The 72,089-nt window shown below is 41.8% G+C and overlaps 3 protein-coding genes across 5 annotated transcripts; all 3 read left to right on the forward strand.

Annotated features, from left to right (window-relative positions):
- The first annotated feature begins 12,478 nt into the window (after window positions 1-12,478).
- ache (acetylcholinesterase (Yt blood group)) lies at window positions 12,479-41,992 on the forward strand. The gene is made up of 9 exons (XM_085267543.1): window positions 12,479-12,674; window positions 28,268-28,794; window positions 29,035-29,258; window positions 29,358-29,618; window positions 31,557-31,779; window positions 31,941-32,183; window positions 32,612-32,804; window positions 33,707-33,876; window positions 38,917-41,992. Exons 2-9 carry the CDS (start codon window positions 28,308-28,310, stop codon window positions 39,036-39,038), a joined length of 1,923 nt encoding a protein of 640 aa, XP_085123669.1. The 5' UTR covers window positions 12,479-12,674; window positions 28,268-28,307; the 3' UTR covers window positions 39,039-41,992.
- A 5,647-nt stretch (window positions 41,993-47,639) lies between these two features.
- Window positions 47,640-55,884, forward strand: LOC146581150 (schwannomin-interacting protein 1-like). Of its 3 annotated transcripts, none has more exons than XR_014891305.1 (8): window positions 47,640-48,172; window positions 49,558-49,815; window positions 50,066-50,190; window positions 51,288-51,399; window positions 51,552-51,677; window positions 53,807-53,924; window positions 54,025-54,629; window positions 54,789-55,884. XR_014891305.1 is itself a non-coding variant. In XM_085267544.1 (7 exons), the coding sequence occupies exons 2-7, from the start codon at window positions 49,558-49,560 to the stop codon at window positions 54,123-54,125; spliced, it is 840 nt and encodes a 279-aa protein (XP_085123670.1). In that variant the 5' UTR covers window positions 47,640-48,172; the 3' UTR covers window positions 54,126-55,883. The 3 variants fall into 3 exon arrangements, 1 of the variants encoding a protein (XP_085123670.1); XR_014891306.1 differs by having other exon boundaries at window positions 54,025-54,184; window positions 54,310-55,884; XM_085267544.1 differs by having other exon boundaries at window positions 54,025-55,883.
- Window positions 55,885-62,329: 6,445 nt separating this feature from the next.
- Window positions 62,330-68,338, forward strand: LOC146581151 (P2Y purinoceptor 3-like). Its single transcript, XM_085269667.1, has 2 exons — window positions 62,330-62,514; window positions 66,053-68,338. The coding sequence occupies exon 2, from the start codon at window positions 66,166-66,168 to the stop codon at window positions 67,573-67,575; it is 1,410 nt and encodes a 469-aa protein (XP_085125793.1). The 5' UTR covers window positions 62,330-62,514; window positions 66,053-66,165; the 3' UTR covers window positions 67,576-68,338.
- The last annotated feature ends 3,751 nt before the right edge of the window (window positions 68,339-72,089 follow it).

The raw sequence follows: 72,089 nt of genomic DNA on the forward strand, positions 1-72,089 counted from the left end.
TGGAGTTACCTTGGGAGTGTGGAGGTGACACCGTCCAAGGAAATATGGATAGTTAGGTCAGGTGGTTGGTAGGGGTTGGCCTGCAGGTGTGTCAAGAACGCTAACCACAGCCAGAAGACACCGCCATCTTTGGAATACACAAATATGTGCACAGAGAGAGACTCTCATGATGCACTGAATGTTTCTTCTTCACATTCAGTATAATGAGGATGAAGACCGGGACAGCCCTACAACATTCAGAGTCTTAATAAACTTATGGTGGATCTCATCTACCAAACTATATCCTCAGCTGAAGTCATCAACTGCAACTGCATCGCGTGAGCAGAGCACCAGTTTCCCCTTCCTGAGTCAGCTGAAGGTTGGCCAGAATCCCTTCAAGGCAGACCGCAGTCTCTTTCCATGTCAGCCTTCCTTACCTTGGCCATGTCTCTAAGCACTGAACACCTTGTACTTCTGGACACTCCGGGTAGGTTGCAGTTCTGAAATATGGCAGCAGTGTAGGATAATGGGTTCCTGGCAGCTTCATGTTTGATTCTTCTCAAATCTTTGGCAGTTAATTTGCATCTTTTTCTCTCAATATGTTTCTTGCGACTCTGTTTGCTATTTCCAAGAAAAGGTTTGATGGTTCTGTGGTCACGCCCTAATATCAATTTCAAGGGTGCTGCATCCCTCTGAAAGACCTTTTACAATTTTCAGAGTCCTTTAAATCTCTTTTTTGGCCCATTTTGCCCAAGAAAGAGAAGCTGTCTAAAAATTATGCACACCATTACGAAAATACACTTCATCCAACATGCTTAAATCCAAAAGGCACCCAAAGTTTATACAGCTTGAAGTTGCAAAATAAGCATAATTTTGCAATTTTGGTATGGCCAAAATACTCACTTGCCTAATAATTGTGCACACAGTGTATATCTAACCTCAGGGTCCGTCTCTACCTGAGAGGTGACAGACCATCTGAATCGCTGTACGTTAGCCCGCCCCCACCAGCATCGATTTGCCTTGAGACCCTACCAAGGGCCCAAAGACCCCTGACAACAAAGCTCTTGGGATAACTGGCACACACAAACCCTCTATCACAACAAAGTGATGATTCTATGCTTTTGTGTCTCGTTCAGTGTAAAACCTCTATAAGCATATAGTGTAAAGAATAATTTGTTTTGTTTTGGTGGCATGATCCATAATACACTGGATTTAACGTGGCTTCACTCCACAGCAGCCACGCCGCTTTGCTCACTAAAACACCGGTGTCAGCACATAAGGACGCTGTCATAGCCTGTCAACCACGTTGATTAGCTGCGTATATACGAATGTGAATCGCATTATTGGCTGGAGTACGGGATAAGGTGGCATCGTTCTGATCCCATACAGGAGCAGCCAGTCACTTACTGACTAACACTGCCAAACAGAATTGTTAAAGTTTTCATTTTAATTTCAATTCAGGTTAGATTTTTTTTTGTGGGCAGAGACGTGCCAGCAGTGCACAATTATGACCCAGTGTTTCAGTTTCTTAGGCTTTTTCTGGCATTGTTTAGGTTTCTAGTTTGATATTTTTTTCCAGATCTTTTAGTTATTTCCTGCTAAGCTTCTACGTTCTTGTATTTAGGTTTGTTACTGTTCCTCTCTTACATTCCTCATTTCATTTCTAGTCTCCCTCGTCTTCATCTTCGTTTATTATTTATATGTCTGTTTTCTGTGTTTCCTGTCTGTCTCCCCAGTTGGCTATGTTCCCATGTCTGTTTCTTCCCCATACAATACTACATGTCAACAGCATAATCACAAAAGCTGAAGAACCAACTACACCCTTACTCCTTCCATAGTAATTAAAAGCAGAAGTGGCATTCAGCTGCTGATAATGAAATGCAGTACTGGTGTGAGCAACTATTTAAATGTCAGTCCAAGTTTTTGTGCATATTTGTGTGGTGACACAATGCCACACAATGGAGATCAGCAGTGATCTTAGAGAATAAACTATTGTTGTCCATCAATCTGTGGAGGATATTTTGCTATTTCTAAACAATTTGAACAGTTATGCCAGGTTTGAAAAGGTTTTCAGGAGAAAACAAATTCTCTATAAAAGGCTTAGGTTTGCAAAATTTTATCTGTGCAAACACAAGATGTCTGGAACAATATGCTCTGTGAAGACAAGACCAAAACTACAAATCTTTGGGCATAAGGTCCGTAAAGATGAAAAGGATTATAAGGATTTGATTTATGAACTCCAGCTGTCAGCAGCTGGGAAGTGGCTGCTACAGCATCTTTGTCAATACAGCTTTTTCAAGGTAAACAGCACAGCATAACACCTGCTACACAGAAACTGTAGCTCTGACTCTTCATGTTTTTCATAACCAGTCACTCTGTTAGGTTAGAGGCAGACAAATACACTCAAATAATAAATGTATGCTTAGGTTGTTTAGCAAGCGGATAAACTCTTGCATGCAGTAGTAGGATGGTAGTGAACACTGTCTGCACTTTAGATCAAACCATATTGATTATGTAATTTACAACCAGTTGTGCTGCAGTGTCTCCTTAATTCTCTGAGAGCCACTGTGCTGAGGCAGACACTGTAATTGAGAGAGTGAGGGAGAGGATGGAGATGAAGAGGAACAGAAGCACAGAATTAGATCAATCCATCAAATTCTAGCGTGTTGTGTGAGTTGCGGATCCATCTGTGTGGTCGATGGTGCATATCTATACGTTGTATTGTATTTTTTTCAGCAAATCAATTATACTCACACAGGAAAAACACATATGGCACAAATCTGATGAGTAATTTTATTTGGAGTCAGACATATTGATATTTAAAAAAGCAGCTATGGGCGATCAGACAGGGTGCAGATATTTATGAGTCTTTGGCTGCATATGACATCATCTGTAGACAAAAGGAGAAAAAACAAGGCTATGATGCAAATGGGTCCAAAGATTTGACAGTGACGGCTCAACTCAGGGACACGATTATTTGTAACGTAATAACGAGAAATTAGAAGGTGGAGGTCAATAATTTTTGAGCTGCCTTGTGTTCAGAGAAGCAGTTACATCCAGGACAGAGACTTTTAAAGGACATGCCTTACATGACCACATGAGGGGTATGTTTGTGTGTATATGAGTAGATGTTCGTTAATGTCTGTGTGCATGTGTGTATGCGTGTGAGAGAGAGATGCATCATGTGGGGAGGAAAAAGGTGAGGCAGGTCAAATTCGAGGCACTCAAGTTGATTAAAATGTCTTTGCCACCGTGCCTTCTCTCCTCTATTGCTTTCTCACTCTTCTCATTTCCTTCTCACTGCTCTCCTTTCTGCAAGCGACTGCAGCGATACACAAACATTTCTGACCAAAAGCATCAGAATTATGACTGTTGAAGCTCAGATAGAAGGCCTGATGTAAATAATGTATTGTTTTTCATGTAGTTTAAGCTAAAGACAGACATTCTAGTGCTCTTTGCAGTCAGTCGCCTTCAAAACTATCCAAATAACTGTTTTCTGCTTGCTGAACCTCAAACTCAATAAAGAACCCATCATTAATATCCCCAGAATAATTTTGTTTTATAAATATAAAGATAAATAGAAGAAGAAAGAACAAAATGTTAGGTTTTTTTTACATTATTATAAACATGTGAAAATATTGCAATATTTCATCAGTGGCTAGGATTTAGTGAGGTTTAAAGCCTGTATTGTCCCTAACCATTGGGAGTTCATCCTCCAGCTTCACTGTGTTTATGCTATGCTAACATAGCGTGTAGCTAGTGATCATAGCACATCATTATATACCAGCTAGTCCAACTTCAGTAACCCTACAGAAGTCACTGCTGTTTAGTTTCCTGTCTTCATTTATGTTGGAAGTGACAGCAGAGCTGTACGTTTGAATTTTGCAGAAACCTCTCAGTCAGAACATGCTACATCATGTTTAGGTGTGTGGCAAAATGGGTGAGAACACATACGTCGTGGGGATGTAACGCTTAGTTAACATGCTTGTTTTGATTTAGCCATATCTCATATGTAGTCTGCAATAGGCAAACATCTACTATATCGTGTTTATGTTTTGCACTTTTACAGATTATGTAACATAACATCTTTGTTTAAATCAATTCTGACAAGTTTGTTAAGTTAACACGTTATTTAATTCAACTGTTAACTGGTTTAGTTTGAACTCACCTTACTTACCTGTGTTCCAGGAACAAAAGGAGGAAATATAGTTTCACTTCCTGTATTTATAGCTTCCTGGTTAATCTGAGGTCACAGGATAGACCAGGTGAAGAACGGGGAGAATCTTTGTAATTTAATAAAGCTGATTTTAGACTGTGTTTATACAGAAATGGATTTATTGGTGAAATATGTATTGATTACACTGTAGAGATTTTATTGCTAGTGAAGAGTAGCAGTATAGGTTTGAGTATGATAATGTTCATCTTACCTACTGAATGGAGTAGTCCAGGGGTGAATGGACTATTTAAACAGATGAATGCAGGTGTTCAGGGAAGAAAGGGCCAGGTTGGTGTGGCTGGGTACAGTGTGACCTTATGTTATGTTTATTTGTACTGAGTTAACTATGGAGTTGAGTTTCTTTTTTTTGTAAATATTGTTTGGTCACAAAATAGTGAATAAACCACTCGCTACACTGGACAGCATCTGTCTCCTGCACTTCTTTAGCCACTTAAGTCAAGTCTTACCACAAGGTGGAAACTAGCGAGCTAACTTCCTGCTAACTGCTAACTCCGTTAAATTTAATAAATTCTGTTTTCATGGATGCCTGGATGTTAAACTTAATTGTTACACCTGGTAAAGCAGCAATGCAGATCATTTATTTAAAGATGAAAGACAGTTTGTAACTCTCAGTGATGTTGCAGTGTTAGTTTGACTTTGGGACCCTTAAGTAGACGGAGTTTAAGACCCAGATGACTCTGCGAGGCTCCTGACTACAGTAGCCATAATGCTCCAACAATCCATCAGGCGGTGCGGCTTCATAGCTTACCAAAGTCGTACTAAAACATTTTTTGACAGATTTTTGAGCGCCGTGTACCACATAAAATCGATTCGAGGTCAGTAAGCACAACCAGAATTCATACAGAAGGCACTCTGTCGATTTTCGAGAAAGTTAAAGGATTTTAAGTGTGCATTATAGTGCGCAAAATACAGTAAGTTGATTATTTTCAGTTATGAAAATACAGGCCTCTCTGTGAATTGAAGCCCCTTTGTATGTTGGGCAAGATCCAAAGGGGCTACCTTATCATGGTGAAGGGGTTTGTGTGTGCCAGGGATCCCAGAAGATCTGTTGTTGAACGGCACAAAGAGTGATTTAGAAGAACCTTATCACTATAAAAAGAAGAGAACAGTTCAAAATGGCTGGGACAGGGTTACTGAACCAGGCCTGGGAGGGTGCTGGAGGGAGAGTGCATAGTGTGTGAGCCTTACCCATGCGGTCTGGCTGGGCACAGCCCAAAAAAGGAGCCATGGGCCTTCCTTCTTGTAGGCCCACCACCCACAAGAAGTGCATCAGAGGAGGTTGCAGTGTGTTCTGGATAGCAGCAAAGGGTGTAGACCCTGGCAGATCGATTCCCAGCTACAAATTCTGGGAAATTTAATGTCACCTCTCTGGTGGGGAAGGAGGCTAAATATAGTCAGGATCACCTCAATGCATGGCTTGGACTCTGTTCCAGTCTGGAGTTGCCCTCCGTGAGAGGTAGTGAACTGGGCTGAATATCTTGGCATCCCCTTGGCTTGTGGCCTGTACCTCGTAGTTTTTCCTTGTGGACTAGAGATTTTTGTTCCTTGCGCCTTAGGTTTGGGGAATGGTCCTGAGTGCAGAGTACCTGGCCTTCCTAGATTCCTTGGATGGAGTGCTCGAGGGTGCTTCAACTGGAGACTCTGTGGCCTACTGCGAGACTTTAATGCTCATGTGGGCAACAACAGCGAGACCTGGAAGCGCATGATCGGGAGGAACCGCCTGCCGGATCTGAACCTGAATGGGTATCCATAAGTGCCTGTGGTGCCACGACACCCAAGATTGATTTGGGAACAGGTCGATCAATTTTGTCGATCTCCCCCAAAGCTTTCATGTTCTCCCAGTGTAGCACTCCTGGTCTACTTTTACACCTGTGAAATTTGATAATATGACAACCCTCATAGATAAAATGAAGTCGTCTTCATGCCCCTCATATATCCTCCCCACCAAGCTTTTTACCAGCGTTTTGATACTGTTGGTCCTTGGGTTGTGAACCTTTTTACTGTTTCTCTTCAGACTGCGGGGTTCCCCAGCTTTTTAAAACATGCCATTGTGAAACCAAGGCTCAAAAAAAACCCAACCATGGGTTACAGGTAACGGCTTTACCTTTTTCAGTAACGAGTTATCTAACTAATTACTACTACTATTGTTGAAACGCTGTTACCGTAACTAACAAGAAAATGCGGTCCGTTACTATTTTTCAACAAACAGAGGGTTGAAGCTGTGTTCAGCTCACCGCAGCTTATATATAAGTTGTAAGTAATCTGGGCGAGAGAGAGAGACAGCAGAAAAAGAAAGAGAGTGAATTTTGAGATGTGAGAGATTGTGTTTGGAGTGTGTAGTTAATGTGTCGTCTTGTGTAGTTAGTGTGTAGTGTTGTGGATAGTTTTGTGTTGTGTGTCAGAACAATGAGGCGACTGCTGTCTCCAGGTAGAAACAGCAGTGATACACCTGCTGCTGTCAGACCTGCAGGTATCAGGCTGTGATGTTTCCTTTATAGTGGACAGAAATTATTTTTTTGCAGTGGCACAAATAATTTGTGGCATCTTATTGAAGAACAGCTGATTGTTCTGTAAATAGTTTGAAATGGTTATTTAAAAAAACAAGGTAAAAGGTAAATGGATGCAAATAACTTTGTTGTTTGTAAAACTTGTGCATAGGATTTTAAAATTGACATTTATATTTGCATTTAAAGTTATGAAATATGATCATTAAACATGTTTGTGGTTGTTACAGTAAAAAATATAACTTTTTCTACTTGGATTTTATGTTTTTTGTCTGATTTTAGATCAATTGTGTTAATACAGTATGTCAAAATGAAAACATGACTGTAAATTCAGACACGTGAGGCTGTGCTGAAAAGGATGATACCAAACAAGGCAAAGGAAATAGTTTTTAAAGGTGAAATGTGGAGGAAACATCAAAAGTAGTTAAAAATGGCCAATTCTACCCTGGACCCCAGAGGGTTAAAGTAACGCAATAGTTACTTTTCAAGTAATTTAGAATCGTGTAACTCAGTTACTTTAGTAACTAGTAACTATAATTAATTACTTTTTCAAAGTAACTTGCCCAACACTGCTTGGATCCAACATTACTACCAAATTATATACTTATAAACTCCCTTTTATGAAAAGACTTCGAGAAGACAGTTGCTGCTCACGTTGCAGCCAACTTATAAACATAACATCTATGACTATTTCCAATCTGGTTTTCTTGAAATGCATTCCACTGAAACATCACTACTTAAAGTTACCAGTGATATTATGAAGTCAGCAGATTCTGGAGAATACGTCCTGGTCTTAGGTTAGACCTCTCCTCAGCCTTTGACACAGTTAATCGTCGTCCTGATAAACAAACCGAGCGATCTGGTTGGCACGTCTGGCTCTGTTCTTCTGTGGTTTCCATCCTACATAATGTCAGGAGTTTTAGTGTGTATGCAAAGCAGATCATGTCTGAATGTACAGAGCTGCTATATGGAGTTCCTCGAGGCTCCGTGCTGGGACCTATTCTGTTTTTAATATACATTCTTCCTTTAGGCCAGATAATACAGCAGTTTATTGATATTTCTTCTTTTTGCTAAAGATATTTAGCTATACTGCTCATTTAAGGCTTCTGAAGTTCACAAACTCTGCATTTTGACTGCTTAACAAATATTAGGCAATGGTTGAACAACAGCTATTTACAGCTAAACCGAGACAAAACTGAAACTTTGATTATTGCACCGGGCAGAGCAATGTCTGACATTAAACACCACCTGGGTGATTCGGGTCTCTTGCAGAAGCGTAGCCTTAGAAATTTAGATGTTACTTTTGACGAAGCTTCCTTGACTTAAAATGGAGTAAGAACCTTCTTTTTTCATTTGTCTGTTTACTTGTTTAAAACAAGAAAGGGCTGGCTCATCTCCAGGTTGTCCAAAACTCGAGGGTACTGACCCGCTCAGATGAACTCATGGAACAGCCTGATGGAGGTGGCTGGGGAGAGGGAGGTCTGGGATTCTCTGCCTAGGCTGCTGCCGCTGTGACCAGGCCCCAGGTCAGGCCCCAGGTAAATGTAAGAAAATGCATGGATGGATTTTCAGCTATGTAACTTCTATTTGTTTTAAATTATTCATAAATTAAACCCAACATTAAAAAGTGTAGTGTGGAAATGACACACCAACAGCGTTTACAGTTGCACACAGCTGCCCTCTTTGTAGCACACACACACTTGAGGTCCCAGCACATCTTTTATAGGGGCGCCATGGTGAGATGATTGCTCCACCCCTCCCCTCCCCTGCAACTGAGCCACAAACCACACCCGCCGCATGTAGGGAATTGATTGTAAGAAATAAATGAACACACCTGACACGGTTTGGCTAAAGCTCAGGCGGTAGAGCAGGTCACTTAGTAATTAGAAGGTCGATGGTTCAGTCCTCGTCTGCTCCTCGTCTAAGTTAGATAGAAGGCGCTTGTGTGAATCAGGCAAGTTTTGTCACGTGCGATATAAGAACCTCCATTTAGCATTTATAAAATAATAAATTTGCTTAATTTAGATTAGGCTTGTTATATCTTCATTATAGGTCACTCATTCCAACCCTGCCATGCAGCCGCACAGCTTTGTTCAAGTGTCGAATTATTTTAAACATTACATAGTGAAGGTTTGAAAGATGGCAGCTGAGGGGCTCATGTGAAGGTGTTTGTTGACAGTATAGCAACAAAACCATAAATAAGATCCAACCCAGAGCAGCAGGGCCTCTAACAGCCAACTGTTATTAGTTTTATACTCTGCCTGCGAACAAGCCACTGCATCCGTAAACTGTTTAGTATTGAATTACGTTAATACAGCTGCAGATATTAGTATTAGACTCCTTGATGTTAATGCAAAGCCACAGGGCTGCTTAGATCTGTTTGACAGAGCAAACAACCATTTTTTTCATGGTAAATATACGTACGCAGAAACTTTCAACCTCCTGATTTTATCAGGGGGTTTGTTGCACGAATAGAAAAACTGTAAAGAGGCAACAGCTGACTTTTATAGAAGACAACTTTCCTGACAAACATCCCACAGCTGCAGCAGAAGTCACGCTTAGAATTAGAGGAATGTTGGTCTGTCCTTGACTGTGTGCAAACAATGAACATGGACTGACATTGTGGTTCTGTGAGCTACCTTTTGAAGTATTGATACATATTTAGAAGACACGGTAGTTTTATGGAGTTAACAATGTTATTGTTATAACAGTGTGCATGCACTGGATGGCTGGCTTTGCAAAGGATCTTCACTGTGATGTGAATATGTACTTAATGTAAAAATAGAACAGCTGGTTGTGTTTTAAAAAACTATCCAACCACTTCATTAGAACTAAGTTAAACTGGCAAGTTGTGAACAATACAATGTACTTGCATTTGTATAACTTTTTTCTAGTCTCACTCAAAGCGCTTTAGACCACAACCCACCAGAATAATTAAACCTAAGATGCATGTCTGGGGACTGTGGGAGGCAAAGCACACAGTGGGCTTCTTTGTATGTTGGCTGGAGGTCTGTTTTTCATTTTATCATAAACAATGCAACTAATGATTAATGTACAAAGACCATTCAGATGTCTGATGCATTGAGTTTTTCCTTTCCAGTCACCTTTCTCATTCACTATGTATTAACAGACCTCTCTGCATTGAATCATATCTGTTATTAACCTCTGTCTCTCTTCCACAGCATGTCTTTATCCTGTCTTCCTTCTCTCACCCCAACCGGTCGCAGCAGATGGCCCCGCCCCTCCCTGAGCCTGGTTCTGCCAGAGGTTTCTTCCTGTTAAAAGGGAGTTTTTCCTTCCCACTGTCGCCAAAGTGCTTGCTCATAGGGGGTCATATGATTGTTGGGTTTTTCTCTGTATCTATGGAACGCCTTGAGGCGACTTTTGTTGTGATTTGGCGCTATATAAATAAAATTGAATTGAATTGAATAGATGTAATTACTACTGTGTTTAAATATTTTCTATGTAAAATAAAGGAAAACCTACGAGTATCCTACTGCTCAATTATTATGTGTTTGTTAATTTTTTTGCAAATTTGTGGAAAAGTGGAAATGTGTCTGATGCCGAGTTGAACAAACACACACGGAAACACATACCAGACAATATATTCCTCAACTTTGTGTGCAAGTTACAGAACATCTGTGACAGGAGAGCTAAAGTCAGAGTTAATGCCGTCTGAGACGAGTGTCTGGTTGTAAAACATTCTTTTAAGTATTATAGGCTCAAATGTAAACATGAACTTACAACGAGACAGACGGCCTCTCTGTTTGTGAAATGTGAACCACCTACTCTGACCTCATTAATAAACATAGAATTTAAAATGACATTACTATTATATACTATTTATACCACTTTTGTTACATTTTACTCTACTACATGCTTTTAAGTTTTGGGGACAGACATAGTCTGACAGTATAAACTCCTCACATGTTAATTATAGTGCACCACTTCACAACAACGGTTGCTTCAAGCTGCTATTGTAAGATATAGGCCCTCGTGTAGTGTTTCTCTAGCATCTCCAGGGTAGAGAGAGTGTAGCGTCGTGTAGACTGGCAAACAGTCCAGTCCCATCCTGCCAAGACTGGCTGTTGGGAATGAGGTTAAATTTATGGTCCCACAAATGTGTCCGTCTGTGTAGACTTTTTGGTTGGACCGAGGCGGAGAGAGGTTTTCACCCATCCAAGATGTTCTTCCATGCAGTCCTCCAATATAATGTTCACTGGGAACAAAAAAACTTCAATGATAAAAAAACTACAGTATGAAAATCACAAAGAGTGGTTGCACGGTCACTTTTTCACTTTTTACCACTGGTTTCACTTGAACGCTTTGCATGCTATTTCAAGACCTGCACCGACTGTTACTGTGATGAAACACATCCCAGTCTTTCCCAACCAAGACTAGGAAGGTCCAGCAGCTGCTTCAAGAGAGGAACATCAAGTCTGGTGTCAAGGCCCTCTACAGCATGGCATGGACCAACCTAAAGAGAGGCATTAAAAGGCTAAGAGGGACTACAAGAAGAGGACTGCGGAGCATCTACAATAAAGATACCCAGGAGACCATCAGCTGGTGAACTCCACATTTTAAAAGATTCCTCACATCCCATCATAGTTTGTTCCAGGCTGGAGAACAGTTTCTATCTGATAGCCATCAGGGCATTACTCACCACCTAGCACCATATATAATAGTTGATATTATGTACAATAATGCCACACATGTGTGTTTTCATGCAATAGTGTTATATGCCACATGCAATGGTGTATTGTGTGAATGACTATCACCATAAGGAAGGCACCTACTCTCGTTACATTTCATGTATTTATGATCACAATAAGGTTAAATTCAAATTCAAGTGTTATAGTTTTGCTCTCCTTTGTGGCCGGCTGACAGAGCGACAACAGCACAAGCAAGAGTGGCCACAGACCGGTTGTAACACTGCCTCCCTCTGAGAACAGCGCTCGCTACAGGCAGACGACCGTGCTCTCTGTGCTCGACCATAGAACCAGCTTTAGGGTGGCGTCCCCAGAAAGGAAGGCCTCTGGGTCTCGACGTAGACCGCTGCCCTCACAATATGGATCAGTGGCAGAAAAGGGATCAATGTAATCGATCGATAGTTGACGGATGTTAGACAATCAGACTGCCAAGGATCATCAATATGAAGAAGCATTTGGGGACAGTAAGCAGGAATGTAGATAGACAGACAAAGACAAAACACAAACTATGACTGGCTTTTTCAGTTGCCTCGTGTCTGCCACAGTAGGTGCCTCAATCTTTCTTCTATAACGTGGCAAAAACATGTGGTGGGTGACAGTAGAATATGTGGTAGAGCTCTCACACTGCATTTCATTAGATTTCACAGGTATGCATAACTGAGTGTATATTTACAAAATTCAGTTCACGGTATATATCATTTTCTGCTTTTATCATTCGCCATGGAAACAGAAGCTGGGTGGTCCTTCCTAAAACAAGCAGCCAACCAAGGGCCTTGCTGAGTTTTTAGTGATGTGAAGGCAGAAAGAGTAACAAAACCTAACGAAAATAAAAGGAAATAGTATTTACATGAATCTGCAGCTTGATGCATGGTGTACGATATGTAGCCACGAGTTCTTTGGTCTCTGCACAGACACTTTATTTTAGACGTGTCTAATTTGGCACCATATGTGGTTTTTTTCATCGGGGAGTAGTTTAAAGCACTACAGGTGCTCTCGCGAGAGTAACTGTCAGCTCCATGTTTACAAGCGGTATTTATTAGGAGCAGTCTCCCCCTACTGTCAGTGCTTTACGGTCTAACCGACCGAGTGTGTCCGTAAACTCGCCGCTGCTTTAATGCGCTACTATCGACATTTTCACAGCCTCTGCTTTTCTTCGGGGTAATTATCGCTGCCCAGGCAGAGCAAGGAACGAAAGAAAGCAGGCACCAAGTCGTCGCCTCGGGTTCTCTTCGAAGGAATAGGCGGGTAAGACCGAAAAACTGAAGCTATTATTATTCAGCGAGCCACTTGACAGCTGACACGAAGAGGCAGCGCTATATTAAAACCATAACAATGAAGCATTTCTGCGCTCTGTGTGCGTCTTTGATTTCTGACACCGAGGAAGCTGCTCTCAAACTCGAGCAATAAGTCACCAGTATTTGTGTTGCACGACTGACGTTATTCCGTTTAATCGTTGCTACATCAAAGGTGGTCATGGTTACAGGCCTTTTCTTTTTTCTTTTTGCTCCACAACACCGGTACCGGGTTAGACTGTGCGCTGTAGATGCGGTTCTCCGGCACGGGCAGAGCGCCAGGCCAAACTCAGTGTTACATACTGGCACTTTAAGGCTCCCGTGTCTGTAAGCAGAACTACAGAGCTCGGGAAACATGGCAGGATACCATCCGGGCTCATATTGTGGCAAATATGTAAGAGATTTTAGTAAAATTCTACTGTAACTTTGTTTGGTTTGCAGAACCGTGTCTGTGCAGGTATGATGGTGTTTTTAGAAAATTGCTGATACAAAATGCTTCTTTTTCTTTGCATTAAATGTACACCTTTCTAACAGTACAACATTTGAACCAGTGGCAGTGTTGTTGCTTGATAATTTTATTCCCTTTTAGCAAATGTATTTGACAGCATTAGATTCGTATGTGGTCAAAGCAGTGGCTGAAACAGCAGCACTGGTCAAACACAGGCTCCGTGCGCTTCAGAAAATAGTCACGACTTCTGATCTGTTGATTTGCATTTATGGGCACAGATTAATCCGTTATCTGATGAACAACTACAGAGACCACAGTTCCGGTCATACATGTGACAGATGTTTACATTTCACATATATTATTCTGTAATACACTATTAGTACGTTTTTAAATGGATTATTATTAATACACACTAAAAATAACTTGTTTAGATTTAAGTACAGTAAGTTCTCATTTAGGTTTAAGCATTAAAATACTTGGCTAAGTTTAAAAATCATGCACTGTTTTAAAGTTTCTTTCCAGGGTGTTTCATGCACATCCAAAGAGTTTATAAGTCATGCTGACAGTAACAAATTCGTGTTTTTCTTCAGATTTCAAGGCTGTTTCTCCCCATTCAAAACTGGTTGTGGTATGATGGCAGAAACTAAACAGGGACAGATGTTGATCTTGTGACCAACAGAGGCCCAGACTGACCGTCATATTATTGCCATAATCAGTCATGAGAAGCTTCGATTAGGAGGTAAAATTAGTCAAGCTAGCTGCCTGCTAGAAATTGTGTTCATATAAGAAGCTGATTATTTACTCCCCCTGTTATCATTTTCTCCTTACAATGTGATGCTAAATTATAAGAGGCTACATGACTTTTTCAAGATCTCTGCATAATGTGATTTGCTTGGCTAACGGCCGTGCTGGAGGATTTGGATAAACATGATGTGATAGGCTGATCCTGCACTAATGCACTGAAGCTTCCACAAGTTGAATTTCTTTCAGCTTTAAGCAAAAATCTATAGATCCATAATTCAGATTGGTAACATGTGCCGGCAGCACATTGAAAGTGGAAGAGAAGCGAGAGCACTAAAGCCTGAAACCAAGCCAGTCCTGCCTTAATGAATGATATCTGCAGTTAAAAACAAAGCAACCATTTTCTCCTGCCTCTCTGTATCTGCAGGTCTCGGTAGCTTGAATGTATTTCTTTTCCAAGTCATAACAGTAAAAGCTATTTTGGCAGCAGACAGCACTCAGTCCTTATACAATGTCAGTGGGATGATTGCCAAAGTTTAATCAGCGCTGCAGGTTTTACTGAATGTGTTCATTTAATAAAACTTGCATGTGCGTGCAGTTTTATCACACAAGTTAATATCTGTAAGTGATTCTGGCTCTGCACATTTCTGGATCCAAACTCTGGTTGCTCTGCTGCTTTGCTGCTTTGGCGAGCATAGAGGATTCAAGACGATTATTTTCACTTTAATTTGTTCCTATTATTCCAGCCTGTTATTTTGCACTCAAGTTAGAAATCTTTACAGGTAATAATAAGGTGAGTTTCTAGCTCGTGTCCCAGCACCTACACTGTACTCAGGCTGCACTCTTGCTTAAACCAAACTGAAGATTTCTTTATCTCTGGTAGCTGTGAGAAAGATAAACACTGCTGTGAAAGACAGTTATTTAATGCAAGTGGATTTATATTTCATTTGAGTGGGTGACTTGAGTGGAGTGTCACTATCCCCACTTTTGGGGTAGAAACAAAGCTGAACTTTAGAGCATGCTTTTGTTCGTGGAGCATCAGGCTGTGCAGCCGTGTTGCTAGTTTCCTTTTGTTTGCTCATCATTAAATTTTGAATGTATGAATTATTATAAAACTATTAATATATAATTATTAGTACGTTATTTCCAGTTGTTCCAGTTTTTGTATTCAACAGACGATGCTTGTGCACTATGTTAAATACTAATTCTTGTCTTTTGTGTAATTTAATTTAATAAAAATAATACTTTTATGATTTTACCCCTTTTTAGACTTATTATCAGAGCTAATACTGTGTATTTTTTGCACATTGTGACTTGCTTTGTTTTCGTAAATCTCTTTGAAGTCATTTATCTGTGGAACAAAAAAGGCCTATAGCTGTCACTTAATAAATATTCATCTGGTGAAGTATTTTGATATCATATTTATTTTTTAAGCAGAAGGGTTATGTTCTCATTGTAGCATTTATCTTGAAGCGCTACTGTTTATTGTTAACATATTAAAAACCGGGTTTGCCAGTAACCCGTACAGCCTGCGTGTGTGTGCCGAGTGTGGAGACAGGAAAATGCAGCTTCCTGTGGGAGGGGACGACGCTGTGATAGATACTGTGCAGCCATCTTCGGGAGCAGGGATGTCTTTTAATCATAAAAACCACAACATTAGGACATAAAGAGTCATATTTTTGTATGTAACTAGCAGGCGATTTCTGCCAGGCCTGCAGGGCTTTTTCAGAACCTTCTCTCTGTATTTTGTGGTCATGTGAACAAAATTGTGTCACGATGCAGATTTTGGCGACCCTTACGTTACATGCAGGCAGTGAACGTTTAAGATGACACGGAAGAGAAACACAAACGATTAAATGGTTATGATATATGTAAAAGTATAAAGATTCGTAATATAGATCTTAATAACTGCTCTATGTGTGAAAAAACAACTATTTGTTATCATACTGTAGCATCAGGCCAATCAGACTGCTGGGTTATTGATCTGGTCTGTTAAGCAGCAGAGGGGGTTGGCTAGGGTTGGTGTCACTACTGGTAGCATCATGTGATACATGGACCCTACAGATGTTGCACAGTCATTTCATTTTTGGATGCTTCTCTCAGTTCAGCCCTGCGACAGTGTCAGTGCCAACAGCCTCATCATTGCCTCCTGCAGCTGACACACAACTTCACACACAACTGCTGCAGACAGAGAGCTCCTCCCCCCTGACAGCTGATGTAGTTAACATGCTTAACACTTAAACTCAGAGCTCAGTAAAACTCTCATTTCAACTGAAATATTAAACTATTATCAAAAATGTTAACCTAGCTGCCGTGCATATGAGCATTAGCTGTGCAGAGCAGAGGGGAGGCTGCAGCTGAGCTGAACAGAGTGTGGAGAGCTAATCAGAGCAAATACAGAGTGAAATCTGGAGCAGGCGACAGTTGTAGGCTGAAGAGCTGCAGCTTGAGGTGGAGCAGAGTGAACGGGGGGGCAGGTTGAGGCAACTTGAACTTTTCTGTTTTTACAATAACGCACTGATATTTTCCGAGGTGTCACTTCTTTGCCGTTACTTCTGTTGTTGTGGGATGGGGTCAAATTTCCCCCCTGTGCTACAGAAAATGGTATCAACCATTGAGTGTTTTCCTGGGGATTTGCAGTAGCGGTTTTTGATACGGGCGACATATGGGCGGTTGCCTGGGGTGGCATCGTGGTGCGGGGCAGCATCACAGGCATCAGCAAAAAAAAATTGCTCATACTCATGCTGCCCCGACATCAGGCAGCGCATATTGGGAATGGCAGAGGCACCGATCGGTTTTCTATCGCCCATTTGCTGGGAGTAAGGGCGCCCTCCGTTTGCGAGGTGCGCCTGCTGCTTGCGGCACAGGGAGGAGAGGGCGGGGCGGCGGGGGATTCTCTGACCGGCTGGAGCAGCGTCTAATAACCAACTCGCCAAATAAAACAAAATAAAAACAAAACAACAAACACGAAAACACCAGACATGATACAGACTTATAATTTGCACCAATGTTTTTTCGAAATTCTATACGAGAAAAGTGAGCGCGAGAGCCCTCGGTGCGCCTGCTCGCTGCCGAAGTCAAAGTAAACTTTATTGTCATCTCCGCTACAGTCCAGTATATAGAGAGACGACGAGGCTCCAGTTACAGCAGTGCAAGTAAACAAACAATAAATATAAGAAGAGTAAGAAGATAAATATACACTTTAGGACTCGTGGTAAAGGATCAATAACAATTTAAAATGTATAATTTACAGTTTGATGATTTAAAGTCTCACACACAACCCGTCGAAAGGGGAGGGGCCGGCTGCTTCCAAGTAGAGCACATTTCATTCATAATGTTGTAAATTATGTATTCATGATTTGAATCCTGGGTTGTGTGAAATCCCAGAAATTTAGGGCTGCTCAATTAATCGAATTTTAATCACGATTACGATCTGGGCTTTCAACGATCATTAAAAATGACTGAGCCGATTATTAGCCCCTCCCTCATTTATCCGCGACACCTTAAAGGCCGGTCTGTGAAAATATTGTCGGGCATAAACCGGTCCGTGGCGCAAAAAAGGTTGGAGACCGCTGATTAAGAGGACCCGAGGGAAGCTCGGAAAGCTAAGCAGAAGTTATTTGGAGAGTGACTGCCGTTGGTTGAAAAGAGAGGTAAAAAAAACTTCAGTGGTGTTGCACACTATGTTATATTATTTTTTTAAAGTCATTGTTAACCCTTTAAAGCCGGTCAGAGCAGCACGCTCCGTTTTGCGTAACTATTTTTAAATCCCTGTAGAACCTGAACCGTGTAAGCTAGCGCAATAATTTGTTTTGCATATGAAACCGGAGGAGTTGTACTTACATCTGATGCCATCAGCTTGTCCTCGGTCACGGTTTCGTTCCACATATAGCTTTGCAAAAATTGCATAAAAAGCGCTTGCAGGAACAAAAACATAATATTCCAGAAACACGCTTTGCCGTTCCTATCAGCTGTTCGTAACACTTCCCACAGTGAAATGATGCACATGCTGTTTTCTTTGCAAATTTGCATCATAGGATTGTTTTTTGTTTTTCCTGCAGTATATAAAAATTGCTGTATCTCCAAAATAAAACTATGAAGACACTCAAAATAAATTTCCTGTTGTTGTAAACTATTTTTTGCAACTTTATTGTATTTAAAGTTTTGAGGGATAAACCTCTTAAATTTCTCCAAGTAGAAATATATGTAAACAAAACAAAAGCGATTTTCTATTTTTTTTGTAGTTTATTGCACTTTTTTGCAATTTATGTAATTACTATGGACTTAATGCATACATATTATTAAAATATGGGCTATAACAGTTGTATTGATGTATAGCAACTTGAAATGCTCCCACAAATGGCACTACAGCATGTAAAAAAAATAATATAAGCTCTGGTGGACTTGGTTCTATAGTAGGTCTTAAAGGGTTAAATAAATATCGTCAAATAATCGTGATCTCAATTTCAGTGAAAAATAATCGTGATTATCATTTTTGCCATAATCGAGCAGCCCTACCAGAAATACACCTTAGACTAAGTGAATCTGTGAACTAAGGTGTTGGTCTATTAGGTTATGTTGTGGTGATCCCTGAGTTGGGGGATGGGTGTTCATACTGGAGTGCAAAATTAAAACCAATGGAAGATGGACAAGAAAAGTTCAAAGCCATCAGGTCCTCAGTTTAGAAAAAAGAGAAAAGAAGAGGAGGAGAAACGAGCAAAAGATGCAGGTAAGCAGATGTGTCATTGGATAATGGCAGGTCATCCTGAAACTATCAGAATCAGAATACTTTATTAATCCCTAAGGAAATTATGTGGGTTACAGTTGCTCCAAAAATAAATGGTAAAAATAGTAACAGTAACAGACTAAACTCCAAATATTATGTTACAGATTTTAATATTAATTAGTCATTGTCAGTTGTTGATTTGTCCTGTTCTCATTGTATGACGAATTATGATGGCTGTTTGGTAGCTCTTTGCATACAATGCATACTCTCTCTCTTTTCATATGTGTGTGTGTGTGTGTGTCTCTGGCGAAATTCAGTATGGTTCCGACAACAGTTTTATGTTAATGTATAATCCTTGATGTGTTTTGTGTGTGTGTGTGTGTGTGTGTGTGGGGGGGGGGGGGGGTGCCAGAGGGAGTGTTTGCCCGGGGCGCCAAACAGGCTAGGACCGCCACTGGGTGTTTGCACTGAGTTTGGATTTCTGGTATTGTGACACCCCTGCAGTGCCACACATGTACCACAGAACATCTAGATCCTGTTTACAGTTGCTAATATGCTTCGATAGAGCAAAATGAATATTATCTTTGACTAACTAGTAAAGTGTCAGATTTCATACAGCAAAGACACTTATGAGATTGTGTTTACGCGTTTAAACAGTGGTGCACTCACTATGAATAGCCACAGCCATGACTAACAGTTGCACATAGGAGCATTTCTATACATGCACCATTGTAAGTGGAAAGTCAGTGCACCTGTTTCTGTGGTGGTAGAGATGTGGGGACAACAATCATGTAAGTGTGGCTTAAATAACACCAAATGATGGACGTACACACGAGGAACAGGCATTTGATTAAAAATCAGTGCCCTGCAACTCCTCTGAGCTGACCTGGTGACATACTTGTATCACTTTTTAAATAAAATAAGTCGAGCACAGATGTTGCACCCTGGACTGGTCGCTGGTCTGACCACACTAAGGATGAACATGCACAATCACCACGAGCTGTATAACTAAGTGTACTGGTTGAGTAATCGCTTGTTTTCTCATTTTTATCATCTTTTCTCCTCGTCCTCCATCTGTGCACTGGAGACTCTTCAGTCTGATTATATTTTTTTCATAAATTGATTTAATTATTTTCAGCATTCCTCAATCATATCAGGGCTGATTTATTTATTGATTTTAATTGATATTAGGTTCCTCCTCCAGTGTTTTATCCTGAGAGTCATGAGCCATAACTTGAACCCACCCCCAGTGAAACCAATCCTTCTGTCAACCTTATGCACAAATTCCTCGGTCTAATTTGAGAGGTGACACACGTTCTCCCCGCCCATGGCCTGGCCCCACTCTCACTGTGTTTCTCTACCCTTCTTCACCCCACTGGAACCAATCTTTCCACCATCACTTTTTTATCTTTGTTTTTTCCATCCCTGGTCTTCACAAATAATTTCAAGGTGCTGATGTGGTGGAGCGATATTTCAGCGAGTATAATTGCAGAATTGATATTTGATCTGTTTCGGTGTAAAATCATCCCAGCTCACTGTATTGTTCAGTCCTCCTGAAATTCCACAGTGGAACAAAAGGAAGTAACTGAGCTGCGCTCAAAGCACTTTGCACTACACATCATAGTCACATGACCACGCACATATTCATTTTTTGTATCTAATATTGACACATGCACACTCACAGTGGGATGGATGTGTAGGACAAAACCTGGGCTTCAGGATGTAGAAAGGAGGAGCTAGGAATTGTACTACAGACCTTGTGATCTGTGGACAAACCAGATGTGGTTGTGGAGGTAGATGGTCCACGGTGTGCACTGTGTCGCAGTTGTTACTTGATTGGGTTAGTACTCCATCGTCCCACCACAATTCAAAGACATTAATTTGATCTTCTGATTCTAAACTGGTCATTCTGTATGTGTTACCCTGTGGTGGACTGGCAACCAGTCCAAGGTGTGCCCCATGTTTTGTCCAGTGACAGCTGCACAAACCTGAGTAGAACGAATAATTAAGAAAATGGATGAAGAAACTTACAACTCCAAAGTTCTGTACGTGATAGGAGCGACACAAAACAGCGATTACTAGTTAGCATCCAAATTCTAGAGGAAACTATTGTGTCTGTGTTAAACTACAGGAAGCAATGAACACTGAAGCCGACATACTGGGTATAGAGCTGGAGTCAGGACATTTCTATACTGCACAGCATGCTGAGATGTTTCCAGCTAATAGTTCTCTGAAAACCACAAATTTTGTGTTAATTTTAATATTGTATGCCTGTTGAACTGTTATCATCAATCATTTTCATAGATAAAATTAAAGAAATGGAAACAAATGACATTCTTTTTGTAACCGTCTGCTTGTAGCGGGGTGCCTAAAATACAATTTAAACGCAGTGATGGGAATAACGGCGTTACAGGTAACGGCGTTACCTTTTTCAGTGACGAGTAATCTAACTAATTACTATTTCTATTGTTACAACGGCGTTACAGTTACTAACAATAAAATGCGGTCCGGTCGCGTTACAGATTTTCAACAAACAGTTTTGTATTGTGTGTCAGAACAATGAGGCGACTGCTGTCTCCAGGTAGAAACAGCAGTGATACACCTGCTGCTGTCAGACCTGCAGGTCTCAGGCTGTGATGTTTCCTTTATAGTGGACAGAAATTATTTTTTTGCAGTGGCACAAATAATTTGTGGCATCTTATTGAAGAACAGATGATTGTTCTATAAATAGTTTGAAATGGTTATTTAAAAAAATCAAGGTAAAAGGTAAATGGATGCAAATAACTTTGTTGTTTGCAAAACTTGTGCATGTGGTTTTAAAATTGACAATTTATATTTGCATTTAAAGTTATGAAATATGATTCAATAAACATGTTTGTGGTTGTTACAGTAAAAATAGAACTTTTTCTACTCGGATTTTATGTTTTCTGTCTGATTTTAGATCAATTGTGTTAATACAATTTGTCAAAATGAAAACATGACTGTAAATTCAGACACGTGAGGTTGTGCTGAAAAGGATGATACCAAACAAGACAAAGTAAATCATTTTTAACGGCGAAATGTGGAGGAAACATCAAAAGTAGTTAAAAATGGCCAGTTACAACCTGGACCCCAGAGGGTTAAACGTTTTTTTAAAGTAACGCAATAGTTACTTTTTAAGTAATTAATTACTTTTCAAGTAATTAATTACTTTTAGAATCTTGTAACTCAGTTACTAACTCAGTTACTTTTTTTGAAGAAGTAACTAGTAACTAGAATTCAAAGTAACTTGCCCAACATTGTTTAAATGTGATTTCTTGCAGTTTTCTGCTATCTTTAAACACAACATTCAGCCTCTCATGTTAGGTGATTTTTTTACACCTGAAATATTTGTAGATCTGTGAGTCGTCTGAAGGGTTTGCTAGATTGTTTGGAGGATGTTAAGAGGAACCCAGGAGGGATTTTTGACTCTAATGTTTGATAAACAGATCAATGCTGTAATCAAGTCCAGTTTCTTTCATCTTCTTGCTAAAGTGAAGCCATTTCTCTGTTTCAGAGACTTTGACAGAGCTGTTCATGCCTTCATTTCATCTCTCCTCGACTCTCTGTAATAGTCTTTACTCTGGTGTTAGCCTGTCATCAGTTAGCCGACTGTAGCTGGTCCAAAACGCTGCAGCACAGTTACTAACTGGGAGGTGAGACCACATATCTCCCATACTGGCATCCTTACACTGGCTGCCAGTTAGTTTTTGAATTAATTTTAAGATTTTATTATTTGTTTTTGAGGCGTTGCACGGGTTAGCACCCTCATACCTTTCTGATCTGTTGAATTGGTACGCTCCTGCAAGATCACTGAGGTCTGCGGACCAAAGCTCAGAGGAGACCGAGCCTTTGCTGTGACTGCTCCTTCACATCAGGACCTCCCCAACACTTTCAAACCCGTCTACAAACCCACTTTTATTCTTTGGCTTTTAAATCACAATCAGTTGGTACTGCTTGTATTGGTCTTATTTCTCACTCAAATCTTCTAATTTTATGATTCTTGTTTCCTAACTTTTGCCATGTCTTCCTATGTTTTTGTCTCTGTTGATTATCTTAAATGTACAGCACCTTGGTCAATGTGCTATATGAATAAATTTGACTTAACACACGCAACCTTGTGACCCTGACACGTTTTATGTTTACTTTAGTAAAACTCACAGTATCGCATAACCCCATTAGAGCACTTTGCTGTCAGACTTGTCTTACTTGTGGCTCCTGGGTTTTAAAAAGTAAAACGGGAGGCAGAGCTTTCAGAGTCTCTTCTGCAGAAACCAGCTGCCAGTCGGGATTCGAGAGACATCCATCCTCTCTACTTTCATACTTAACACTTCCCTTTTTGCTAAAGCATATAGTTGGGTTGGATCAGGTGACCCTGAATCCTCCCTTAGTGATGCTGCAATAGGTCCAGGCTGCAGAGGACTGTGCACTAGTGTTTCTTATTCACTCACTATGTGTTTATACACCATTCTGCATTTATTCATTAGTTATTATTGATCTCTTTCTGTCTTCCACGCTGCGTCTTTCGTTCTGTCTTCCTCCCTTCACCCCAGACCGGTCACGGCAGTCTGGTCTGGTTTCTCAGAGCTTTTCTTCCTCCTCACTAAGTTCTTGCTCAGAGGGGATCGACTGATTGTTGGGGTTCTCTCTGCATTATTATTGGGCCTTTACCTTGCAGTATAAAGTGCCCTGAGGTGACTGTTGTTGTGATTTTGGTGTTTTATGTATAAAATTGAAATGAATAATTGTGCTGCAGTGGCTGGACACAGTTGACACACCAGTCAGGCTGGAGACAGAAACTTAGACTGTAAGGAATAGAGGATAACTGTCACACAGGAGGAGTAGTAGGGCGATACTGGAGTGCACGAATACTATTTCTGAGCACTCTTCCTCAGTATAAAGAATGTATTTTTGCATTGTCACCGTTCACTTGTCACCTGCAGTAAAAGGTGCAGGACTGCATCAGTTACACAGAAACCACCAAAAAATGAGGCCTGGGCTCAAAATGCTACCATTGTATCACTGAAAGCATTTGTTGAAACTGTTACCGTACACGATGTGTTGACACAATTTTATAATAATTAAACATTAATACGACAAACTAGCTAAATTTAATGTCAAGCTCTAGGTTAGCTCAAGTCATTTGGCACCAGGTGAACTGACCCGGGTGAGCGGTAGAGGTTGCCAGGTTTCCATTTTTGCAATATGAAGCAAAATAAAAAGTTTTTGAGTTTATTAAACTTAATGTTCTCTGACCTTTAGAAACCCAAATCCTCTTTCTAATTCCACAATCTCCTGTATGTTATTTTCACAAATGTTTAAAGTTTCTAGCTGTGAGGAGATGCATTTCTAGTTTAAACCCAGAGCCCCACTAATCCATGAGACGGTGTGGCATTTACTAGGGTTTTACTTTGATGCCTTTTTATAGTGGCCGTGTGACCAAACACCTGTCTCAGCCTTTGTGGCTTAGCTATGAGGGTCTTCAAATGTCTGTGTGGAGACAGAAAATAACTTTCCCTCCATCACAGTGGAAACTTGGTGTGACTGAGCTGGAAAGACACGAGGAACACGTGTAAGTTTGAAAACACAGACTTTAGCCGTGATCCTGCAGGAGGACTTACTGTCCTACAATAAAGAATAAAAATGTAAAAAAAGATTGTATAATCTACAGTAAAAATAACATTGTTGACCCTCTAGAGTTGATGGATACACATATCACTTACTCATTTAAGTCAAACTACCATTTTCTAATTTGTGTTGAAGTCACATTCAATGCAGGAAGAAACCATAAAAATATTTTTTAAGGACAGAGTAGAAGAAACTATGACTTCACTCTCGTATCAGTGGAAAAAAGCACCTCAGTAGCCAATCACAAGATTATATGGGAACATTTGGTGGCTCTGGAAAAAAAGGGGACGTTGTGGGAGTGGCTTCAAAATCAATAACGGTGATTTTAATAGTGAGTCTTTAGATTAGTGTGTTTAGAGTGCATAGTTATTGTGTCATGTAGTCATTGTTTGCTAAATTTGTATTTAATTGCTTGAAATTTCCAATTTGTATTTGCATTTCAAATGATGAAACTGATTAAATGTATCTTTGGGTTTCACAGCAAATAATCTCTTCAGTTTTTCTGTGATTTATTAATACAGCATATAGCGATAAATTTTAACATCTTTTAAACACTTTACTTGTATTTTTCCAATTATCATACAGAACATTCGTATTATTTTACAGATAGCCACATCCCCACAAATCATAAAGACAGATAACACCAAGACAAGAAGAGAGAAAAGAAAACAGGGGTGCACCTCTCAGTTTTTACAGGCCTGTTCAAGGACAGACAGAAACATTCAAGGTTCCCGTTCCAGACCAGGTGGATTGTTGTCGTATGTTAACAGAGGCTCCCATGTTGTGTGGAATTTGCTGATGGATCCGTGGAGAGTACATCTGATTTTTCAGCTTGACATTTTGCATAACATCCCTTATCCAGTGGTGATGTGATGGAGCAGTAGTAGGCTTTTAAATAAAATCAGGCGTCTCGCTAATAATGACAAAAAGGCAATGACCAGAAACAGAAGTCGCTATACCAGAGAAACAACCAAAAATTGCCACCAAGGCGAGATGTTATAGGCACAGGCTTTAGAGATGACTTCAAAACATGATGACCAGAAAAGAGCAATTTTCAGACAGGACCAAAACATATGAAGGGACGTAGCTGGAGTCTGTTTACATCTAACACACGATGGGTCAATGTTTGGAAATATTGTCGCTAGTTTAGCTTTTGAGTAACCTGTGTAACACTTTGAATTGTATTTAGGAGTGTCTTGAACATAGAAGACGAGTGGACCCTGGAATGTTTAGATCTTTCCAGAGATCTAACCGGTCTGGTGATGGTTTACATCATTGAAAATAAATAATTGATTCTTGGCAAGACCATCTGCTACTGGTTTGATGAAAGCTGCAGACAGTGAGGGGCGAGCGGGCATCGCTGCCTGGTGCCCTCTGGAGACTGAAGCTGGAGGATGTTTGGTCATTTGTTCTGAAACAAGCTGTTGGGGGATTATTTAATATTTTTAACCAGTTTATCAAAGAGTTTTTTCTGCATTTAGAGACAATATTGTGTTTTTTACTGGATGAGTAGTCTATTAAATTAATCTACGTGTATTTGTTGATGAGGGCCTACCTTTAATGAAACCAGTTGGTCAGGATGAGTTAAGAGGGGGGTTATCTTCTCTAATCTCTCTGAGAGAGCTTTGCAGATTATTTTATGGTCAACATTCGTGGGAAACACAGGGTGTTTGCTGGTTTTAGCAGGAGACTAATGTTGGCAGAATTCATATTTGATGGTAGTCTGCTGTTTTCCTTGATTTCCTGCAATGGTCTGTGGAGTACTGGTGCCAGAATCGTCCAGAATTCTTTGTAGAATTATGTTGGAAATCCATCTGGACCTTATTATTGGGCAGACTTATCAGAGCTTCCTGGAGTTCGCAGGTCATGAACTCACGATTGCACTGGACATGCTCTGGAGTGAGGCTTGCTCTTATCTTTGAGATGATGTTCCCAGTTCCTGATAACAGTGCTAAAGATTCTCTCTGTCATGACTTGAACAATTTGAGGTGCATGAGCCTCCTTTCAGGAGAGACTCACTTATATGCCTGTGCTTAATCCAGCTATTAAGCGGCTGTACCTCAGGTGGTAGAGCAGGCCACCGACTACCCGAAAGGTTGGTGTTTCAATCCAGTCTGCGTGCCGAATATCCTGGGAGATGATAGTAACCTCATGTTGCTCTCTGACACACCCATTGGAGTGTGAATGTTTAACTTTATTATGACACTCCTTGCAGGTCCAGGGTTTGCAGGTTTTATTAAGTGTACAAATAAACTTATCATTATTAAATATTTTATTTTGTTCCATTTAGCACCTTGAGTAAACCTTTGTTGTGATTTAGTGCTATATAAATAAAAACTTGTTTAAAAGAAAATAAGTTCATATGGTTGAAATCTCTGGATTCTGCCAGACCTGTAGTGCTTTTTCAAAATTTTCATTCAGCATTTACTGGTAATCCAGATTTTGGTGACCATTAAGTCACGTACAAGTGACACATGTTGAATGTGACACATGAAAATGAAGTTTTGTTCCAACATATATTCACATATATGCTGAGATCATATAGTGAGAGGTGGTGGACTAGTTTGTAATAAAACAGCTGTTTCTAAGGCTACGTCCACACGCACACGGGTATTTTTGAAAACACAGATTTTTCTATGTTTGATCTTTTCGTCCACACGTAAACGGCGTCTTGGGTCACTGAAAATGGAGATTTTTAAAACTTAGTTTTTGCGTTTACGTGTGGACGAGGAAAACTGAGATTTAGTCGCGCAATGTCAAAGGCGTGCACCGTTTTTGACCTCACGCTGTGCTCACGTTATTGTTTACATGAGATTAATTTCTACAATGGTGGACAGAGACAAAATACTGTTGCTGTTAATCTGTCTGCAGTTTTTAAACACTGACACACACACAGTTACTGTCCCTCCATTTAGAAAGGCAGAGGCGCACGTGGCTTCTACATTCAACACAGACGCTCTCACAACTCAAATCCCAATGTCGATTTTGAATAAATTGAATTTGTAAAAAATTAAATGTATGTATGCTGTATGCATTTTGTTCATTATTAAGTTGCGAGTCTACACAACAGCCAAGCTTCTGTCTTTAGTTATTAACATTTGAAATGCACGTGTGGACGTAGCCTAAATATCTTATTTTATTGCATTCTTATTATGATTCTGTTGTGTGTCAGCTGTATCCGGGGAGGTGAAAGAGTTCCCCCTCATGTCAAAAGCGAGTCACTCCTCACTTCCCTGACACTTGATTTGAATGACTGCATCTTGTTTTTCACATACTAATGTGGACTACTCTTTATTGAAATAAACTGTGTCTGTTAGTCGACCTATTAGCACAGAAACCCACCAAACCCAAGCAGCATCATTACAGTTACAGGTCTTCTTATCCTAGAGCTGTGAAATATTTTAATGTTTGCTACCAACTAAGTGTAATTACATTCAGTCCTTCACCAAAAACATGATATACTCTTCTTAGTAAATTGATATTCACCACCTAGACATATTTATCCTGCAAATGTTAGTCTCTATTAAACATAAGCAGATTTGAATGATTAGCTTTTTAATCTGCAGTAACAGAACAAAAAGCTGTTTATGCTGGTGAAGCTCGGACTCTGTCAGACTGCTGTTGTCTCGGTGTTGAATATTTAATAAGTCTTTTCTCAGAAACCGCAGCAGGTCACGTCGACGCTGGCCATGCTGCACACTGATAAACTACACCAGGACGTGCACACGCACTGAGAAAGTCTCACATAGATTCACTAGTTGCTAAAGATAGAGCATTCAATCCACCCTTGAGATGATTATTTATTTTATTGCATATGATTCTATTGGCTGTTCGGGGTTGTCTGTCCTATCCAATCTTAAATCCACACTGGTGAAACTTTCATACTTCTGTCTTTTCTCGTCTCATCTCTCCCTCCCTGATTCTGCCTGTTCTCCGTCCTCGCCTGTACTGTAATCACATTACTCTCTCTCTGTCTTCTCTGTAGATCTGAGCGTACACAGAGCATACCCTGCCATCCTTGTCTGATGAAAGAGTCACGACATCTGCTTCAGATACACAGACCATATTCGCATACAAAGATGCAGCCCACTGTGGTTCTTCTCTTCTCCTCGATCTTCCTCCTGGCTTTCATCATCCCATTCTGCTTCTCCCAGAACGAGGGAGACCTGGTTGTTCAGACACGTACCGGTCGAGTTCGAGGCATCCGCCAGCTGGTGCCGGATCAGAGCTACATAACTGCTTTTCTGGGCATCCCCTTTGCTGAGCCCCCACTGGGGAACCGCCGTTTCCGTCCTCCAGAACCCAAACGTCCGTGGACTGGAGTGATCGAGGCCAAGGAATACCCCAACGCGTGCTATCAGTATGTGGACACAGCATTCCCAGGCTTCCAGGGCAGTGAGATGTGGAATCCTAACAGAGACATGAATGAGGACTGCCTCTACCTCAATGTCTGGGTGCCCTCCTCGCCCAGACCTCACAACCTCACTGTCATGGTGTGGATCTATGGTGGAGGTACTTAAGAATTCACAAACCATACTGGGAATATCACTCCAATTGTCATTGGAGCACTGGGTTAGCCGTTCCTGATATATTACATTAGAAAATTCCTCGTCTGTCAGATTATTTTTTATGTAGAAGGACTGAGGATATTACGCTGGAATTCTAATCATTAAACGTCTTGAATAACAGTGATGAATTGTTGTAGTACGCTCTAATATTGTAGGTTAATGCTGTGATATTCCACGTTTCCAGGCTTCTACAGTGGATCTTCTTCTCTGGATGTGTATGATGGTCGTTACCTAGCTCACAGCGAGACAGTCATTGTGGTTTCGATGAACTACCGGATCGGTGCTTTCGGCTTCCTGGCTCTGCATGGCTCCTCCGAGGCTCCTGGCAATGTCGGCCTCCTTGACCAGAGGATGGCGCTGCAGTGGGTACAAGACAACATCCATTTCTTTGGTGGAAACCCTAAACAGGTGTGTTTCTTATTGCTTTATTTGCCTAGCCTCTGTTATGCTAGAATAATTATGAGCCTGTTTTGATTTAGTTTTCTGTTTGTTCTCTCTGTGAAACAGGTTACGATCTTTGGCGAGAGTGCTGGCGGAGCTTCAGTAGGATTCCACCTGTTGTCTCCAGACAGCCGACCCACTTTCACTAGAGCCATCCTCCAGAGCGGGGTCCCCAACTGCCCCTGGGCCTCAGTGAGTCCCGCTGAAGCCCGCAGACGTGCTACACAGCTGGCAAAGTTCGTCGGTTGCAACGGAGGCAATGACACCGAGATAATAGACTGTCTGCGCAGTAAAGGTCCACAGCAACTTATCGATCATGAGTGGCAGGTAATTTACACAAATTCTGCTTGACTTATCGTGTTGTTTGCAACGTGGACGAGAGACTTATTTTCAGTTTGATGTTCTTTAAATTCAAACCACTGGCTCTGTGATGCAATGACATGGTTTATTACCTGTGGTTCCTACTAAGTGCACAATATGTTGTTAAGGATCAAAATCAGACCGGACTCAAACGCAAGACTCTCTCAAACAGTTCAGGAGAGTGCTCCTAAGAACACAAAACAGCCCACTGCTCTCCAGCACGGGCTTCTCCAACCAAGGGCATGTAGTTAGTAAGTTTTTCTCATTCAAAGCCAAGTTGCACAAACACGGATATAAGGAGCCGTGTTTCAGTAACTGAAGACCGAAATGGGAGGTCAGACTAACGAGGACAGAGGGACCATGCCAGTATGTACCTGTATCAGTCAGGGCTGCAACTGAAGATTATGTTGGTAGTTGAACAATCTGCCAATTTTCCTTCCATTAGTCAGTTAGCCAGCGATTATTTCAACAACTCTCACAGTGCTGTGGGCAAACCTGTTCTAGTCTTCAGTCCTCACCTGCTCAAATCTGCCCATTCTGCTGTCTCGTTCCACAGAAAATTAAAATAATGAAACACATGAATTTGAAAATAATCAAATGTATTTTTAAAAGGACTCAATAGGACTGTCAAAATAAAAATCATATAAATAAAAATATTGGTTGCACAAATTAAAGTGCTATTAGTATTTAAATACAAAATAATGTGCAAATAGGAAACTAATTTGCTTTCTAGTCCAAAATAACAGGTTAACCCTGTAATGCTATAAGTTTCTGAGACCTCTGTCACATCAACATGATCAGTACTTCCCATAATTTCAAAATGTTGTGGACAAAACTATTTTTTGTCTAAAATTAACATTGTTGCCAAAAATGCCCAATGTATCGAATGCGATACAAAAAATATATAATAAAAATATATCATATACAACACGATATAGCAAAAAAAAATATTGTGGATTTTGTTTTAAGGGTTAATAAACATCTCAGTTCAAAAAAATCTGAATTTTCTGGCTATTTTTTGACGGGTTGGGTCTGACAGGGTTAACAAAGTTTACAGATGATTCAGTTCATGAATCCACAATTACTCTGAACATGTTCATCACGATCATTTACCAACAAAACAGATTTAGAAAAGACCGTTGCTCATCACATATTTGGTTATAGATCATAGTTTCTCATTAGGTGGAAGAGGTTTACTGCAATATTAAAGTGTGAGATTTAAAGATTTACTATCACGTTTCATCCTGAGAAGTTTCCGACAGCTAATGTAAACATTACTGTAAAAACATTCATATAAACAACATGTCAATGCAACCCACTAACTTGTCAAAGGAGCTTGCAAAGAAAAGCGTCTGGACTTCTTTAAGTTGCTTGTCCCTCTGTGGGGGGATTCTCCCACTAGGTTTATATCTGGGACTCTCCACCATTTGACCTCAGAACTGAAGAAGCTTCTCGGATGAGAGGTGAAACGTCTTCAAGCAACTTAAAGAAGTCCAGACGCTTTTCTTTGCAAGCTCCTTTGACTACGATGACCTGGATGACTGAGAACCTTCACAGACAACCCACTAACTTCATAAAACTGACCCATTTGGACATCGCAGCTCCAGCGTGCCAGCGTTTTAAATGCTCGTGCACTGCATCAGTGCTGTCATGGAAGGAAAGCTCTGCTTTGCACAGTCTGCATTTAACTTTGTTTGCTGTTACATGCTTCCACATTTTTTTAAATCTCCCCGTTGCCAAATCTTTATAATCGACGACGTCATGTTGACGAATCGTTGCAGCCCCAGTACCAGTATGTAAAAGTCACACAAAAGGAGTAGCTTGGTTCTGGAGTAGAAAGTAGCACTTCTTGGTGTTCAATGTTGCGTTATTTCACAGTCCCATGTGGGTTTGTAATCCATGCAGGTTCTGCCATGGTCCGCTCTGTTCCGATTTTCATTTGTGCCTGTTGTGGATGGCGAGTTTCTGCCCGACACTCCTGAGGCCATGCTCAACTCAGGGAACTTTAAAGACACGCAGATTCTCCTCGGCGTTAATCAGAATGAAGGCTCCTACTTCCTGCTGTATGGAGCACCAGGCTTCAGCAAGGACAACGACAGTCTGATCTCCAGAGAGGACTTCCTGGAAAGTAAGTTCTCCAAAATCATGTTTGTTTTTTGGATGGATATATGTAACTGAGCAGAGAGAATTGTATAAATCCATCCAAAACATTCAAGTTAATTCTGCTTCAGGTTATTACGGCACAGTTTTACTTCTATCTTGTTAAAAACTTCAGTGTCACTCTTCCAGGTGTTAGGCTGAGCGTACCTCATGCTAATGATATCGGCCTGGAAGCAGTGGTGCTGCAGTACACCGACTGGATGGATGAGAATAATGAGATAAAAAACCGTGATGCCATGGATGACATTGTCGGTGACCACAACGTCATCTGCCCGCTGGCCCACTTCGCTCGCTCTTATGCACAACACAATGCCCTCAAGGCTAACGTGGGTGGCATCAACTTTGGTGGGGTGAACAGTGGAAACTCACAAGGTAGGATACCCGAGTACCAGTGTGGTCTGACAGATCTAGAAGTATATATATCCCATACCCAGACACGCTACTGTTTGAATGACCTGCTTTCTGTTGATAGAACAATTTGGTACGATACTTAAATTAAACTGTGCGTTAAATTTCATGTTTTCACTTTTTAATGCAGATGATAGCTGTTTAAAATATGCTATAATGTGCAGGACAACTTTACAACAATTTAATCTGCATTTGTCATGTAAGCGAAACTGTTGATACTCTGATGATAGATCAGTAAAATATTCTAGTTGGAAAAATGATTTATTTTTTAACTGTCCTTGTAAAAGATTAAAACATATCTGTAGTTTCTGAGTAAAAATGAAATAATAATGATGATTAATTATTTATAATTGTAATTTTCATGCATTTTCTTCCACCATTTATTTCTTAAGGAGGGATGTATCTTTACCTTTTCGATCACCGGGCATCCAATCTGGCCTGGCCAGAATGGATGGGGGTGATCCATGGCTATGAGATTGAATTTGTTTTCGGGCTGCCACTGGTGAAGAGACTCAACTACACCCGAGATGAGGAGAAGCTAAGCCGACGTATGATGAAATATTGGGCCAACTTTGCTCGGACTGGGTGAGGCCACAAAAAAAAAACTACCTATGGAATCAGGGTCTATGTCCACGTCCAGTCTTTTTTATGCAAATGCACCTCAGCAGCCATGTTTTTCAGTCAAAATAAATAATGCAGGAAAAGCTGTATGAGTAAGCAGCCCTTTAATTCCTGTGAGACTGCAGGTTAATGAGTCTTGACATGAATTTGGAGGCACAGAGAGCTTCTCCTGACAGTTAACCCTCATGCTACTTGGCTTAAAGGAAAGGCTTTAATAAGTAAATGTTAACGCTGTGAGGTACACAGTGGGGGAAATTAAATTATTTGATCTCCTTTTGAAATTGTATCCAGTTACAAAGAATTGAGAAAGCTACAATTTATTTTAATAGTAGCATAAACTGTCAGCAAAAACAAAACATTCTGTAACAGTTACAAATTCATGTGCATTTTAGTGAGTGATCAGTATTTAATCAGCTTGGAAGACAATTCAGTACTTGGTGGAATGACTGCAGCAAGAAACACTGTCAGACATTTCCTGTATTCAATTCAATTCAGTTTTATTTATACAGCGCCAAATCACAACAACAGTCGCCTCAAGGCGCTTTATATTGTAAGGTAGACCCTACAATAATACAGACAAAAATGAAATGAAATGAAATAAAATTTAGTGATCCTTAGTGAGCACCTACATGTTTGAGCTTGAAACAACTCAGATATGATTATCTGAATATGTTTCTCATTGAGCAAAATGGCTTTGTTCTGCGCCATGCTGCAATGGAACATGAAGTAGTGATGTACTACGAGTACCGACATCGACTGCAAGCAGAATTGTTGTGAATCTAACAGTTAGTTTGGAGATCATTTTACTGCTTTTTCGTTTGATTTAGTTGTAATTGTAATATCCTTTCTTGTTCTGTCTGTATCAGAAATCCCAATGACGTGCAGGGAGATAGAGGGAAACGCTGGCCTGTGTTTACCGTCAGCGAACAAAAACACGTTGGCCTCAACACCGAATCACTCAAGATTCACAAAGGTTTGCGAAACCAGATGTGCGCATTCTGGAATCGCTTCCTGCCACGCCTTCTCAATATTACTGGTAAATACTATTAAATATTACTTCATCTCTACACTTGAAATCTGTACTGAATGCAGGTCTTCACTTATGTTCCACTTAAAATTATGACACTTCTCACTGGATGCATGATACAAGAATTATTTTAAACTAAAGTGGAGCTTTCCCACATAGCAGGCAGGTCTGGCCCGGATCTGGTGTCAAGCCGGCACTGCTGGCTGACTTTTGGCACGGTAAGTGGTATGTCATCCAGATATGGGCCAGGCCTGGCGTAGATGGCACTGTTTATGTGATGGCCTGCTCATAAAAAACAGGTCTGGCCCGGATCCGGCATCAAGCTGGCACTTCTGACTGACTGGTGTCATGGCAGGGTGTATGTCAACCAGATGTGGGCCAGGTCTGGCAATGATGGCACTATTCATGTTCCTATTTTCCTATTTTAGTTAGAGGACCCAAATGCCTTGTTGCAATACTATACTGCTATGGTAGCCAACGTTTCAATTGCAGGTTTGACAGGTTTGTTAGTTTACACTTTATCCAAAACCTAGTGACGGTTTACTCACGGTCACCACCGGGTGGCTGTAGCTCAGGAAGTAGAGCAGATCACCTACTGATTGGAAGGTTAGTGGTTCGATCCCTGGCTCCTCCAGTCGGCATGTCAAGAGTGTGAATGAATGCAGTTAGGAAGCACTCGGTTCAGAGAAAGTGTGTGATTGGGTGAATGTGGCATGTTGTATAGAGCACTTTGAGTAATCCGGGAGAGTAGAAAAGTGCTATATAAGAATCAGGCCATTCACTGTCTCAACAGAGTTTCGTCATGTTACTTTTGCACTATTATGTTCCGGCACATGTTGTTATTACATGGCTTGATTAAGGTACACATTAGGCTGACATCTGGGGCCAGAGCTGAAACTGTTCTGGGCCAGCACAGGACCACCAGTGTGTCTGCAACTGGCCCATGTGGGGGCCACCTCTGGCAAACCAGATCTGGGCCACCAAAGGGCCGTCATTCTTTGCAGTATGTGGGTCATGTGTAAGTTGTGTGCAGCCATGGGCCAGTTGCAGACACACTGGTGGTCAGCCTAATGTGTACCTGTATCATTCTTTGCAGTATGTGGGCGAGATCCGTGAAATACCAATTTTGCTATGTGGGATGTAGCAGCTTGTGTCAGTTCGTTGTTTTGTTTTTCTTAAATAAATGCAGCTCCTCCTGATTGGTGTCAGATGGTTGACTCCCCCCTTGAAAACTGTTCGTGGTGTTGATTTCAGACCATGAAATTATTTCATCATATCTTTATATGTAACCCCAAGTTTTGAAAATTTGGGACATTGTGTAAAATGTAAATTTAAGAGAAGAATGGAGCGACATGAAAATCTCATAACCCCTAGTCATTCACAATAGAAAACAGAAACTCTATCAAACTGAAGAGTAGACAATAAAGCAGTTTTCAAATTGATGATAATACAACACATCATAACAAAGTGGGAGAGGACCACATTTACCATTGTGTAGCATCAACTATTGGGGTGGCTGTGGCTGAGAAGGTAGTAAAGTTGGTGGTTTAAAGCACTTTGACGGCTGAAGTAGAGTAAAAAGTGCTATTTACGGACCAGTTCATTCCCTCTGTATTGAACGACACTCTGAGGAGAGCAGTTGCTGGACTTTTGGGAGGGGAAAGCTCTCCCATTGATGTCTGGTACAGGATTCAAGCTGCTAAACAGTAAAAAGAGACACTTTCTATTTTGTGAAAAACATTAGCTCTGTTTGAAGTTGATTGCAGCAATACATATCAAAAGTTGGAAACACTAACTCTAAAGGCTTAGAAAGCAAGAGCTTCTAAAAATAGAACAGCTTGAAGATCATTTTGCAACTAATTAGGTTAACTGGCACCAGCACAGTAACATGACTGGATATTAAAAGGCAGGCGGAATTTCTCAGAAGTAAAGACGGGCAGTGTTCTCCAAGCTTTTTCTGTCACGTGACAGTGAAATGGAGCTTCGCCAGTCTGCAGAAAGCTGCATCTACAGATTGTGGAAGAGTGTCTACTTAATAGTCCTCAATGTAAAATTGCAAAGATTTGGATGTCTTATTACTTACAGTATATTACTGTATGTCCTTAAAAGATCATGGGAGAAATCTCTGTGCACGAGGGACAACGTGAAAATCAATCTTGGATACTGATCAGGCAGCACTGCATTAAAAAAAACAGACATGATTCTGATATTTATCCAGAAATCACAGTATGTAAAAGGAGTTTACCATACCATCCACATATGCAGGTTAAACCTCTGCCATAGAAAAACTAATCCAATATGGTCTGGGGGAACATGGAGAACTGTGGTCAGATGAATCAAAATTTCAAATTCGTTTAGGAAAACATGGACCCTGCATCTCTTGACCTAAGGAGGTATCTGGTTTGTTTAGCATGGATTTGGTATGTTACACAGACCTTTTATCAATGCTAAAAGGTATGTACAGCATTTAGAGCAAATAAACTCTTTAAACTTGGTCCTGTCCCAACTTCAAGATGCATTGCTGTCATCAAATTTAAAATGACTGTATTTTTTCTTTCTAAAATGTTACTCATGTTCTCATTTTAAGCATTTGATATGTTTTCTGCCAGTCTTCTAGCTTGCTTACTTGCCACAGTGCACTGTGCCACCTACCAATAGAAAGGAAAAAATAATGTGCACATTTCCACGAGAGAAATCCCACGCCTGATTGTATCCTAGCCATTCTATCCTCGCTTTTTACATCCAACACAAAAACTGCAGTCGTGGTGCTTTCGATTGTACTCAGAACTCGGAAATTCTGCCTTCTGAATAGGAAGATGTAGGTAACACCAGACTGCAGATGAGCTGCATACAGGGCTGGACTGGGACAAAAAAATTGTCCCGGGCATTTTGACACCAGCCCACCATTATAGGAAAAATCATAAAGCCTTTGAATGAAAATAAACACTGTTGTGACAGTGATGTACACTGTTCTGATGGTATATATGCATCAATCTATCAATCGTTTGTTGTAAGACTCAGATAATTATTTTTTTAAAAGTGAGACATTTTAAATGAGAATAAGAAAGAAAAGTATTTCTTTGTGCCCCCCTTTCCCTTTTAATGCCCTGGCAACACTTTGCTAGACCCGCCCCTGCACAGTTACCAGCTGTCAGCTGCTTAGAAAAGGATCCTGGTGTTATTTGTCTCTCAGAAACAGTTCATAACTTCCCTTCAACTCATTCATGTCACCTAAAAGGTAAACCTGTTTCTCCATCACAGCTCTGATGATTCAGTAAGGACGTCTCCTGGTTTCATCTTCATGTTTCCCTCTCATCACATAACCAAACCGACATCCTGACCAGCAGCTTTACAGCTGTGGCTCCAGCAAACATCAGCTGATACTAGAAATTTATATTAAATAAATTCTAACAACAGCTGATCAAACATGCTGCTGTTGTTTAGCGCGACATCCGCTGGTTTCCTCTTTCTGGCGCAAAGTGGGCGATAAACAAACAAGAGAGAAAAGCCGATCAGCTGATCATTGATCAGTTTCATGACTGAAGTACAAACAGGAGAGGGAGGGTGAGAGGATGAGAGAAGAAGAGGCAGCTGTGCAGCAAAGACACAGAGTAACTCCAGCTTTGTGCCTTTTTCATTGTAGCTGAAGTCCGGGACAAACTGTGTTTCTTTTCACCTCAATAAGAAACGCGTAATATTTTCTCTGAATACCAGACGATTCCGTTTTTTTACAGGACGGTTGGCAGTAATTAACCTTATGAACAAAATAAAGTTCAACATCAGTATCATAGCACCCACCCAGCTGTATAGAAACTCCGTCATGCTAGCTAACACGCAGTACGAAAAAGTCAGCATAACGAAAATAAACTCCACCTAAACTTGGTTTATATCTGACCCAGAGAGACTGCAGTTTATAACTTCTTACCTGAAGTTCAGTTCACCTGATACTCGGACCGGCGGCCGCTTCGGGTCTCTCCTCTTGCCTCCCTTTTCCTTCATCCACCTGCTGGCTTCCACCACTTGCTAATGTTATTGAATCTGTGGACGCTCCGCGATAGCCACCACACGAAGTAACGAATAACGAGCCCATCTAAATCCCAGTAACGAGTAACGCGTTCCCGGTTTTGGCATAATAACTAGTTACTGTGCTCGTTACCACAATAATAACGTAGTTACTGTAACGCGTTACTTAATAACGCGTTAGTCCCAACACTGATCATAAGTTATCTAAGTGACTTGTATATCATGTTTAACCTGAGTGGCGAAAGACCGCGGGGGTCTGAAAACGATGTGCCGGGAGTCCGGTGTTCTCACCGGCTCTAGTGAGCCTTGAACCCTCTAGTTATCGAGCTGGTGGGTAACGTCTCCGAAAACATCGCCGAACTTTTCCAAATATGTGGTGTCTTGATAAACTGAGCAGATATTTGAGGTTTACACAGCTACATTCTCGCCTGAAAATATCTTAAAAGTTTATTTTGTGACCCAGAAAGAGTAATAAGAGTAATATTAAAACTAACTAGCTGCCACCATTGTTGGAAACTGCAATTGGCTTTAGCTAATTAAAAAAAAAAAGGCAAAGAACAAGGTGCGCATTAGGTTTGGAAGATGGGATAGGTTGGCCACGAAGGATTCACCCGACCCATCCTTCAAATCTGGGGAAATGAAGGACGCATTCGTCAGACCCATTTGGAGGAGTTTTTGAATTTGCACAGCCTTCCTCGTGTCACTGAAACGTAATTGGGCTACAAATGCGGTTCCTGAATTTGGACACAGCTCCGATACCGGTCACTGCTGCTTCTTCTTCTTCGGGGTTTAACGGCAGCTGGCATCCTTGTACATGCAGTGCTGCCATCTTCTGTTTCAGTCCGTTATTACACTCTTAAATCCTTCTACTTATTCCTGCGTCTTTTGGGATCTTACAAAGCTTCAAACGACGGATCGACTATTAAAACTATCAACGAATCGTGACTAGTCGACAAATCGTGGCAGCCCTACTTCAAGCTCAACTGCTAACCGTTTTTGCTGTTCTGTCTCTGTTTCTTCTCTCAGACAACATAGATGAGGCAGAACGTCAGTGGAAGGTGGAGTTTCACCGCTGGTCTTCCTACATGATGCACTGGAAGAGTCAGTTTGACCACTACAGCAAGCAGGAGCGCTGCACTGACCTCTGAGCGCCTCAGCGAGGAGACGACGGAGAGAAGAGCGGCGAGCGAGCCGTGGCTGTTTTCCTCCATAGTTCCTGAGTGAAGGCTGACATCTTTTTGTGGTTCTTTTGGTTCACAGCATACACAAGCAGAGGCACTGTTGTCATTTATTTATATTATTTATAATATTTATTGTTTTGTTTTTTTATTTGTGTATGTGTGTCTGTGGAACTTAAGGGCTGTGGAGTAAAACTTGTCATTGGAGGAGTAAAGATGCGTCATTACCTCGAATGTGTGTGCGTAACTATGTGTGCGTCTCAGAAACCGCCCAGTTTGACTCAGATAACTTAACTGACCCGTCACACTGCTCCACTACGGATTTACTGTAACCTCACTCATCTCTGTGGTCATCTCGTCACTTTTTTTGCTTTCTGGGGATTTCTTCTTTCCAACATATCAGTTGTATTTTTGGTCTCATCACTGTTTTGTTTCTCTTTTATTTATTTAGTTATTTTTATTAATACTGTTACAACCACTACTTCCATTACCTGTACTGGTCTTGCTTTGTTTGTGTGTTTCTCCTGTGGTAAGCCATATACTATTTTGCATTTATCTAACTGTTGCTGTGTGTGAAAATATCTGATTCCTCACATTTTACTCAATGTTAAAACTGCTGTATTCTAGTTTGATGTGAGATGTAGATAGTATATTACATCCAGACCAACTGACTGGTGCCTAACTCGCATTATATTACAAGTTCACTCAGTTTCACAGTTGAATGGAAACAGAAACGAGTCCCGTTGATGTTTATGGGTCCTCTTGAGCATCGCCTGTCTGTTGAAGCGCGTCGGTGCTCAATTCTTCTAAATGTTCAGCCTTCCTGTGAGGGTCGATTCTTCTGCACAACTGCACTGAATTGTGCATGTGTGCGTGGCCACCCAGTGTCCTTCACAGGGGTCCCGTGTGCCACTCATGTGTGAGACAGTAAGCTCGATCTTTCTTTTCCTCCTTTTTTCTGTCACTCCTGTTTGTCTTCCACCACAACAACCCTTCATCCAGTCCCTCTCTCTGCTTTCTGCCTCTCCATCTTCCTTCCCTTTTATTGTCCTCTCCACTCTAGTTGTCATCTTCATCTCTAATAAACCTCCACCCACCCTCATTTCTTTCTTACTCTTTTCCTTTATCCATTATTCCCGCCTCTCCCTTCCTGTTTCTCACTTTTATGTTAGGCCTTTTCCATTCCTCGTTTGTTTCCTTTCGCTCCCTCCTTTTAGTTATTCCTTATTCATCATCTGCCGTATCTGTCCCTCCTTCCTTGTCGGCTCTGTTACATCACTGCTCCCTCTCCCTTCCCCCTTCCTTGGTGCTCCTGCTTTGTTGTTAGTCTAATGGAGGTAGAGTAATTCACTCAGCTGCAGGATAATGTGGCAGAGTACTGGCTCAGCCTCTGGCCTGCTAGCCAACAGGACCTGCTGAATGCAGAGGTGGAGAAGTGATGGGAAAATGACAAGACGGAGAAATGCACTCCTATGTCACAAAAGTAATACAGATATGCACTGATCATTTGAAAACTCAGATGTGCATTTTGTTACATCCAGGGCCATAAAAAGACGTTTGCATGTTCGATCCTGTGATTTGGTTGCAAACACTCATGTGTGGCAGCATTCACCTGCATTTGAAAGAAAATCAAGAAAAAGACTTTTAACCTTTAACTTGATGCTCACAATTTTCCCATTTCTGGGTGCTTGGGTGACCCAAGCCGCCTCTTACTCTTACTTAATGACGATAATCTTATATTTGCATATCTTATGAAAGAAGTCGGAGCCTGCATCGTTCCCCGTGTTGTGAGCATGTTATACTGAAGAATCAAGACAGTTTAGTCAGATTACAACCTTGTTTGCGTAGGATCCAGATACCGTTTGTTCCCCTTATCTTTGTTAAGATATGTTGCCTCATGAGTTATCATTAGTTTAGCAGTAAATGATTCACTTTACATCCAGTTGTCTTGTTTACACAAGACCTGTGATACGAGCTCGGTCACCTGGCAGGTTGTTATTCATCCATATTTTCTGCACACTAAATAACTTGTGAATATTTATTAAAGTAATATTTGCATTCAAATCTATTATATTCTACATTAAAAGTATAATCGTACAAGACTTTGGGGCAACTCTGCCTGAGTTATGAGTCACTACCACCCATATCACTGTGTATGTATGTGTGTTATCACTGTACTTCTGTCAGCCTTTCTTACATTTCCATTTGAGTATTGTGAGGGAGCTGAAGCGACGCTCTGATTAGCTGTTGGCTGCCCCAGCACAGTGTCCCCGTTGGCATGTAAAGCTCCTATTTGTGGCTCAGTCGTGTAGTCTAGCTTTAAAAAGAACTAAATATGACAAAAAAAAGTATTGTACATGTGTAAAATACCAGTAAAGAGTGCATGTTTGAAAGGCCATGTGACTGACACCTCCTCCCTCCAGCTCCTCTCGGACAGAGAGATCCTGCTTAAGCCACTTCTATCGAGTCCTTGTGCATGTCCAGAAGCCCATCATCTGCAGTGTATCCTACCAAACTCTGACTGTTATATTCTGTGAAATTTGTACTTTCAACAAGCCTATTATCCAGTATCTCATGTAAGGTACGTTTGATGTTAGCAATAACAGAAATGCATCAGTAAAGGAATATATTTGATATTTAACGCAGTGAAAATAAAACGTGATAAAACAGCAACGATGAGGGGCAGAGTCATTTTAAAAGCAATATTTATTCAAAGTATGAACTTAATATGAGTGCCGATGACTATTTTCTTGTATAAACTGTTTGTTTGACTCCTTTTCAGTCCTCTGCCTCATCGTTGTTTGTTTCAGTCACTGGTACTGTAAGTGTTGAAGGCTTCTGTAGCTTCCCAGTATGTCTCTGTGTATGACGAACGCTGACTTTATTAAGCTATAGCAACAGAAATAAAGGGAGCCTGCTGTCGATCTCAAGTTTTTTATTGAATCTCAGCACGTACCGACAGACACACAAGTTTTAGTCTCCGTCTGGACTATAAAAAGTGTCCCGTGTGAAGATTTTTAGTGTGCAGCACTGAAACAGACACACTTCAGAATAAGACCGTGCAGAACACAACTACTAAACATTTCAGTCGTTTGATTATCTCTCAACTTTTAATAGTTTAGGTGATGCAAAACACTGAGCCAGCCTTGCTGCTCCAACAGTATTTGAATAGTACTGTCGCCTAGAAATGAGAATAAAATCCATCAGTTGTTGTGACAATAAAGACATCACAGTCTTGAAGTCATTCACACAAAGTTAATAATGAATGTGTGAATGCAAATACATTGTTGCAAATGATTGACGATGTGTGCAAACGTTTCACAGCTACTCTGTCATCTGCTGAAATATATGAACATATAGTTTATAGGGGTGCAACGATACACAAAATTCACGGTTCGGTTCGGTTCGATACTTTGGTGTCACGGTTCGATATTTTTTCGATACAAAAAAATGTTCATGCATTTTTAATTTGTCATTTATTAAAATTATAAATATATATTTTAACTCAAAAGTACAGTTTTTAAATTTAACCCTAACCCTTTTTTATTTTGACAGCGAATGCGCACCTGCGGACCACTTATGTGCAGCCCTGGTTATTTAGCTCATCATATTGCAGCCACAGAAATTCTTTTGTCCATGAAACCATAAAGCTGCACTTTCTTTTTGCCTTATAGTCTGATTTGTCATAACTTCTCCGTTTTGTGGTAAGCTTTTCTTTGGCTGTCACTTCTTCACCCTGACCTGTCTTATTTGGCTCAGCAGAACTGAAATGCTTTTGCACACTCACTCACATAAGCTCAGCGATTCTCTGCGCGATCAACCTCTCACATGTTTAAGCTTGCTGCGGGAGATTTCACTTGTCATGTTTGCATAGTGAGCTAACGATTAATAAGACGATGTCAGAGGAATTGGTGCACAAATTATCATCACTCACAGATCAGTGCTGTCGCTCTCTATACACAGTTCGCACGATTGCAAAGTGAAAGCAAAAAACAAGCGCAAATTCAAACGCGACTTCAATATGTCACATATTGACAGTGGCTCACCGATGCCAATGACATAATTACCCAGCTACATTTCTGAAAGAATGCAAAAGCATTGACATATATTTTTCCTACAATAGCCCGACGGGCAGGGAAGAGATAGATTTTGGTAGCCCGACTGAAAAAGATCGCTAGCTCCAGGACGTCGGGCTAGCGATATTGCAAGCCCTGTATCTGATTGAGGAATCACTCATCTTTGGAAAAGAGAGTTTATTACAGAGAAATGGCTCTTTCCAAAATAAAAGCTATACTATCCGCTTCTTCTGGGCTATATTCTCAGCAGCATAAGGAGAATCACGTGCTAACAGCTGTCTAAATGACTCGGCTAAAGTTAGTAGCATGCTTGCTTTTTTTTGTCTGCTTCCACTTGTCTTTGCACTACGATGATGTCGGCGTAAATGTGCAGTCATATTCGTTGTGTTCCCACTAGTGCTTTCAGGTTAATCTCGTTGAAATGACCTTAACGCCACAACACGGCAAATCTCCGTTAACGAGCTACCGCCGATCGCTCCGTGCATGGGGCTAGACGGCCAACACGTTAACGAGCTAACTGCGCTAACACACTAGTTCACACCAATGTAATTGAGCATTGCATGGCACATCCAACATACTGTTTTACTTTAGTCCATGACTCGCTTACCTTCAGGGTCATACGTCACATGAAAACCAAAATAATTCCAAACGCCAGATCTGAATGAGGTTCAATTTGCTTGTTGCAAGTAGAGCTTAACTTCTGTCTCGCTAGCTTGCCCTGCGCTCTTCCTTCTGACTATGCTGTCTGTGTGGAGCGCTCAGTGGATCTGCGCTCGACAGTGCAGCCTAGGCGGAGTAGTCGAACACAGATTCACTGAGCGCTCAACACAGACAGCATCGTCAGAAGGAAAATTGATCAAATAAATTACAAATGTTGTATTGTTCGATACATATGCGTACCGAACTGAAAGCACTGTATCGAACGGTTCAATATCGATACGAATATCGTTGCACCCCTAATAGTTTAATACTGACTCACTCTGAACCTTGTGAGTAGTTGAGCCTCCTGGTTTATCATCGAGCAGCACAGGATAAGGCAAACATTTCTGTGATGCTGTTTAATCCTTTGAACAAGAAATTAGTTTTGAATTATCACTTTAAACCGTGTGGGACTGAACCAAATGAGAACTAATAAAGTTTGGTAAAACTGGCACACACACAATAATGACTAACAAAAACGTCAAAGCTTTCTGGAGCGGAAATATGGAAGATGGAGTTCCACTGTGTCCAATCAGGACGTGGATTAACTGCCTCGGTGGGTCTGCTGGATTAATATTAATGTCAAAATGACAGTTTGTAAACATGAGATGCTGTGAAATTGTGACAAAAACACAGGAGTCGACTTTTCTAAATAATAAAGTAGATTCATCCAAATAAGACCGAAATAACAAATGTGTTGTTTGATTGAGTTTGTGATGAACAGCAGAATGTTTCTATGCATCCTGAATTATTCATTCACTCACGCATTTAAAGCGAGCAGGAATGTTCAGGGAAATCTGATGCCAAAATCTTAGAGAGCACTGAAAATAATCCAGTAATTTTCTTTCGGTTCTTTGATGTCGGCAGCACCAGCAGAGGGCAGCAAACCCGGTGTCTTACTTTCTTAAACCAAAATAATTCACATAAATCAGCCTCAAATATGAGGAAACTTACCTTCTGCTGTTTTTAAAGGTTCCATGTGATCAAATACTACGCTGTAGTATAGCAGGATAGTATAATAGCAGCTCATATGTAACGGAGGGAAAAAAAGACTGAATAAGAAAAACAATATTTACAAATATGACCTAAATGGTAAATTTAGGTCATATTCAGATAGATTAACAGTAGTTTTAGTTGTCAATAAGCCACTAAAACTACTGTTAATCTATCTGATTAATAGCTGCCTTGGGAGCCACCATCTGGAGGAGGAGCAAAAGGAGGACAAAAATATGTTGTTATTGCTCCTTATCTGTTCGCTGCTGATATCATAAAGTGCGCTCCCACACAAGTTCTGGCACAGAGGCAGCAGGTGATGCATTGCTCACACTGCTCCGTAAGAATTAAGTATCAGTAACCATTTTATCGATGTTTCCTGTAACTTATTGAGGCAACAAGTGAGGAACAATGAGCTACACCTTAGAGACAAAGACTCTGAGAGGGGTGATCAGTTCAAGTATCTCAGGGTCATATTCACGAGTAATGGGAGGAGGGACCAGGAGATTGACAGACGGATTGGTGATGCGGATGCAGCGATATGGATGCTCTACCGGTCTATCGTGGTGAACAAAGAGCTGAGCGTAAAAACGAAACTCTATATTTACCAGTCGATGTTTATCCCTACTCTCACCCATTGTCAGGACACGCTGGAGAGATTATATCTCGGCTGGCCTGGGAAGGCCTTGGTGTTCTCTTGGACAAGCTGGAGGAGGCTGGGGAGAGGAAGGTCTGGGCTTCTCTGCTTGGGCTGCTGCCCCTGTGACCCCGCCCCGGATAAACCAAAGAAGATGGATGATTAACATATTCATCAGACTTATACTTTGATTATATCTTTGATTAAGAATAAAGATGATCTACTATTATTAGCAAAGATTACCTCGCACAACAATTTTACCATTTCCAGGGCGCGAGGCAGCACATCAGGTGAGGCCATGCACTGTGGGTTTATCCCAAAGTTCTACTGTAATGTCATAAAGTGTCTTAAAAACATTCAGCTGTGACAACCTCAACTGTGATTGGTCAGTGTGCCACTGTGTGCTGCCACACACAGGCTTATTAGCCATTGAGATACAATAATATCACACACTGTCCTAATCCTCAGATTCAATTCAATCTAATTTTTACAGCACCAAATCACAACAGCAGTCCATCCAATGTGCTTCATATTGTGAGGCCAACAATGATCCAGAGACAACACCAACAACCTAACAACCCCTGATGAGCAAGCACTTGGAGAAAAGCAAAACTCGATTGTAACATGAAGAATCATGTGGCAGAACCAGGCTAAGGGAGGGGAACAAAACAAAAAACAAACAGAGGATCAACAGGGGGTCCATGACCCTCTTAGGGACACTCCCATAGGGCTTAAATCTGGGACTCTCCACCAATTGCTCGAAGAACTGAAGAAGCTTCTTGGATGAGAGGTGAAATGTCTTCACAGACCTTAAAGAAGTCCAGACGCTTTTATTTCCAAGCTCCTTAGACCACCATGACCTGGATGGCTGGAAACACACGTGTGGTTAGATATTATATTTGCAAGATTTTTAGGGCCCAGTACAATAACCTCAGTTTGATCTGAATTTAGAAGCACAAAATTAGAGCTCATCCAGGTTTTCATGTCTTTAAGACCTTAATGCAGTTTAAATAACTGCTATGTGGTATGGAGCTTTCACATTAATGAACATGTATGCTATGCCTTCACATTGCCTGTTCATTATGCTGTGGAACACCATAATTAACCTGAGTGTGTTTCCATTAACAAATTGGTCTCCATCAGGTAGATATGATTTAAACCACTGCAGCAACCAACCTTTAATTCATAGGTATGGCCTAATCTCTGTAATAAAATACTAAGTCAACAGTGCTGAGGACTAGCACAGATGAGTCCACTGTCAGAGCCCATAATAAAATGGCCTATTATTCACCTTCCTGCAAAACACAGGATCCACGTTTAGTTTTCACACAGAAGAAGCTATTCTTACGATTCAATGGAATTAATCAAGGGCTACCGAAATGTTAGCAGTAACTGATTGTGGTGCTTGGCACTGTCCCAAGCACCACAGCAAGAAGGTCCTGAGACGTTTCTCCCACTGAAAACATCCAGATGAACAGAATCAGCTTTTGTGGATTTGCTTACCTGGATGATTGAACATGCATCAAGAGGGTCCCGAGTACAAATCCATTAGCTGACTGGGGCCTTCTATGGAGCTTGCATGTTCTCCCCCATCTTGCGAGGGTTTTCTCTTGAGCACTCTGGCTTCCTCCTACAGTCCAAAGACATGAATGGAGATTAGGTTACCTGGCAGTTCTAAATTGGCCCTAGGTGTGGATGTGAATACTTGTGTGTCTCTGTGTTACTGTGATGGCCAAAGCCATGGCCACACTCTAAAAGTCAGTAACTCTTATGTATTCGTTATTTTTGATTTAAATAACACACTTTAGTTTGCAGTAAGTTTATTGATTGGTTTGGATACATTTGTTCTATTTGTAAGCACGCACATTTAGTTTATCTATGTATTTACACCAATTCATTTCTTATTCTTGATTTTGTCTAATCTTCGTTTCCTTCACCTGTGATGAGCCCTGGGAGTTGCCAGACAGAACGTGGCAGCCAGGGTTTACAGCAGTTAAAAATCGCAGAAATCGCATGATAAGGTGGGGCCAGGTTTCACAATGAGCTCACCCGAAACCCTGGCTGATTGGGACCCACACCCATGACCCTCTTAGGGACACTCCCATAGAGCTTAAAATCTGGGACTCTCCACCACGTGACCTTAGAACTGAAGAAGCTTCTGGGATGAGAGGTGAAACGTCTTCAAGCAACTTAAAGAAGTCCAGACGCTTTTCTTTGCAAGCTCCTTTGATTCTACAAAGATATTTTAGAAGGAAAAATAAGAAACCGTGGTTTTATCGCCCGCTCACAGCGCCAGCTGTAGCTTTGTTGGAATCCTCAGCTTGTCTCCTCCTCCCACCTTTGGCTGTGTGCACACTTATTTTGAAGGCATCGACAGGAAGTAAACCCCTAATTCCAAAGTGGACCTCTGCAGGAAAGTTTCTCAAGGGATTCCTTTGTTCGTGGGTTTGGACCGGGAGAAAGTGGGTATATGGCATGAAATAAACCAGAAGTTAATAACATCAGCTGAGTGAGGAGGAGGAAGCGTCTGTGGACACAACGAGGAGTTCTCGGTGAAAAGGCAGAGGGACGAAGCTCCTAATGGAAAGAGAGGGAAGATGACTAGGAGGAGCCGAGGACGGAGCTGAGCTATGTGGCAAATCTCTGAAGAACTTCTCCGTCCGTGAAAGCAGCAGAGCCGCCTTTATTTCGAAAAAGTGGTGAGTTGGAATCGCAGTGGGCCTGACACGGTGAACTGGTCTGATGTTTCCTCCAAACTTTGAATCCACGCGGGGGAAAAGTTTCAGAGGAAGGGCCGAAGCTTCAAGCTAGGCTGTGGAAGTTCCTCCAGCGAGTTAAACCTGAGGACAGAGTCAGGCCCTGCTGCTGTAGTTCAGCAGTACAGTACCTCACATTACTGCTGTTTATTTAATCTATTTAAACAAACTTCTTCCACATGTGACATGTTGTCTTGTTTTCCGGATGAAACCGTGGCTGCACCCTGAGTGTTTCGGTGCTCATCACAAAACGTCCTGTTTCTGTTGCTCACGTTTTCCTTTTTTTAAAAAGTCCCGATCTTTGAATATTTAACTGCTCATACCGGTTATACAATTAGCTCGATTCATATTTGGCAATGATACGTTTATTTTAAACTTGTTTCTGTTCACAACACCGTAGATCTGAAATCAAACGATCGATGTGTGATTGAATTCAAAGGGTTTAAAAAGTATTTCACTAATAATGTAGGAATTATAGCTGTTTTGTAATCCCGGACAAATGAAGATGATTTTAATGTTAGTTTTTCTTTAGTCCTCTGCAGTCAGATACTGCTTAAGAAGAGAGCTCGTAGATGGAACCAAACACTGCATCTTCCTGTTGTTTATTAGCTAATACAGTGAAGAGGTGACCGGAAGGAGAGAGCGAGAAGAAGACGCCAGCAAAGGGCCTCAGGCTGCTGCACTGAGCCTTGTAGCTGTTTGCCTGCTCAGTCTGAGCTACACCAATGTGCTCCCAACATTCTGGTGCACGTTCATTTTCGCCTCCTCTGTCCACTTACAATAATCTTTTCCATAACTGGGCACGTTGTGGCGTTCCTCAGGCTTCCCATCCTTCAGCGTAACCAGTGGGTTCCACCTTGTTATGAAGCTTCTGTACTTCCTTTCATGAAGTTGTCTGTTGATTGCAGACTGTTAATGACAGGCCTTCCTAAGTGCCTCATTGTACAGCCTATGATCTAACAATCAGATGATCTATGAACAAGCACTTGGTGACAGTAAGAAGGAAAAACTGCCTTTTAACAGGAAGACACCTCTGGCAGGACGAGGCTCAGGAAGGGGAGGGGCCATCTGGTTGTGGTTGGCCATGTGATTGGCTGGTTGGGTCAGAAAGAGACACCACAAAAGGCAAACTATGGTAGAGGCCGAGTTTTATAATTGTGACTACATGCAATGTTCACTGGGATAAAACGATCTCTATCCCAGTAAAGATTTGTTTTATCCCAGTGAAGATTGTCAACATGAATATTTCATTCATCAGGATGTGATTGAAGCAGGCGGTCTGATGTAAAGCTGCGAGCATTTTAACCCAGTGCTTCCCTGCTGTCCAGATGGAGGGAGAGAAGGAACGACTGAGACAACATCGGGATGAGAAGGAGAGCAACGAAGCAGATGATTACGGCAAGTGTGACGACGACAAAGACAAGGTCGAGGAAGATGGGGAAGACTTGGTGGGGGCAGCACTGGTCTGGCAGGAACGCTACGGCGAGGACAATCTGGGCCTTCCCATCATGCACTGGGAGGCCCTGAGCCTGCGCATTGCCGAGCTTGAGAAGCAGGAAGAAGAGAAGAAGGAGAAGAGGTTAAAGGTCAGAGATGTTGTTGTCTTGCTGAAAGATGGTGTTTGTGTACACGTTGACTTTGACAATTGCAGAGGTGTGAGCGATGATGGGATACATAGAGACGCCCATCTCTGAATCCACGTGAGCGTGAATGTAAGATAGAAAGCACTTATCTCAAGAGTTTCACCTGTAGGCTGATCAGAACTGTTCAGTGATATTTACCGATGTAACGCGGTTTGTTGAAATGGTTTTAACATGTGGCTGCTGTGCTTGTCAGACTGGCCTTTCTCTGGAGCAAGGAGGAGCCCCAGTCAGCTGGAAAGAGGAGCGAGGGAGGAGAACGGAGAGCTGGGAGGACGGCGACGACGCCTGCAATAGTCACGTGCTGGCACTGACCTCTCGGTACAGGCGCGCCTCTTATTTCTTACTGGATGTCTGTTAACACCGTGTTTGTCTCTCAGTGTGCGGTCGCTGCAGTCTGCTCGCATCTGTTGCAAGTTCCAGTTTGCACACAGTCAAAGTCTTTTGGGTGGAGATTCTGGTGCAGTATGAGCTGCAACCATGCTTTCCTCATACTGCATGATCTGACAAAATGAAGGAATTTATTAACAACAAAAGTTAAGCTTTGTTTTCGTTTGGTCACGTTGGAGAGGGAGACTTTACCTCTAAGCAGGAACGTGAGTACAGGGCAGGTTAAAGTGGGATTCGGCAAGTGGGGAACTCCCTAAAATGAGCTTTGATGGCTCATGTGGGGAAACGAAGCACCGCTCACAGTAATTTCTAACGTGAGCTCCAACAGATTTTCTTAATGTACAGGTTCTGATCAGCTGACCTGCTGCTCTTTGCAGATTTATGCATGTGAATTCAGCCAGATGTGAGCAGATGTTTCATGAGTTGCTCTTCCATCCTCCACACTGACAGCGCACTGTTCATGCTGCCTTTATACTCGAGGGCCACTGTGCACCAATCACACACGTCCATCACACTACAGCAAACTAGCCTGCAGAGGATTTGATGCAGTCTTTAAATGACACAGTTAGTCTGCTTCAGTTTGATTTGCAGCATGAAACAAATAATGTCACAAACACAACATGTGGTTTAGAATAAAACAGAATAGAATAGCTTCTATTGTCACTGTACATGTACAATGAAATTATTATTTGAAAACATGAGAACAAGCGTTAAATGTGCAGTTTATCAAATCCCACTGAGCAGTCAGCTGTTCCTGTCCCGTCTTTATCTTTCTCATCTCTGAGTGAAGTCGGCTTTTTCTTCTGTCTCAGCTCATCAACACACAAACTGCACACACAGGTTGTGTGTTGATGACTTTTGTTGAGCTGATAGAAATGTTGCATATGCAATCACCCCACACTTTAAAAATATTACTCCTTTTATGTTCGCTCCTCTTTTGTGCTGCTAGCTAGATGCTAAGCAACCAGCTGTGATGTGAGATTGGATATGTGTTCATGATGGTCCACTGACTGGTGTCTAACCCTCAGCCTGCAGACACGGATGAATCTCCAGCTCTGCTTCATCAACAACAGTGAAAGTGAAGAGGAGGAGGAGGAGGAGAAGAAAGGAGATGTTAGAAAGAAAGAAAGCAGCTCATGGGTAACCACTTCATGTACAACACAGCAGATTGTTCCAAATTACTTACAGTTAATATGTAGTTGCAAAATGTGATGCAGAGCTGAAGTAGCAGCGCTGTCACATGGCCTCATTTCATAAGTGTGCTCAGATTTGCCGTCTGTTTTCTGCTGAAGAGAGGAAGTGTTCAGATTCACAAGGATCCTCAGCCTTCAAGCAAACCAGAGAAACAAAAGTCGAGAGGCTTCAGGAACACTCTGAAGAACCTGCGAGACCGACTAAGGACGGACCACAAGTCTTTGGTGAGACAAATATTCAAAGGTGGAACAAACTATGTTATCATATAACCGAGTTCGAGTTATAGGAATCTGTCCTCTGCTCCCTGCACTGCATGCTGGGAGTGTAAACATTGATATGATGCCAGATTACAGCAACAGCTGCTTTAAGGAGTGAGTGCATGGAGGTTGTGGTTGGGACGCTTTTATCTCTCACCTGTGTTTGTGTGTTTCCGTGTTGTGCAAGTGTTTTTGCTACAGTTTTGTCCGGCATCATCTCCCTTCGGCTGTTTTGTGCATTATTGGTGATTAAATCTGCTATGGATAATTTTCAGTCAACGTATTGAGGTTGTTTTTCCAACGGCGCTGGAGCGCAGCTCCCGGTATACTTCCGGGTGCTACTTCCCCTCTTGCCGGTCATCTCGTTTTTGATTCGGAGGCCTCATCGGTGGAAGTGCGGGAAGAGCGCTGGTTTTCTTGCGCTGCTTTTCTTGCGCTGCTTCGTCAGCCTCTGAGAGAGGAAGAGGATCTTTGGGAGCTTCACTCCTGGTGTGCCGCTGGTCAGGTTCGCCTGAGACTTGTGGGGCTGGATTGATCTCCATGCCCACTTGTGTTTGCCACCTTGGGCAGTCATGTGGAAAGCCACGGCTCATCATGGTAGGATTTGCTGTGCAGCGTAGCCCAAAGTCGGGACTCCAGGCCCCTCTGCACCTGTCCCCGTGGGCCTCACCAAACTGCCAACAAGTCTTAAATCTTACATGATTGTTCTGAGCAGAGAAGCCTGATATTATGTTCATCTCTGAGACATGGCAGCGTCAGTCCCACAGTCTGCTCATTTCTCTGTGCACCTCTGATCTTAACTTCATAACTTGTGCTCTTAAATTGGCCGTCACTTATGGAGTTTCCCTTCACCATCTGGACACAATCGAAGTTGTTTTCATTGACCATAAGTTGGTCTCTTTGAATGTATGTTGCAGCTCAGCGTCTTTTCCCCAAGTCTGTATCAGGAGCAGGAGCTTTATTGATGACTGTATCAATGCTAAGTTTTCTTCTGATGATGTTGAGCTCCACAGTTATGGACTAAAACTGCTTGGTTCTACCAGCTTGAGCAGTATTAGCAACATCTGGGCTGCCAAAGCTGACAGGGTTGTGACTGGGAGGGCAGTAGAAATCTGCTGCCATCCTCAGGTCGATGGGTGTCATTCTGGTGGAGCACGTGGGGGCTGCTCTTCCTGGTTTCTGTTAGTGAGCATCAGCTGGAGGGTCTCAGCCAGTAGTTTGCGCTGATTTTCCACAGGAGGAGGAGGAAGAAATAATTCTGTCTTTTAAAACATCAGCGATAACAAATCCTTACATCCTGTAAGCATGAAAGTTCTCAACAAAACCAAGAGACTCTGTTTTTCGAGAGGTGAGGTGGTCTGGTGCTCTTGCACCAGGTTCTTGTGCAAACATCCCACAGAGAAATGCAGTGTGGATCTTCAGTGGAGGCTCCAGCGGAGGGCGGGCCCATGGCCACATACAGACATGTGGCACATATGGACTAAAGAGTAGAGGGTCACTCTGTGTTTTGCTAAGGAAACCTTCCAACATTTGTGGGTTTTTGGATGACAGTTTTCATTTTATGGCCCTAAGTACAGTGCAGCACCTCAATCGGATTTGCCCGGTCAATTTTCCCATTTGTTGGGAATAAAATGAAAGGAACGGCCCCGTCTTCTTCCTCCTCCCAGCAGATGGCGCCCTCCCTGAGCCTGGGTGTGACGGAGGTGTTTCCCTCCCACTGTCACCAAAGCGCTTGCTCACAGGAGGACTTCTGTTTTCTCTGTGCTGATTTAGGGTCTTCACCTTACAATGTAAAGTGCATTAAGGCAACTTTTATTGTGATTTGGCACCATATAAATAAAATATAATTAAATACAGATGTTAAACTTATGTTCAAGGGTCGCGTGTCTGCTTGTACCTGTTATAACACTGTGGCAGATGTGTGGCATTTCATCTCTGTTTAGGGAAGTCGACACTGATTTTCTTGTCAGATTTTGAAATGTTGTCTGTCTGTGGGGGGGACGAGGTCGTGAATATGTGCAGTAATATTTTTGTGTTTCTTTGTTTGGCTGTTAATCATGATTTGTTTCATTAAAAGATGTGTAAACTCTCCTCAGAGCACAGCGCGGAGTGATCCTGTAAACCAGAGGAGACATTTGGAGCACAGCGATCTGCAGGGCTTCACTATCAAGGAGCTGAATGCTCTCTGTGCGTCTCTCAGCCAGGCTATACAAGGTACTATATAACCTTAGCCCCGTCGTTTAAAAATAAAAGCGCCGTTTTCTCTGATGCATTGAAGAGTGAATTTTAATGGTTAACTTTTCATCCGTGTTAGATCTGAGCTCAGAGCTGGTGGGTCGCCTCCAGGTCCGAGACCAGCTGAGGACGGAGCAGGACGCCATGCTGCTGGAGGTACAGGATCTAACGTCACTGTGACATCACGTCCACATGTGAGCAGCTGGGAGGAGTGGTTATGAGACTTAAACATTATTAGGGTAACGCCACAAAGTTCTCCACGACATCTGAGACATTCCCTGCTGCTGTTGGCCGGACTGGTCACTCACTGTGAAGTGTTGGTCTCTATAAATACTGGGACTTTTTTAATGTTCTGTGTTTTTAGGTGTGTAAGGGAAACTTTGACCTGCTAAAGACGTCCATCAGCTGATGATTTACATATGAAGCGAAAACCAGCAGAGAACTGCATGTCAGTAAAAACCTGTGCCTTACACCCGCTACATTACAGGACGGGTGTAAGGTCAAAACCTCAAAGGTAGAAGCATGAGAGGGAAATATGACATCCAGGTTTGGCTTTGTCTGTTTGTGGAAATGATTGTGATCCACGTGGAAAGGTGAAAGGTTTCACGAGTGTTACTGGAATTCCCGTCTCTCTGGAAAGCGCTCTTAGATCATCCGCCTTCAAGCTGCAAGCACTGAACCCAGGTCAGTGTCTGTACAGGCTAAATGATGAGCAGGGTCATGCACATTTCAAAAGAGGGGCTGTTTTTATTAAAAACAATAGTTTTAGCACCAGATTGTTTCCATTATGTTCATTTATTAACTTGAGAATCCTACTTGTACTTCACATCATTTCTCCCACAGATACAGTAGAGACAGTCATTTCTGCATAATAGTGAGACGGTCCTTAACACAGTAGTAAGAAGCCTTCCAGCAGTCCTGTGTAAAATATCCACCTGGCGAGTGAAACTTCAAAACTCTTAACTCTGCAGTGCAAAAGGGACCAATATGGAAAAGCTCATTAACATCTGTTCTTTGCTCTGTTTCGATATAGTCTTTTGATCCTGGCATAAAGTCTTATTCATGCTTTTCTGTCTACACTTTTTAATTGATGTTGGTTAATAAATGAAATGTGCTCTTTTGTACAACAAAACGATATCTTTAGTATTAATCTAAATTTTGACACTTTTAACTCATTCACTGCCATTGACGTCTATAGCCGTCAATTGCAGTGAATGAGTCAATGGGTTTAACGCATTCACTGCCAATGGCTGGCAGTGAATGAGTTAACTTGTTGACTTGACTAACCTGTAAATTGTAATTTACTATTTTTTGTTCGTGTTTTTGGTCACAGTGAAAGTATTTCATCTCATTCCTGATGAGCTGTTGATATCAAGTTTAAAAACAGCAAACTTTTTAAAAGTTGAATGTAAATATGAACAGTACACATTTATTTGTAAACCATCAGTGTCTTACAATATACCAGGTGTTGAATGGAGACCACTGTTATTGAAATGTTCTCTTGGAGTGCAATGCCATCTTTAAATAAATAAATGATTTTTTAAAGTTTAAACAAAGCACATCAAAACCTGGAAAAATTAAAACTAACTAGAATAATTGTTACCACGGTCAGCAACACGAGCGTTTGTTTCATTCTGAGTTTTTGAGATTGCTTTAAGTGGAAAAGGAGGTCCACAGCCCCTCCAGTCCACTGTGATGCTTTTCACAGTCAGTATCCATTCTGCTGATTTGTACTGAGTTTTGCAAATTATGAGCTGTGGATTAAAGCCTGTCGTTTCCTCAGCAGGACAGATAGTGTAGTGTTGAAGACGTTAACACTTGGGAAGCTTTTTTTGAAGTCACAGAATCTGGTTTCAATCTTCTGGTTGATGTTATCGACCAATATTAGCTATTTTTATATAGCTATGTACTATCAGTGTGGGCATTTATAATGGCCAAGAAATAAAATTAGTAATTATAAAATAAAGTTTATTGCAGTTGGTCTCCTTAGTTTCCAAACCTGTGCACAGAATCCATTTCTTCCATTCCAACCTCTCTGCTGTGGACAAGACGAAGGCTCAACAGCTGGAATGGTGACAACTGTAGGTTGTTTATAAAGCACTTTTCACAGGCAGTCACAAAGAGCTCTACACAAAAGGCTAAAATAATCAAGAACATTAGGTGCCAAAACAGACAATACGAATGATTAAATAAAACACAAAGCCTGTTTGAATAGAAAAGTTTTTAACCGCTTTTTAAAAGAATCCACAGAGCCAACCAAATGTAGTTGTGGTGGTGGGCTGTCCCACAGACTGGAAGGCTCTGTGGATTTTAGGATTTAGTCGTGTTCAGGGAACAACCGACAAACTGAGCCTGTGAACAGAATATTTTGTAAGAAGCTTGGATAAATAATCTGGGGCCTGGCCATTTAGCGCTCTGTATGCTAAGACAAGAACTTTCAAACTCTATTGGGAGCCAATATAATGAATATAAAATAGGAGTAATGTGAGCTCGATTGCTAGACCTTGTTAATAGTCTGCCCACAGCGTTTTGTATAGCTTGGCGAGAAAAAGACTATTTGCCCAAGCTGGTAAACAGGGCATTACAACCTAAACGCAATGACACAAACGTATGAACATTTTTTTCCAGTTCAGCTAAGGAGACCATATGTCGCAGTTCAGAAAATGTTCCTTAAATAAAAGAAACAGGAACAAGACAAAGATTTTACACGCAAGTCGAGGCCCAGAGAAGAATCAGATATTACACCAAGATTTCAAATGTTTGACTTGGCAGCAGGACAGAAAGACGCAAAAACCTGACTGATTTTAGAATAGAGTTCAGGAGGAGCTATGATCACGGCCTCAGTCTTTTTGGTGTTTAAAACAAGGTAAATGCCAGAGAGCCAATCAGTAGCACCAGTTAAGCAGTGGACTAGGGTGGACAACCTATCCAGCTGATGAGGCTTAAACGACATTATCATAGAGATGATAAGAAATGTCACTGAAAGATTGAATAATGCCAGATAAAGCAGCCATGTAGAAAGAAAATAGTGGTGGACCTAAAACTGAACCGTGTGGAACCCCGTTCCCACTTATGAAGGCAATGTTGGAGGAAAACCTGTCTGTTCTAGGAGAGGCCCTATAAACAGGAAGAAAACCAAGGCAGAGCCAGATGCACTAGCCAAAAAATTAGATCATTAGATCATTAGACCTTCAAGAGAGCGGTCTCAGTGGAGCACTGCTTTTTATCATTATCATCATTTAAACGTTGCGTCCCACCAGCACAGGTGTAGAGGAGCCTGGAACAGAGTACGGACGATGGTGTAAGCTGAACGGGTTTCCACGCTTTCAGATGACCGCCTAGGTGGTAAACACAAGTGGGCATGGAGATCAATCCAGCCTCGACAAGTCTGACCGAAAGGAGCCCAGAAATGAAGCTCCCAAAGATCAACTTCTCTCTGGTGGGCAAAGCAGCACAAGGAAACTGTCTCTCTTCCTCTGATGAGGCCTGAAAGAATACGAAAGGACCATCAGCCGCCCTGGGTCTGCTGCTCAGTGCAAGACGTTGCCTCATGGGGTGAGCATGATCATGAGAAAGGTGGTGGATCAGCCCAAAGCTACATGGGAGGAGTTTAATGATCTAAAGCAGTTGGCGCCATAGTCACCAAGAACTGGCAACACACTAAGCTGTCATGGATTGAAATGTTGCCGTGCCTACAAGGTCCCTCTCTTCGAGAAGGCACATCTAATCAGAGTCAGAATACTTTATTGATCCCTGGGGGAAATTATTTGTCGTTACAGTGCTCCATTATAAACAAACATTAACAGAGACAGACAATACACTAAGAATAGCACAATATATACAGGCATATATGTACATAAAAGTCACTTATTAATAAATAGCTGAAAAAGAACATGTGCAAGAAGGGTGTAGCAGTAAACATGGATGAGTTGTACAGGGAGATGGAGCTGGCCACAGGTTCAGTGGTGCTTTTCGGTAATTTCAGTCTCTCACTGAACGTGCTCCTGTGACTGACCAACATGTCATGGAGTGGGTGGGAGGTGTTATCCAACATTGTCTTTGTCTTGGACAGCATCCGCCTCTCCGACACCACCTTGAGGGAGTCCAGCTCCGTCCCCACAACATTGCTGGCCTTGCGAATCAGTTTATCGAGTCTGTTGCCGTCTGCGACCCTCAGCCTGCTCCCCCAGCATGCAACAGCATAGAGGATCGCACTGGCCACAACAGACTCGTAGAAAATCCTGAGAATTTTCTGGCAGATGTTGAAGGACCTCAGTCGCCTCAAAAAATAGAGACGACTCTGGCCCTTTCTGTAAAGTGCTGTGGTGTTTTTAGCCCAGTCCAGTTTATTGTCAATGTGTACTCCAAGGTATTTATAGTCCTCCACAATGTCAACACTGACCCCCTGGATTGAAACAGGGGGTCAGCACTGTTGGCCGTCTTTTTCAAGACCTCTGCAATTCCCCCTTGTGTGCTGTCAATCAACTTCTGGGCCAAATCCTGACTGATGCGACCAATGACTGTAGAATCTTTCATAATCAATGTTTAGAGTTTGTCACAGTTAGTGGGTTTTTGACAAACTAGAGCTGAATTCACTGACTGAGCAGAAAAACCGGGGGAGTTGAATATGGAGAGAAATCTGCCTCAAAAGTGTTGCAAATGCATATAATATGATCCACAAGCATAAACAAAGACTTACAAATGTGCACAATGATTTGTGTATAACCTTTGAGGGCTTGCAGGAATGTGCTGACCACATGTATAACTACTTTACAAATGCAACTATCCAAACCTAAATAAATACTGATGATTCCACACCAGTTATTACGTTCAGCTTCACAAATCTGGCCATTTTCTCTTTCAAAACCCCGTCTGTGCCGGACCTTTGCTTCAAATGGACAAGACAAGAGTAAAGCCCTTTACACACCAAGTAGATAAAACATTTTCGAGGTGCAAATATTTTATGTGTGTACACACTGACAGCTTTGTCCTCAGGAAATGAACTGCAAAAAAAGCTCTGTGTAGGTCTTTGGTTGAGTCATGGACTAAAATGACTCAAAGGATGGTTGGTTAATAAGCTGGAGTGAAAGATTACTGCTCCTGTTCCTCAGTTTGTGCTTTCAGACCTCTGACAGTTATTGTGACTAACTGTCAGTGACTGGCAGTGTTGATTCGTTTAAGCTAACACGTTCATCTCCCTGTAACCAGGTTGCTCTCCTCACCTCCAATTTGTGGAGCACATGCTCTAAAAACACCAACACAACTCTTCACATAATCCATTCTTCTACCACGGTGTAGAAAGGAAGAGTCCTACCCCGTGGTAGAACCGTCTAGATTTGTGTATGAATAAGTGTGTTTTTGCATTAAACATTATGGGACAAAAGATTTCCTATATGTGTCTTGGTGATAGCAGAGATGAATCAGGCTGTTTAGATGGAGAGGTGCTCCATCTAAACATTTATGCAGAAGGTCAGAATTAACTTTACAACTACAAAATAAAGTTATACCCATTTTGATGTTTATTTCTCTCACTTTCTCTATTGACCAACCTAGAATGTAAGTGTTGATTATGCCTTTACCCATGCTTGTGCCTGCACTGACGGAGGATAACCAGCCAACAACCAAGTCTCACATAGGTGTAGGTGTGGAAGACAATGTTCTTCTTTGCTTGTCAATTACAAATACTCAAGAAAAGCAACGTAAAACAAACTAAAACTGTTCTAAAACCTTGTTTTAAAACAGTTACTGATTTCTGTTCATCATATGATGATCAAAACTGGTTTTACTGGCCAGTTATGATAATTTGGGGATGTAGTGTAATGAAGGTCCTACTCCTGACAACACTTTATACAGTACAATTGTGTTGAAAATAGGAGAATTGAGGCAGAGATGAGGTGCAGACCAGCCGCGTGCTTATTCACCAACACTGACGGCCACTAAAATGTAACACAATCAATGCAGCCCACTGGTGGGACATCTGATGTTAACTGTAGTGATGGTCTGTGGAGCTAAAGTGTCATAAAGACAGTGCTTCAGAAACACTGTGTCGAGGCTGAGGTCGGCTGGCCAGAGTCACGTGACTAATGACGTCCAAAGCGTCATCCTGTATGTCACTGCTTCAGGACCTGATTCAGTGCTTTATAATCAGGTCCTGAAGCAGTGACATAAGGAGACGACTCATTGGTGGTTACTTTGGTGATGATTTTGGTGAACCAGTGTATAACACACACACACACACACACACACACACACACACACACACACACACACACACACACACACAGTGTTGGGAAGGTTACTTTTAAAATGTATTCCATTACAGCATACAGAATACATGCCCTAAAATGTATTCTGTAACGTATTCCGTTACGTTACTCAATGACAGTAACGTATTCTGAATACTTTGGAATACTTAATATATTATCATGCTTTTTACAACAACGTGAATGTACTATTGCTGTGTGATTTATTACTATTACTGAAGGTCCGCAACTCCGAACTGTAGTAAAGGGACCTCTGACTGATACGGCGGGGTCCCTGTCAGCTCGTAGCCGAAAAATAGCTTTACTTTGTTGTGTGGGTCAACTTTTCTTGCCAGAGACAGAGAGAGGCGTTGAAAGACTGCTCCAACGGAACTTATTGTTTTCGGAGGAAAACACTAACACGGTGTACAGTCGAGTCTTAATAGCTTACTTACAACCGGGCTCGTCAGGCACTCTTCTTGGCTGAAGTGGTTATTATTATATTTACATGCTTCCAGCTCCCGTTTTTCCTCGATGACAACTCGTACCTTTCCACTCCCCTTTTTCTCCCTCCTCGCGCTCACAGACACATAACGTGTACGGCAGTCCATTCTGCCCATGATGCTACATTCTTTAGAGCTATGCTTGTAGCATTCTGCCTGTTAGCTTAGCACAACAACAACGAAAATGCGCTCTCACCCAGGAAACACACAGTCGCAGAGAGAGAGAGCGAGAGCGTCGCCCTGTAACCATGGCAACCGTAACGCTGCTGCCTGGAACAACAGAACGTAGCTGTCAAACAAAACCCAAACAGTCCTGACCCGCGACAAAATGAAACAGGAAAGTACCGCAGTGTAATCCATTTATTTCAACAAAGTAACTGTATTCTGAATACCACCTTTTTAAACGGTAACTGTAACGGAATACAGTTACTCATATTTTGTATTTTAAATACGTAGAGGCGGTACATGTATTCCGTTACTCCCCAACACTGCACACATATATGTATATAACTAATTCATGTGCATAAATGTGCATAAACAATAGACCAGAGAAGAATAGAGAAGCTGCTAATAGTCAGAATAGCTGAAACAACTTAATTTAAAATATATATTTCTGCATTTCTTTGTGTCTGACGGTGTTGACAAAAACCTTGCACTGCTCCAGCAAAAACATAAATTATTAAAAAATGTTACACCTGGGAGACCAAAACATGGTGAGACAGCCAAAACTTTGTGTAACAATTATAAGTAAATATGTTTTTGAAAAATCAAAAAATATATTTTAGAAAATTAAAACCTGTTTTGTCCCTAATCTCAGGAGTCACTGTCTAACCTTAACCAGCACTTTAATGACGTTAAATAGTCTTTTCCAAAGTAACTTTGAGGAAAATGAACGAACATGTGTAGATTGATTCTAAACGGTTCTCATGTTTCCTTATTTTTTCGATCTCGTCAGGGACGTGTTGGGTGCCCAGAAGCATAATATGTTGACGATTTGTCACCTATTGTAAAATATTACGCTTTGGGAGTGAGAACGTGTTTTGTATTCACACATCAAGTAGTGCAGATACTTTTCTGGGCCCAAAGGGATTTGCCTCTTTTCCAGGGATCAAATAGGGATTCCTGTCAGGAGAATGTGTAAACCTTTACACTGTAGAACTTTGTTATTTGAGTTACTGTTGCCTTTCTTTCAATGAGGCATTTTTGTTTTGGGGTTGAGCGTAGAGTGTTCATGAGTTGTCTTTATAAAAAGACAACTCATGAACTTAAGATGATTGGTGAGTTTTCTGTAAAACAAAAGGGAGTTTGGGAATCAAACCCAGGAATCTTTAAGTGTACAGAGGTTATTCATAAAAAGCTTTAAACTTAAATGGACGTGTCGTAACTTGATTTGTTTTCAGGGTAGTTGTTTAAAAAGTAGTGAGGAACACAAACAGACACACACGCACGCACACACACACACACACACACACACACACACACACACACACACACACACACACACACACACACACACACAGGTGAAGTGGGGAGAAGAATTGGATGACACACAATGAGGGACAGAGGGAGGGACTGGATTACCATAGAAACTGCTCTGACTGCTCAGGGCCAATCGTCAGGGTCACAGATCAACCAAGCCGCTCTGCTGATGACTGATTGCAGCTAATGTTCACTTGTTGTTGAAATACAGGGAAAGGTTGCAGTCGTGGTGTCAATCACAGCTGCACTGCAGTCATAGCCTTTTGGATGTTTCTGCAGTTTCTCAGCTATTCTGATGGGCAACAGAATAGAAGCCATATGGAGTAAGAGTCATCGCTGGCAGGGGTAAGCTCTTTGTCTTACAGCAGATTGTAGTGATGCAGGTATTTATGAGTTCGATGCTGTTGCATTTACACAACAACTAATGAACCTCCAGACACGGGAGAATTGTTATTTTTGTTCCAGAACATTTTCCAAAGCAGTAATATCTTTTTAAACATCCATTCAAAAACACATTTTCTTAGTTAGCCTTATGTAACTGCATGCCTCACTCTGGAACTCAATATGAGTTCAGAGGCAAACGGTTTGAGAGTTTTAGGCTTTTCCAGAAGCTACTTTTTATATCTAATTTTTTCCTGATACTCAATGTAAAGATTGGATTCAATCAACACCCATACAGCATGAAAATGTGTTAGCATATCGTGTTCTATCATGCTACTATGATTAGACAGAACAGTTCAGGTGTCTGCAAACTGTTCTTCATAGTTCTGAAAAACGTAAGGGAGCTAACATAAAAGTAAATAAAGAAGCACCAAAAGTTTATGGGGTGTTGCAACATGCTTTGCAAAAGGAATAGCTGCAATATACAATCTTTGTGATTTGCAGGAAACATGTATTTCTGGCACATATCTTTGTATTGTATAATTGTGAAAGACTCATGAAAATGTTTTTCATTTGTCAGTGGATACACATTTTCTTGTGTTAGGCTGGCTTTGTGCACTTTTATATTTTTGAAAATGTCATATATCTGAGAAAGCTACAGATCTGAGACACATTAAAAGTAAGGCGCCACCAGAAACACCACGACACATTTATGGCCTTGAAACTAATGCTTCAAATATTGAACCTATCGTCACACTTTCAAGATATATTTATTCCCCTTTTCGGTGTTTGATACAAAAACGTTTTCTTACTGAACATTAGTTTAGATGCAGATGGTCATTTTAACTCGAAACAAACATATTCCTTTAGTTTACTGGAACTCTATAACAAACTAATATGCAGAGGTACACCTGATGTGACTCTTTCAGTGAAGAAACTACAATGTTGCCTGAGTGAACCCTGTTTAGTTAGAAACTGTTGACTTTGCTGATGCTGTTGCTGACTGCATGACATGAAATTACTCAGGGATTGTGATGACAGGAATGGGTAATATGTAATCAGTGGAGTGAGAGAGACCAATGTACAGAGGGATGCATAAAGACACGTAGGGAAAGTGTGGTTACTTATTGCTGAGTTAATGGAGTGAGAAGGATCTGAATCAGCAACATACCCTTGTACACAGGAAGGCAAACAAGCACTGCGAATGAGCAGCATACAACAGGGGGACAAACAGATTGTGCAAAGGCCCCAGTGAACAGTTAATGGGAGGGGTGGGGTTGGAAAGCAGTAGCTCTTTATTATATTGCCCTCAATATAATAATAAGATAAGATAAGAAAACATTTTTTAAAGGAGTTTTATGCTTTTAGCTATAGACAGGTGACAGATTTAGATTGCAGGCATGGTTTCATTGTAAGCTGATGCAAAGTTGTTCTGAGCAAACAGCGTATGAGAAAACGTTTCTGTTTCTGATGGGAGCAGATCCTTTTACAAACACAGTGTCTCCATCCTTAGGGGACGAAAGTTACTAAAAGTTTAATTAGCAGAAAAAAACAAATCTATGTTATAGATTAAAAATTGTGTGGATTTGTATCATTTCTCTCTAATCTGTGCTAACCAGTGATAACAAGAAATAAAACTGGTTTTTGAGTTTTCCAGTTAGAGTGGACGAGGCTAAGCATCAGGCTTTCAAAAGATTCAAAACTCTGTCTTTGGTTGATTAATAAGCTGGTGTGAAAGACTGGTGCACCCCCTTCATGGATTCTGACAGTTAGTATAACTGTCATTTAAACTGACATCCAGGTTTCTGTCAGGCAGAGTAGATCGATTTGTTGATCAATTATGAATTAATGTTCAGTTAATTTCACTGCTTTATTCTATGTGGAGATGTGGGTGCTATATTGTTCTTTCTTTGTAGTTTTTTTGTGTTAAATTAGTTTTTTTGTGATTTTTGGTTTGTTTTTTGTCTGGGAGCTGAGACAGTCTCTAAGGGGATGTGGTTCTGGGGGAATAACAGGACGATTGAATCTTGAAGCCCACATCATTTTTTTGGACACCACTCTGACAGCCAGAAATTTAAGGAGAACATGCAGCTAAACATGTCACTCCTGGTCCAATTGGCAAGCAAACCAGCAAAAACAACAGTGTTTTGGCAAAGTTACACACCAGTTTATTATTAATTCTATGTTTACCCTTAGCCAGCAGTTTTAAATTTCCCTTAATGTTGCTAACTCTGGCCCCTGAAAGACAATTGACAGTAACATTGATTAGTAACAATTGACTGTAGTTGCTAGTGTCTCTAGCTTCATATTCTATGTCCACATTGACTCCCTGAATTGACACAGTGGTCATTGTTTTCCTGGTCCCCTTAAAGTCTGCAATTGTTTCCTTGGTCTTTGTCACATTGATCTACGGATGATTCTTCTTGCACCACACGACAAAGGAGTCCACCACAACCTGGTACTCCATCGCATTACCCCTAGCAATACATCCAACCACCGCAGAGAAAAAGCCTTGGAAGGTGGCAGATCCCTGCAGTGGACGGAGTCTACGGTGTTAAGGGTGAACAGGAAAGGGGAGAGAGTGGTCTCTTATGGTGCTCTGGTGTTGCTGATCACCTTGTAAGACAGCGGTCCCCAACCTTTTTTGCACCACAGACCAGTTTAATGTCAGACAATATTTTCATGGACCTGCGTTTACGGTGTCACAGGTACCAGTCCAAATTTCGTCAGACAGGTTGCATTTACTATATTTTTCAGACCATAAGGTGCACAGGATTATAAGGTGGACTAAGCGAAACAAAACAGTCAGACTTTACTCAACTCATTCTTCTTGCTTCCGTATCATTGATTCATTAATGCTGAATTCTCTGGCAGCTGCTCTATTCCCATGTTGTTGCAGTACATTAATGACAAACCTCGTATTGTGGATGGATTATCTCAGTTGTTGTCCTGACTGAAGTTTGGTTTACAGCATCCTGCCATGCGATTGCATTTGTCCCTAACCAACATTTTTTGACAGATTTTTGAGCCTACCAAATAAAAATCAGTTCGAGGTCAGTAAGCACAACCAGAATTCATACTTAAGGCACACCGGATTATAAGAGGCACTGTTGATTTTTGAGAAAATTAAAGGATTTTAAGTGCGCCTTATAGTGCAGAAAATACAGTAATATTAAAATTTAATGATCTGAAACATGTAAGTATGACAAGAAGCTGTCCATGAATCTCAATGAACTGAAGCACAAATGTTAAGAAGACTGTGTGAAACCATCTGAAGAACTGACAAAGGCATGGTTTACAAGCTACTGAATAATGGAATGTCCTTTGTTTTTTAACAGAACTCCATAAAATACTGTGAAAAAGTTTTAATGTACCTTTGAAATCATAGCAGATGCCCACAGAACCAGGAACACTACTTGATCAAAACTTTCAATACTAAGATAAGAGAAAATCTGATGAAATAAAATTCCGATAAATGACTGCTGTCTTTGTTTATTTCTAGGTAAACACTCATACATGGACAGGACCAAGGATGATAGAGGAGAAACCTGCCAGAAGTCCAAACATACATGCTGAATCCTTCTCTCTCATATCAAAATAACTTTTGCTCTCACGATGTCATCAAGACATGAGGTTCCTTCAGATATCAATGTGGATACGTTCCACGATATCCTCAACTCTTCCTCCCCATCCTCACCAACTCAGTCTTGCAGCATAGACGAGTCGTACAAGTACATCTTCCTTCCCATTTGTTATTCCTTCACATTCATCTTTAGCATCTCTCTTAACTCTGTCATCCTCTACCGTTCTTTCCGTCGGACCAAACGCTGGAATGCTTCTTTAATATACATGGTTAACCTGGCCTCTACAGACTTTATGTACGGCCTGTCGCTGCCATTTCTTGTAGGAAGTTACATAATGCGTGACCGCTGGGTTTTTGGGGACTTCATGTGCCGTGTGGTTCGTTTTCTCTTCTACTTTAACCTCTATTGCTCTATCTTCTTCCTCACTTGTATCTCTGTGCACAGATACCTTGGTATTTGCCATCCAATGAAAGTGATAACGCTGGAGACCAAGAAGGCCGTCAAGTGCACTTGTGTCCTTGTTTGGATAATAGTATTTGCTTTGACTTGCCCCATCTTCCGTTTTGCTCAGACTGGTCATGTGACAAGATTAACAGGGTTTGGAAGCAATGTAAGTACTGACAACCCGAGTAATAGCATATCACCAGAAAATGGTAATGTGGGCTATGGTAAATTGGAAGGGATAATTGAAGAGTACCAGAACTGCTGGGATGATGCCATCGATAAGGAGTTTCCTGATTATGTACCCTATGGCATTACGCTCCATTTGCTGGGCTTTTTTGTGCCATTTTCCATAATCGCTTACTGTTACTCTCACGTAGTTCTGACCATATTTAGGACACTGCATTCTCAGCCCTCACTGTGCAGAAATCCAATGGATGAATGCATGGAGAAAAGAGATGGGAAAGCCTCAGCAGTTGTTAGAACGGGAAGAAGACGAAGCAATGGATTGCAGAAGATGGCGGGACGAGATGAAGGGATTTCCATTTCACTTGGTGCGCACTCCCCATATGCCAGTCGAAGGCGTAAATCTATCAAAACTATTATCACTATCACCCTGCTATTTGCTCTGTGTTTCTTCCCCTTTCATGTTACCAGAACCATCTTTCTTTTGCTGAAAGTGACCAAGGGAGTTCCCTGTCACACCATGACGGCAGTTTCTATGTGCTATAAGATTACCAGACCTTTAGCATCGTTCAATGCATGGCTCAATGCCCTTCTTTACTTTCTGACTAAAGATAAAGGAGGAGCTCACTGCTGCCAAGCAGTAAACACCCCTACCCAGCAGCATGCTATGCTACAGTTGCCACTAAGAGTGATGGGAAAAGGAGAGGGTGAAGTGGACAGAGAAACAGAAGACCGTATTGACAAAAAAGAGAATAAAGCATGTCAAAGTCCATTATATATGAACAGAGCAAAAGTTAAATATGTAGCTGAATGAACTTCAGATGCACTGCTGGATGTTATTTATAGACACCAATAAGCAACACATTAGTAACAAGTGAATCAGTCCTGCTTCATGTTAATCATTTATGTAAATCTCATTTTGGGATCCACTATCCACATCTTGGTATAGGGACTCACTGACATTGGTTTTACCTAGCTGGACAATATGCATTGCAATACTACGAAATTTACTCAAGGAACATGCCAAACCAGTAAAGACACTGTCACCAGCTGCTAAGCTCCCTGGATCCCAATCAAATTCAACATCTGCAATACATACCGGGAGAAGTCTTGATTCCCTGGGCCAAACCTTCAACTCCAGAAGACCTACTGGCAACATCCTCCTACCAGACACCAGTAAACACCAGATGTCCACCATATCCTGACAATTGGAATCAGAGAACACAGAAGACTGAAATTAACAACTATAAATATCCACGCATATATACAAGGGAAACAAACAAATGTCACCATTTTTAGACTCAGTGAAATCGAAAGCCAATATCACAGACTGTACATAAAAGATCGAAGTACCAACGGCAAGATTTGTGAAAGCAAGCAGAGGATGTTTTGTAACTTCCCCCAAGGGAATACTTCATCAACTACTGTTGGCTGAATCCTGTCAGAATGCTTATTTATTGCTACTGTCGATGTAACGTTTACACAATAGTTATAAACTTTAATTCTGCAGGTTAAAAATGTAAATGTATAGCCATTGCATTTATAATATTTTAATCTCTTCATGTAAAATAAAATAATGTACGATATTCTTAGTCTCATGGTTTCTTCTTGCAGATACATGATACAATCAAGCATTAAATGTTTGTTAAACCATGGTGTGTCACATCAGTATTACATAAGGTTGCTGCTCTGTACAGGGAATGAAGCTACACCTTTAGTTACAAAACCAGCAAACCACTTGCATCCCTACACGTAATGATTTTGCAACAGGATGTCACAGTTTAAGGCTTCAGTCCACGATTCCAACAAGCTGAAATAAGAAGCTGCGTGTTTTAAATTTATGGAGAATGAAATAAATGATCCAGTATGTGTAATACTAATATGATATATACAGGTGAGTTCTTTAAAAATGTTTCCTCATGCACAATTGTCACTAAGGGGAAATTAGCTGTTGAAATATTTGTACCAGTCTGTAAACGTGTTTGTATATGTAAGTCTACAAAGGAAATGATCCCACTGAAAATTGAAAAATTAAATTTGACTTAAATTTGGTGGCCTGTGGATAGAATTAATGGGTGATGCCTGAGAAGCTACTCCTTTGATATCTGTCTAAGGTCGCATGTTTCATTCTCAAGGCTTCCATAACAAATGTGGCCTTTGGCAAAGTTTATTGCAGCCTGCATATAGCATAGGTTCCCAGTAAATATTTGTTTATTGTTGTCTGCACAACACATGCTAGCCAGCACAGAATCACAGTAAAGGGAAGCCAATTCTGAAGACAGCCAGTCTCAAGTAAGGTGATTGGCTGACAGTTCAGTTTGTTTGTTTTAAGTGTGAAAAGAAGCCTTTGTAACTACTTGATGTTTTTTATTATAAATTTTTTTCATTCACAAAATTAAGACATTTAGCAAAAGTATTTTACTTAAACACTTTAATATAATTTCCATCACAACCAATGATTTGTCTGTCTTGACGCATGCTCACTCATCCAAGTAAGTAAATCCCAAAAGCTGATTCAGTTCATCTGGACGTTTTCAGTGGGAGAAACGTTTCGTCACTCATCCAGGTGACTTCTTCAGTCTCAGCAGGTTTCCCCAATCTTATCAACAGTACATTTGCACAATGACTGAAACTAGCACAACTGAATGAACGATGGGCTGTGAGGTCCTTTCCTTCATCATCAATATGCAAATTGTCACGACCATTGATTAACAACCACTGATCAATGGCCATGAGTACCAATCACAGAGAGTTGGGGAATGGCTGCAATCACAGCATTGTAAGTCAAAGTTTTTGGCTTCGATCCTCAACCTGCTGGTGGGCAGCTCTGAACACCACATCCTGAACACCCTGGATTTTGTCGAGAAGGTGAGAGATGTCATTATGGAGGCAGATGAAACCATGGTCTCGTACGATGTTACATCTCTCTTCACTTGCATCCATTGAAGTGTTGGAGATAGTCCAACCTCAGCAACAGGACCACTCTCAGCATCGACCAAATAATAATAATAGTAATATCCATCCATCCATCTTCATCCGCTTTATCCGGGGCCGGGTCGCGGGGGCAGCAGCCTAAGCAAAGAGGCCCAGACCTCCCTCTCCCCAGCCACCTCCTCCAGCTTATCCAGGGGAATACCAAGGCGTTCCCAGGCCAGCCGAGAGATATAATCTCTCCAGCGTGTCCTGGGTCTGCCCCGGGGCCTCCTCCCGGTGGGACATGCCTGGAACACCTCACCCAGGAGGCGCCCAGGGGGCATCCTTGTCAGATGCCCGAACCACCTCAGCTGGCTCCTTTCGATGTGGAGCAGCAGCTGCTCTACTCTGAGCCCCTCCCGGATGGCCGAACTTCTCACCCTATCTCTAAGGGAGAGGCCAGCCACCCTTCGGAGGAAGCTCATTTCTGCCGCTTGTATCAGCGATCACGTTCTTTCGGTCACTACCCACAGCTCGTGGCCATAGGTGAGCGTAGGGACGTAGATCGACCGGTAAATTGAGAGCTTCGCTTTTACACTCAGCTCCCTCTTCACCACGATGGACCGGTGCAGCGTCCGCATTACTGCAGCTGCAGCCCCAATCCGTCTGTCGATCTCCGGCTCCCTTCTCCCATCACTCGCGAACAAGACCCCGAGATACTTGAACTCCTCCACTTGGGGCAGGAATTCATCCCCGACCCGGAGTGGGCACTCCACCCTTTTCCGGCTGAGAACCATGGCCTCAGATTTGGAGGTGCTGATCCTCATTCCCGCTGCTTCACACTCGGCTGCGAACCGTTCCAGTGCGAGCTGGAGGCCCTCACCCGATGAAGCCAACAGAACCACATCATCTGCAAAAATCAGAGATGAGATTCTGAGGCCACCAAAGCGAAAGCCCTCCGCCACTTGGCTGCGCCTAGAAATTCTGTCCATAAAAATTATGAACAGAACCGGAGACAAAGGGCAGCCCTGGCGGAGCCCATCACCCACCGGGAACGAGTCCGACTTATTGCCGGCAATGCGAACCAAGCTCTTGCAACGGTTGTATAGGGATCGAATGGCCCGTAGCAATGGGCCAGACACCCCATATTCCCGCAACACCTCCCACAGGACACCCCGAGGGACACGGTCGAATGCCTTCTCCAAGTCCACAAAACACATGTAGACTGGTTGGGCAAACTCCCATGCACCCTCAAGTATCCTGGAGAGGATAAAGAGCTGGTCCAGTGTTCCGCGACCAGGACGAAAACCGCATTGTTCCTCCTGTATCCGAGGTTCGACTAACGGACGAACTCTCCTTTCCAGCACCCTGGCATAGACTTTCCCAGGGAGGCTGAGGAGTGTGATCCCCCTGTAGTTGGAACACACCCTCCGGTCCCCCTTCTTAAAGATGGGGACCACCACCCCGGTCTGCCAGTCCACAGGTACTGCCCCTGATCTCCACGCAACATTGCAGAGGCGTGTCAACCAGGACAGCCCTACAACGTCCATAGCCTTCAGGAACTCGGGGCGGACCTCATCAACACCAGGGGCTCTGCCACCAAGGAGTTGTTTAACTGCCTCAGTGACCTCGCCCCCGGAAATTGGCGGGTCATTCCCCTCATCCCCAGACTCTGCTTCCTCCTCGGAAGACGTGTCAGTGGGATTAAGGAGGTCCTCGAAGTATTCCTTCCACCGCCTGACAATTTTCTCAGTCGACGTCAGCAGCGCTCCACCAGCACTATACACAGTGCAGGTAGAGCACCGCTTTCCCCTCCTGAGACGTCTGACGGTTTGCCAGAATCTCTTCGAGGCAGTCCGAAAGTCTTTTTCCATGGCCTCTCCGAACTCCTCCCACACCCGAGTTTTTGCTTCAGCCACTGCCCGAGCCGCATTCCGCTTGGCCTGTCGATACCTGTCGGCTGCCTCCGGAGTCCCACAGGCTAACCAAGCCCGATAGGACTCCTTCTTCAGCCTGGTGGCTCCCTTCACCTCTGGTGTCCACCATTTGGTTCGGGGATTACCACCACGGCAGGCACCAACCACCTTGCGGCCGCAGCTCAATGCAGCAGCTTCGGCAATGGAGACGCTGAACATGGTCCATTCGGACTCAATGTCCCCAGTCTCCCTCGGAATGCTGTTGAAGCTCTGCCGGAGGTGTGCGTTGAAGATCTCGCGGACTGGAGCCTCTGCTAGACGTTCCCAGCACACCCTCACTACGCGTTTAGGTGCACCAGGTCTGTCCAGCGTCCTCCCCCGCCACCTGATCCAACTCACCGCCAGGTGGTGATCAGTTGACAGCTCAGCCCCTCTCTTTACCCGAGTGTCCAGAACATATGGTCGCAGGTCTGCTGATACGATTACAAAATCGATCATC

This window comes from Mchenga conophoros, linkage group LG3 (genome assembly GCF_057382185.1).
Source record: "Mchenga conophoros isolate Kocher_MC1m ecotype Shallow Benthic linkage group LG3, M_conophoros_male_GT1.1, whole genome shotgun sequence".
In the NCBI taxonomy this organism is placed as follows: Eukaryota; Metazoa; Chordata; class Actinopteri; order Cichliformes; family Cichlidae; genus Mchenga; species Mchenga conophoros.

Coding starts and splice junctions, on each gene's coding strand:
- LOC146581150 (XM_085267544.1), top strand. CDS start 49,558: ATGGAGGGAGAGAAGGAACGACTGAGACAACATCGGGATGAGAAGGAG. Junction 51,678..53,806: donor GGACGGACCACAAGTCTTTG/GTGAGACAAATA, acceptor AACTCTCCTCAG/AGCACAGCGCGGAGTGATCC. Junction 53,925..54,024: donor TCTCAGCCAGGCTATACAAG/GTACTATATAAC, acceptor CATCCGTGTTAG/ATCTGAGCTCAGAGCTGGTG.
- ache (XM_085267543.1), top strand. CDS start 28,308: ATGAAAGAGTCACGACATCTGCTTCAGATACACAGACCATATTCGCAT. Junction 29,259..29,357: donor TTGGTGGAAACCCTAAACAG/GTGTGTTTCTTA, acceptor TCTGTGAAACAG/GTTACGATCTTTGGCGAGAG. Junction 32,805..33,706: donor GCCAACTTTGCTCGGACTGG/GTGAGGCCACAA, acceptor TGTCTGTATCAG/AAATCCCAATGACGTGCAGG.
- LOC146581151 (XM_085269667.1), top strand. CDS start 66,166: ATGTCATCAAGACATGAGGTTCCTTCAGATATCAATGTGGATACGTTC.